At 41.2% G+C, this 71,052-nt stretch overlaps 4 protein-coding genes across 4 annotated transcripts; 1 reads left to right on the top strand and 3 right to left on the bottom strand.

Moving 5' to 3' along the window:
• Nucleotides 1-14,621: 14,621 nt before the first annotated feature.
• On the bottom strand, nucleotides 14,622-20,987 carry LOC138599802 (F-box only protein 15-like). The gene is given in 12 exon segments (XM_069671559.1): nucleotides 14,622-14,832; nucleotides 16,392-16,660; nucleotides 17,295-17,422; nucleotides 17,758-17,888; nucleotides 18,247-18,329; nucleotides 18,882-19,005; nucleotides 19,081-19,281; nucleotides 19,392-19,520; nucleotides 19,641-19,748; nucleotides 19,908-20,012; nucleotides 20,627-20,702; nucleotides 20,801-20,987. Coding segments are annotated over 12 exon segments (1,752 nt in total).
• Nucleotides 20,988-22,781: 1,794 nt separating this feature from the next.
• LOC138599494 (thymidine phosphorylase-like) lies at nucleotides 22,782-29,391 on the bottom strand. Its single transcript, XM_069671191.1, has 10 exons — nucleotides 29,320-29,391; nucleotides 26,149-26,271; nucleotides 25,883-26,085; nucleotides 25,354-25,452; nucleotides 24,786-24,915; nucleotides 24,590-24,708; nucleotides 23,825-23,987; nucleotides 23,465-23,692; nucleotides 23,153-23,293; nucleotides 22,782-23,078 (listed from the first exon to the last, which is right to left on the bottom strand). The coding sequence occupies exons 2-10, from the start codon at nucleotides 26,264-26,266 to the stop codon at nucleotides 22,927-22,929; spliced, it is 1,353 nt and encodes a 450-aa protein (XP_069527292.1). The 5' UTR covers nucleotides 26,267-26,271; nucleotides 29,320-29,391; the 3' UTR covers nucleotides 22,782-22,926.
• Nucleotides 29,392-30,925: 1,534 nt separating this feature from the next.
• On the top strand, nucleotides 30,926-51,278 carry dyrk2 (dual-specificity tyrosine-(Y)-phosphorylation regulated kinase 2). The gene is made up of 7 exons (XM_069671032.1): nucleotides 30,926-30,971; nucleotides 38,566-38,669; nucleotides 42,109-42,451; nucleotides 42,530-42,693; nucleotides 42,789-43,178; nucleotides 43,254-43,344; nucleotides 44,059-51,278. Exons 1-7 carry the CDS (start codon nucleotides 30,932-30,934, stop codon nucleotides 44,709-44,711), a joined length of 1,785 nt encoding a protein of 594 aa, XP_069527133.1. The 5' UTR covers nucleotides 30,926-30,931; the 3' UTR covers nucleotides 44,712-51,278.
• Nucleotides 51,279-64,326: 13,048 nt separating this feature from the next.
• ifng1 (interferon gamma 1) lies at nucleotides 64,327-69,117 on the bottom strand. The gene is made up of 4 exons (XM_069671213.1): nucleotides 68,819-69,117; nucleotides 68,377-68,448; nucleotides 65,753-66,001; nucleotides 64,327-65,028 (listed from the first exon to the last, which is right to left on the bottom strand). Exons 1-4 carry the CDS (start codon nucleotides 68,936-68,938, stop codon nucleotides 64,885-64,887), a joined length of 585 nt encoding a protein of 194 aa, XP_069527314.1. The 5' UTR covers nucleotides 68,939-69,117; the 3' UTR covers nucleotides 64,327-64,884.
• Nucleotides 69,118-71,052: the final 1,935 nt, after the last annotated feature.

The raw sequence follows: 71,052 nt of genomic DNA, 5'->3' as shown, positions 1-71,052 counted from the left end.
CTTGGAACTCTTCTAGTCCCCTCTCCTCCTTCATCTCCCTCCAAAATCTGTAAAATTTGAGGGACTTCATGCTGATCCTCATAACTGAGGAGCAGCTCCACTGGTAAACCTATACCTGGCAAACCATCAACGACGTCCACAAACTATGCAGTTAAAGAATTACAAACAATACCCCTAGCTGGATGATTTTTGCAACTAAACATGTCTAACAAAGAGAGTAGAATAGCTTAGTAATGATAATATTAACAACATGAATCAAAAATGTTATGTCCTGTAGTCAAATTAGATTAACCAAAACGTTTCCCTTTTCCTTGTAAAAGAAGAATAGAAACAAAATAATTGGATTTTAAAGAAAACGTGTTTTCCTTTCGAGCGCTGTGCCTAAAAATTATAATAAGTTGTCACCTATATGGTGGGCATCAGACCAGTAACAATAAACATAAAACTTCTGGGTCTTTTGTACCATATTTACGGTAACCTTGGACGGGAAATACAGTCCAGACTTCGCTAGCCTTTTTCTACAATATTTACGGTAATGACCTTTCAACCGGCATCAGCTGATTAACTCGGCATGTAAACAAACCCACGTGATCCGTTTACGTTAGCGTCCATAAAGTTTAAAGTAAAGAGTCTTGGAAATAACAGTTAAATTAAAGTACCCTTGTGTACTGTATCTCTAAAAGAAAATAGTCGGTTTGACATCCTGTTGAAAATAAGAGTCAGGGCGGATAACTACCGACCTTATTTAGTCACTGTCAAAGGGAATCAGCCGATTCTCTGTTTGTAAACAAACCCATGCCGTCTCTTCAAAGTCCGCGATGAAATTTCTCCGCATCCTCCGGCGACGAGAAGAGGTGAATCTTGCCGTTATGGAGTACTCTAATTCTGCATGGATTTTGTTGAAACCCTCGGAAGGAGCCGGCGTCCATTAACAGCTTCTTGACAGTGTTGAATTCCCGTCTCTGTCTCATTGTCTCAGCGGAGAAGTCTTGGGCGAAGGACAGTTTGTTTCCATTATGTTTGATGTCACGCACTTTAGAGCAGCGGAAAACAAATTCCCGGTCCTGGAACTTCAGAAATCGTATGAGGACTGCTCTGTCTTGGTTCGGTTTTGCTGGACCCAGTGTACGGTGAACCCTTTCCAGTGCGATGGATTTATCAGTACCCAGCCAGCCCGGTAACATCTCTTGCACGTAATCCAACAGTTGTCGGCTTCCCTCTTCTCCCTCTCTGAGTCCAAACATTCGTAGATTTTTCCTGCGGCTGCGATTTTCCAAATCTTCTACTTTGGACTCAAGGTATGTGATCCGTTGTGAAGCTTTACTCAGGTCCGCCGTGTGTGTCTCCGACTTCTCTTCTGTCAACATAATGCGTGTTTCGGCCTCCTCCATCCGTGCTATATTGGATGCTACGTCCCGCTTCACCTCATTCATGTTGTTTTCTAGAGCCTCCACAGAGTTGGCCATCTTACAGAGACGTCCGTCTATTCCGTCCAGTTTGGAACCGAAGCCGCTAAACTCCGCACGAAGTGTCTTTAGCTCTGTTAGCACGGCGGCTATGCTAGCTTGGTCCATGCTAGCCTGCCGCTCGTTCACGGTTGTTGGCTCAGTTTTCTGCTTTTGCGGACCTTTTGCACGCGTGAAAATGTCACTCTCCCTGTTCGACGCCGTTTTTGACATGTTTACTGCTGAACTAGTAAATATAACTGGGGGGTTTATATTAAATTCTGCAAAGCTGTGTGGAGCTATCAAATCAAGCCGCCATTCTGGTCCACCCACACATCTTTGTTGATCTTTCATTTCCTTGTAACTGCACGTAAACCTGGTGTCCTCCGACAATGCAATGAGGTAACTGTCTGTCTAACTGTCGTTCTGCAGCTGACTTCCTCCGTTGATTGACCCCTCTGCAAAGGGTTAGAATAACATCTCAAAAGACACATTTTTTGTTAAGTCAACTTGATCAAATTTCTATTACAAAGCTCAGGACGCCAGCAAAGGTGCAGTGCAGAATAGTTTTGGTTTTGGTTAGTGGTTCTTCTGGATAACAGCAGAACATTCAGCGTATCCAGGTGAGTACGTTTGGTTTGGATTTGTTTTATTTATGATTATACTTGTTTCCTGATGGTCTATATGTTTTTTATATGATGTGAAGATTAATATACAAAATGCAGTTGCCCGAGTGAAGCTGCATAAGACAACAAAAATCACTCGGAACATAACACGTCATCTCTAAAAACGATTTATCTCGTTTTCAGTCTCTGTTGTTTTTTAATCTTAATGTCTGTCTGAACTGGGAAAGGCTGAGAGGACGACAGAGGACGACCCAACTCTTTCTTTTCTTCGCATTTAGTGAACTATTTCCAAATTTCAAACATTGCAGTTCTTCTCAGGAGTTTTAGTCGGCTGATAATCTTTAATCTTTTTTACAAAAATGAATTGTGTGTTATGTGAATCAATAGATTTATAAAACAAAATTTACACCAGCATCTATTAATTAATAATGTAATTTTCACCTCACTTAACCAAATTCATACAATTCAGAAATGTGTTAATAATTATTTTCGGCATTTAAACTGACAATCTCCAAGATTTCAGTTTCATTATCTTGGGCGCCACCTGATGGCAATATATGGCAATTACAGGAGCACACGTCCCAGTTTAACCAGACGTCCACGGTTGGCTCCGGTTGTAACTCTTGATTTTCCTGGCTGACGGTCGCTTTCCTTTTCAGACTGTTTGCTTCATCTGAGCGTCGAGTTTGTTTCTTCTTCTTTGGATTTTCACTTCTTGTTGAAGTTGTATCTGTAGTCATCCATCTTTTCTTTGTTTGTTCAGCCATAGTAGATTACTGTTTACTCGCAATACGAGCAGAGAGCGGGAAAGCAGCCGCTTAGCTCCGCCTACCCTCTCTGGCAGACCAACCACTGCTGGCTGATGGAAAACGCGTCACTAACTGGGCGCCGCCACAGACACCCAGCCCATAATAATACTATATACTGCAAATGCAAAGGCTTTCATCAGAGGGCCGTAGGCTCAGTCACCATTGTGTGACCTCATTCGGTGATAGAGACTTAACAGACGTTTATGTGCATGAAAATCTTCGAGATGATTACTTTAAGTGAATCAGATGCATTTGTAAAAGGTGTTAATTAAATGAATCTGGACAACTACCAGTAATTCTACCAAATGGACAGACCACAGTTTTAGAATACATAAATTAATATTACACTGCCTTATTTACTCAGTTTAAATTCAGTAAACCATGCCAAAATCAGGCAAAAATTAAGTAACAAAAACTTTTTTTACCATCATGCAAACAATGCGGCCGTAGGAGAGTCAGCATGCCTATCATCTGGCTCAGCAGCAGGCATATCAAGTGATGTCATAAGGTGCGACTTAACTCGGCGCTGCCCTCTTGTGTGTCTTATTATAAATCACCACTATTAGACCTAAGCAGAAAGCCACAAGAAAGCAACTAAAAAGCAAATTTAAATTTAAAACAGAATAAGCTATTATACATTATTAAATTAGTTTTTCAGATTGTCCTTTGTCTTTTGTTTTTGTCTTTGCACAGTCATTATGGCCAAACTCAAAGAGGAGCTCTGGAAAACTCTGCAGGAGTTGAAAGCAGACGACTGAGCATTTCAAGTGGTTCCTGACGCATGATGACAACGTGGACTGCTTTTCAGGCATCCCAGTGGCTCAGCTGGAAAAGGCAGGAAGGCAGCATGTAGTGGATCTTTTGGTACAGAAATATCAGGGTCATGGAGCTCTGACGGTAACCTTGAAGGTTTTAGAAAAGATCAGCAGGAATGATCTGGTGCAGCGTTTGCAAACATTGAGCTTTGGACAAAAAGGTAAGTGACTGGATGGTAAAAGTTCCATTTATTGAAATATTTGACAAAGAATATTAAGACCAACTGTTTGGACAGAGTTTTCCTGCATTCATGCCAGAAATAATTCAATAATTAGCGACTGAGTCTGATAATGTTGCAAGAGAAAGCTCAACACATTAACATCGTAAATCTTTCACAATCTACAATTTGAACTGGCTCACAACGTGAAACTATGAAAACCCCATACTCCTTTTATACCCATCAATTCCTCCACATCACAGCTGCATCCAGTCGCTTAGCAGTATAGCTCATAATCCTTCCTTCTCTAAGAATCGACTCCAAGATTGTTAAAGCTTCTCACACAGACAAAAATTTGCTTCATACCCAGAAGACTATATTTAAGTTTGACCATTGGTCAAAACTTCTTTTCTTGTGCAAACCAATGGGTGATATCATGGTGGCTATGTCCGATACCAACATTTATGGTTCATAAACTGCCTTGTTTTTTTCACATGAACTAGCCTGTATTTGTGGTAGTTGTTAGGGATATCTTGCAAGTCCAGAAACAAAACACTTTTTGGGTTTGCAAAGCTGACTGTGTGTGTTTTCTGCCTTTCTTTAGATCTCAAGACACAAACTCCTCTTTCAGAGCGTAAAAGAACAAAGTCCTCGCTTAAGTGGGTCCAGCAGTTTGCAGTTGATGTTACCTTGGATCCTGATACAGCACATCCCAGTCTCATCCTGTCTGATGACAGCAAACAAGTGCATCATGGTGATGTGAGAAGAAAACTACCAGACAACCCAGAGAGATTTTACAGATGTGTGAACATCTTAGGAAAGCAGAGTTTCTCTTCAGGACGATCTTACTTTGAGGTTCAGGTTAAGGGGAAAACTGCCTGGACTGTAGGAGTCGCCAAAGAGTCGATTGTCAGGAAGGGAGATATCACACTGAGTCCTAAATATGGTTTCTGGACTATTGATTTAAGTAATGGAGATGAATACAGGGCTGTTGATTCCCCTTTGGTTCATCTCTCTCTGAAGTCACATCCTAAGAAGGTGGGAGTGTTTGTGGATTATGAGGAGGGTCTGGTCTCCTTCTATGATGTAGGTTCTGCAGATCTTCTGTACTCCTTCACTGGCTGCTCCTTCACAGAGAAACTCTACCCATTCTTCAGTCCATGTACCAATGACAGCGGTGTAAATTCAGCCCCCCTTATCATTTCCCCTGTCAATCACTCTCAGAAATGTATGAAAAAAGACTGTGGTGATGACAGGGATGAATATCACAGGAAGAAGGCTGAGCTGAAGAGCGTCCTGAAGTTTGCAGTGGAGGTGACTCTGGATCCTGATACAGCACATCCCAATCTGATCCTGTCTAATGACAGCAAACAAGTGCATCATGGTGATGTGAGAAGAAAACTACCAAACAACCCAGAGAGATATTACAGTTGTGTGAACATCTTAGGAAAGCAGAGTTTCTCTTCAGGTAGATCTTACTTTGAGGTTCAGGTTACAGGGAAGACTGCCTGGGCTTTGGGAGTGGCCAAAGAGACAATCAAGAGGAAAGGAAATATCCAAGCAAACCCTGAGAATGGCTACTGGACTATAATGTTGAGCAATGGCGATGAGTACGAGGCAAATGATGACGATCCGGTCAGTCTCTCTCTGAATCACCATCCTCAGAGGGTGGGAGTGTTTGTGGACTATGAGGAGGGGCTCGTCTCCTTTTATGACGTAGATGTTACCGATCACCTCTACACCTTTACTGGATGCGTCTTTAACGAAAGACTTCACCCATTCTTTACACCCTTTACAAACGATAGTGGTCGGAACTCTGCACCTCTGATTATCTGTCCAGTCAATCATCCTCTGAACCTTAAGACACCTGGCTATGATTATCACAAGGAAGAGAATGACAGAAAGAAGGCTGAGCTGAAAAGTGTCCAGCAGTTTGCGATTGATGTGACTCTGGATCCTGATACAGCTCATCCTGCGCTCTTCCTATCTCATGATGGTAAACAAGTGCATGATGGTGATGTATGGAAAACACTCCCAGACAACCCTAAAAGGTTTGAGAGATGTGTTAATGTCTTAGGAAAGCAAAGTTTGTCTTCAGGAAGATCTTACTTTGAGGTCCAGGTTGAAGGGAAAACTGCCTGGACCATTGGAGTGGCCAAAGAGTCCATTGGCAGGAAGGGACGTATCACACTGAGTCCTAGATCTGGATTTTGGACTGTTTATTTGGAAAATGAAGATGAGTACCAAGCTATTGATGAGCCTTTGGTTCATCTCTCTCTGAAGTCACATCCTAAGAAGGTGGGAGTGTTTGTGGATTATGAGGAGGGTCTTGTCTCCTTCTATGATGTAGGTTCTGCAGATCTTCTGTACTCCTTCACTGGCTGCTCCTTCACAGAGAAACTCTACCCATTCTTCAGTCCATGTACCAATGACAGCGGTGTAAATTCGGCCCCCCTTATCATTTCCCCTGTCAATCATCCACCGTACCCTAGAAAAAAAGACTGTGGTGATGACATGGACGAATATCACAGGAAGAAGGCTGAGCTGAAGAGTGTCCAGGAGTTTGCAGTGGAGGTGACTCTGGATCCTGATACAGCACATCCCAATCTGATCCTGTCTGATGACAGCAAACAAGTGCATCATGGTGATGTGAGAAGAAAACTACCAAACAACCCAGAGAGATTCTACAGTTGTGTGAACATCTTAGGAAAGCAGAGTTTCTCTTCAGGTAGATCTTACTTTGAGGTTCAGGTTACAGGGAAGACTGCCTGGACTGTAGGAGTGGCCAAAGAGTCCATTGGCAGGAAGGGAGGTATCACACTGAGTCCTGAGGAGGGCTTTTGGACATTAGGGTTGAGGAATGAAGATGAGTACGTTGCCCCTGATAAAATCGCTGTCAATCTCTCTTTGACATCAAAGCTTGAGAGGGTGGGAGTGTTTGTGAATTATGAGGACGGCCTTGTTTGCTTTTATGACGTAGATACTGCAGATCTACTCTACGCCTATACCGACTGCTCCTTCACTGAGAGACTCCTTCCATACTTTAGTCCCTGTACTAATGACAATGGAAGAAACTCCGCCCCTCTGATCATATGTCCTGTCAACAACAAGGATTAATCAAGCTTGCAGATGTTTTCAGGTATTCTCGTCAATTAAGCATCTGCTCAGCTGAACATTGGCCAAATCACATGAGGTTTCAAAGCCTTACATGCATTTCCTTTATGAGCATGTCGGGCTTTTCTTTTAACATGTACCTGATTATGGCATCAAGGGAGGCACACATGTACAGCATAAGAATGAAGGCAGTGCAATACAAATTACTGCCAATTGTGGATTCTATCAAATCAAATGGCTTCTACACAGTATGACAGCCTTGGGTTGCACACGATTTTCCTAATGGACAGTTTTTGGCAATAATTAATATAGAAGCATAATAAAGAAGCATTGCAAAATTGTAAACATGACTGTCTTTGCAAGAAAACTCCTTTTGACAGATGCAACACCAGAGTCAGGACCGTGTCGAGTATAGACCAGTCTGTTCACGTTGAAACATCCTTGAGAAGAAGTCTTATCAGGCAAAAGTGAAGTTAGGATGCCTCTTTGAGCTAACCATGAATGTAAATGAATGAGGCCTTTAAAATAGAATCTGTTGTAATGACTTGTAAATACTTTATTTTACTCTGGAAATGTTTTTGTTTCATTCCTTTATTCTTATTTTTGCGTTATTCATGTACTACTTTCAATCTTGTAACTTGACCATTAGGGCCTGTGTCCACTAACGGCGTTTTTTGCGCTGGACGCTTACTGTTGCTAGGTTACGGAAGTTTTCTCGCAGCATTTCTGCTTCCATTAGTAGGGACCATGAAATCTGATTTAAATTGCTCTGTATGCTTAATATTTGCTTTAATTCAAGGAAATTTTACAAAGAATTTGTAAAAACGATGTAAAGGAATCATGTCCTGGCGTTAGCAGCAGCTTAACACCTGGAAACCCTGGTACCCCTGAGGAAACAAAAGGATTAGCTTCTCCTCCACCATTGTTGTTGACAAAGTTAAAATCACAGTACCCGCCCCTTCTTGATTTTGATTGGTCGGTAAGGGAGACGTGACATTAATGAGCGCAGCAGTGTTCCAAAAGTTGAACTATTTTCGACTGAGACTGCTGAGAGCGTTTTGGTGCTGAAAACACTGAACTGCATTGGTTTTGTACAGAAAATGGGCACAAAAAACGCCATTAGTGGACACAGGCCCTTATCATTTACTTCATTCAAATTTAGTGAAAAAAAAACTATTTTATTTTTATCCGATATACTCAAATTGAAATATGTTTTGAATTAAATGATTGATTGAGGTGTGTTCAGCAATAATCTTTAAAGCCAGAAAAAAAGGCTTTTTTGATTTAAATTGTGGTGACAAACAACATGTGGATAAAATTTTCTTTTGCAATCTATGTTATCAAATGTGATGAATGTGATGTCATAATTTTTCAATCGTTCTTTAAGTGAAGAAAATGTTGGACGTTGAAATTTATCATTGAAATAAAAGTCATTAAATTTACATTAACATAGTGTTGTTGTTTTTATTATTTTTGCACCACTCACACTTTCTGGACTCTTAACAAAATACAAATAAAGCAATTCAGGAGTTTTTCTTCCACAATGACATGTGAGTAACGTTATTAAGATACACAGTCTGTCAACTCAGATTGACACAACAGCAGCATACATTTACTTTCTCTTTTATTCGTATTATTATAGAATGTAGCTGGTTCGTGTGTGATAAATGTCCTGGGGAAAAGCTGCTGTTTTGTAAGATGCATCTTATTGTACTAATGTCTGAAACAAATGCAAACGCAACCTCGATCGTGATCTTTGGACAAAAGCAGTAGGCCTACACCTCACAATCAAACGAATTCCTCATACCTGCTTGAACTATAAAAATATATTTTATATTCTTTAAATGTTAAATAAAGAGAAAATGTATAACTTTTACTGCTTTTTGAAGTTCAGTTAAAATGGTCACATGTAATTCTGCCAGACGTTTTGTTACCCGATCTAAAATACCCTAAATACTGAAAATCAAATAAACTAAATAGCCTTCCTTTTTCAGGATGTTTTTTTGTATGTAGGTTTGTCCTATTTTGTACTGTTATGTCACCAAAACAACAGTGTCACACACTTTTTGTATATGAAAAATGTAGAAAGGAGATTGTAAAAGGAAGTGACTGTAGATCCTGATACAGCCCATCCCTGCCTCATTTTTCTGACCATGGGAAGCACGTTTACTGTGGTGATGTAAAACAAAATCTTGCAGACAATTCAAAAAGATTTATGTCTCCTATCAACGTCTTAGGAAAGCAAAGTTTCTCCTCAGGAAGATGTTATTATGAGGTTCAGGATAAAAGGGAAAACTTTCTGGGATTTAGGTGTCGTCAAAGAATCAATCGACAGGAAGCAACTGTGTTGGTTATTGTTTAAGTCATTTGTCATGCAAACACATTTCATGGTTTCAGCTCCTAAAAATTGGTCATGCTGTGTTTTTTATCATTATTCTAAATTAGAATTTTGTTCTGTTGGATGGACAAAACAACGACTGTGAAGGTGTCAATATTTACTTTCTCTGTCTGTCGTCTGTTGCACTTTGCGATGTGCTCCTGAAAGGTGCTATGTAAATGAAGTTAATTATTTGGGCCTGTGATTATTGTGATGGAATACCAAACAGTTTTCTTATTTTTAATTAAAAATTTAATTAATTAATGAAAAAAATATTTAGCAAATTATTCCATAATTTAAATAATGATTGGTTACAAGATTCTGAGTTTTTTCAGGATTCTTTCTTGGCTTTTTTTTACGAACCCAGATCACTGACTTTCCTTCTGTCAATACTAAGAAACTACATACCTACCATCTCAACAATAAGGAAATTGCCACCAAGCATTCAGGCTTGATGATATAGAATGAAAACAATGTAATGATACAAACTTTATTGCTTTATAGCTATTGTATTGTTAATGGAATTTGCCTGAGCACAAAGTACAGTTCATAGGAGGCTACGGGACATACAGGAGAGTCATTTTGAAACTACCACGAATATTAAGCATGTTCAATTTCTGGAAATAATCAAATGGCTACTTTCCCTTCAGAATGGAGCAACAAGAGATCGCGGTTGAAATCTTTAATATGAAATGGGACACTATTAATTACACTACGTAGTGAATAGATAAAAGCATGAAGAGCGTTCCAGTTTCTTTTTTGATTCTGTGACAATCACAGTCATAAATGTTTTATTGAAGGACACTGGGTTTATAAACAATATCTGTACAGACAGTTTTGACGTGTCAAACATTAACAAATTTAAGTTGATAATATGACTAAAGCTGTGACACAACACCAGTGAAAAGAGGAGGCGAAAAGCGAAGACAAAGGAGTGACTACAGAAACTAAAGGTAGTAGCTCGGGGAGGCAGCAAAGATGCAGTGCAGAATAGTTTTGTTTGTGTCTGAAGACAATTTCACATAGTGTCGTGGTCCTTCTGGATAAAGCCGAACATTCGGCGCATCCAGGTGAGTAACTCTTGTTTTATTTATGATTATACTTGTTTCTTGATGATTTATATGTTGATTTATATGATAGATAAATTGAATATAAGATGCAGTTGCACTGTGGAAGCTGCAAGATAAGAAAATAGAACTCACTCCGCAAACTAAACGTCACCTCCTATGAACGTTTTTCTAATTTTTTTCTAATGAGAACTACCATTAATAGCCGCAGATCAGAGGGCATTTCAACATATTTTCCCCAAAGTGTTTTGCACATTTATTGCCAACGTGCCATTGGTTAAGCTCCCGCGTGCTAATGAGGACACACATGCGTAAGGTTGCAGACCAAGAATATAAGATGCAGTTGCCCTGGTGAATCTGCACAAGATAACAGAAATCCAACGTGATCTCCAGTGACAATTTCTCTTATTGTCAGCAATGAGTCATTATGGCAAAACTTACTGAGTGACAGAATCTGAATGAATGAGCAAAGAAAGGAGGTGGGTACTGAACTGTTCGGGGGTAAATGGAAGAGCTAGCGAGTCAACAAGAGAAAGGATTGCGATTTGTTTCAACATGATTCTGCACAAAAGCAAAAATAACCATAAACTAGCACGTTGTCGCTAATTTTAAGATAAAACTACAAAGTCCTAGGAGGAGGTTTGTTTAGGACAGCTGCATTTTACCCTTTTTTTTAGCTCTAGTTTCTTTCAGGGTGGATTTACTGATTATGAGTCACTTTGGATAAAGCATTTCAGCACAATGTCATGCAATGTATTCTGCTTGAATACAAACTGTTTTTAGACATAAATGTGCGTCTTACATTCAAATCATCTTCTAACAGTTGTGCTGGTAAACTGCCATTAGAGTAGGTAAATTAATCATTCACTGTCCCTCCATCTGATATTATCGCATATTTTTAGCAGGCTGCCAGAATGGCAAAACTCAAAGAGGAGCTCTGGAAAACTCTGCAGGAGTTGAAAGCAGACGACTTTGAGCATTTCAAGTGGTTCCTGACGCATGATGACAACGTGGACTGCTTTTCAGGCATCCCAGTGGCTCAGCTGGAAAAGGCAGGAAGGCAGCATGTAGTGGATCTTTTGGTACAGAAATATCAGGGTCATGGAGCTCTGAAGGTAACCTTGAAGGTTTTAGAAAAGATCAGCAGGAATGATCTGGTGCAGCGTTTGCAAACATTGAGCTTTGGACAAAAAGGTAAGTGACTGGATGGTAAAAGTTCCATTTATTGAAATATTTGACAAAGAATATTAAGACCAACTGTTTGGACAGAGTTTTCCTGCATTCATGCAAATATTTGCTTCATACCCAGAAGACTATATTTAAGTTTGACCATTGGTCAAAACTTCTTTTCTTGTGCAAACCAATGGGTGATATCATGGTGGCTATGTCCGATACCAACATTTATGGTTCATAAACTGCCTTGTTTTTTTCACATGAACTAGCCTGTATTTGTGGTAGTTGTTAGGGATATCTTGCAAGTCCAGAAACAAAACACTTTTTGGGTTTGCAAAGCTGACTGTGTGTGTTTTCTGCCTTTATTTAGATCTCAAGACACAAAGTCCTCTTTCAGAGCACCACAATCGTAAAAGAACAAAGTCCTCGCTTAAGTGGGTCCAGCAGTTTGCAGTTGATGTTACCTTGGATCCTGATACAGCACATCCCAATCTCATCCTGTCTGATAACAGCAAACAAGTGCATCATGGTGATGTGAGAAGAAAACTACCAGACAACCCAGAGAGATTCTACAGATGTGTAAACATCTTAGGAAAGCAGAGTTTCTCTTCAGGACGATCTTACTTTGAGGTTCAGGTTAAGGGGAAAACTGCCTGGACTGTAGGAGTCGCCAAAGAGTCGATTGTCAGGAAGGGAGATATCACACTGAGTCCTAAATATGGTTTCTGGACTATTGATTTAAGTAATGGAGATGAATACAGGGCTGTTGATTCCCCTTTGGTTCATCTCTCTCTGAAGTCACATCCTAAGAAGGTGGGAGTGTTTGTGGATTATGAGGAGGGTCTGGTCTCCTTCTATGATGTAGGTTCTGCAGATCTTCTGTACTCCTTCATTGGCTGCTCCTTCAAAGAGAAACTCTACCCATTCTTCAGTCCATGTACCAATGACAGCGGTGTAAATTCAGCCCCCCTTATCATTTCCCCTGTCAATCAGTCTCAGAAACTTATGAAAAAAGACTGTGGTGATGACAGGGATGAATATCACAGGAAGAAGGCTGAGCTGAAGAGCGTACTGAAGTTTGCAGTGGAGGTGACTCTGGATCCTGATACAGCACATCCCAATCTGATCCTGTCTAATGACAGCAAACAAGTGCATCATGGTGATGTGAGAAGAAAACTACCAAACAACCCAGAGAGATTTTACAGGTGTGTAAACGTCTTAGGAAAGCAGAGTTTCTCTTCAGGTAGATCTTACTTTGAGGTTCAGGTTACAGGGAAGACTGCCTGGGCTTTGGGAGTGGCCAAAGAGTCAATCAAGAGGAAAGGAAATATCCAAGCAAACCCTGAGAATGGCTACTGGACTATAATGTTGAGCAATGGCGATGAGTACGAGGCAAATGATGACCATCCCGTCAGTCTCTCTCTGAATCACCATCCTCAGAGGGTGGGAGTGTTTGTGGACTATGAGGAGGGGCTCGTCTCCTTTTATGACGTAGATGTTACCGATCACCTCTACACCTTTACTGGATGCGTCTTTAACGAAAGACTTCACCCATTCTTTACACCCTTTACAAACGATAGTGGTCGTAACTCGGCACCTCTGATTATCTGTCCAGTCAATCATCCTCTGAACCTTAAGACACCTGGCTATGATTATCACATGGAAGAGAATGACAGAAAGAAGGCTGAGCTGAAAAGTGTCCAGCAGTTTGCGATTGATGTGACTCTGGATCCTGATACAGCTCATCCTGCGCTCTTCCTATCTCATGATGGTAAACAAGTGCATGATGGTGATGTATGGAAAACACTCCCAGACAACCCTAAAAGGTTTGAGAGATGTGTTAATGTCTTAGGAAAGCAAAGTTTGTCTTCAGGAAGATCTTACTTTGAGGTCCAGGTTGAAGGGAAAACTGCCTGGACCATTGGAGTGGCCAAAGAGTCCATTGGCAGGAAGGGACGTATCACACTGAGTCCTAGATCTGGATTTTGGACTGTTTATTTGGAAAATGAAGATGAGTACCAAGCTATTGATGAGCCTTTGGTTCATCTCTCTCTGAAGTCACATCCTAAGAAGGTGGGAGTGTTTGTGGATTATGAGGAGGGTCTTGTCTCCTTCTATGATGTAGGTTCTGCAGATCTTCTGTACTCCTTCACTGGCTGCTCCTTCACAGAGAAACTCTACCCATTCTTCAGTCCATGTACCAATGACAGCGGTGTAAATTCGGCCCCCCTTATCATTTCCCCTGTCAATCATCCACCGTACCCTAGAAAAAAAGACTGTGGTGATGACATGGACGAATATCACAGGAAGAAGGCTGAGCTGAAGAGTGTCCAGGAGTTTGCAGTGGAGGTGACTCTGGATCCTGATACAGCACATCCCAATCTGATCCTGTCTGATGACAGCAAACAAGTGCATCATGGTGATGTGAGAAGAAAACTACCAAACAACCCAGAGAGATTCTACAGTTGTGTAAACGTCTTAGGAAAGCAGAGTTTCTCTTCAGGACGATCTTACTTTGAGGTTCAGGTTACAGGGAAGACTGCCTGGACTGTAGGAGTGGCCAAAGAGTCCATTGGCAGGAAGGGAGGTATCACACTGAGTCCTGAGGAGGGCTTTTGGACATTAGGGTTGAGGAATGAAGATGAGTACGTTGCCCCTGATAAAATCGCTGTCAATCTCTCTTTGACATCAAAGCTTGAGAGGGTGGGAGTGTTTGTGAATTATGAGGACGGCCTTGTTTGCTTTTATGACGTAGATACTGCAGATCTACTCTACGCCTATACCGACTGCTCCTTCACTGAGAGACTCCTTCCATACTTTAGTCCCTGTACTAATGACAATGGAAGAAACTCCGCCCCTCTGATCATATGTCCTGTCAACAACAAGGATTAATCAAGCTTGCAGATATTTTCAGGTATTCTCGTCAATTAAGCATCTGCTCAGCTGAACATTGGCCAAATCACATGAGGTTTCAAAGCCTTACATGCATTTCCTTTAAGGATGTGTTGGGGTAGAGAGTTCCAGAGGGAGGGGGCAGCTATGGAGAATGCTCTGTCACCCCGGGTTCGGTGCTCGGTTCTGAGTGGTGGTGAGAGGAGGTTTGCATCAGAGCAGTGGCGGCTGCGGGAGGGAGCGTGGCGATGGAGCAGGTCTGTAAGGTATGAAGGGGCCTGGTTATGGAGGGCTTTGTGGCTGAGAAGAAGGACTTTGAACTGGATGCGTTGTGGAGCAGGGAGCCAGAGGAGTTTCTGGAGGACAGGGGGGATGTGTTCACGGGAGCGGGAGTGGGTGAGGAGGCGGGCAGCAGAGTTCTGAATGTGTTGGAGTTTTTTTGAGGACTTTGGAGGATGAACCGTAAAGGATGCTGTTGCAGTAGTCAATTCTGGATGTGATGAAGGCCTGGATCAGAGTCTCAGCAGCAGGGAAAGAGAGTGATGAACGGAGACGAGCGATGTTTTTGAGGTGAAAAAAAGCAGTCCTGGTGATTTGATCTACACCTGGAAACTGTACCCTTGAAAAAACAAAAGGATTAGCTTCTCCTCCGCCATTGTTGTTGACAAAGTTTGTATCGGCATACCCGCCGCTTCTTGATTTTGATTGGTCAGTGAGGGAGAACTGACATTAATGAGCGCAGCGGTGTTATCTACCAAGACTGCTGAGGGCGTTTTTTGCACTGAAAACACTGAACTGCTTTGGTTTTGTACAGAAAATGGGAGCAAAAAACGGCGTGAGTGGACTCAGGCCGTTATCATTTAGAAAAACATTTTCATTTTTATTCTGAAATTGAAATGTTTATTAAATGAAATACTGTTTTAAATGGACTGATTAATGAATTGTTAAAATACAGGGACTGATTAAGGTGTGTTCAGCAATAATTGTTAAATCCAGAAAAAAAGGCTTTTGACTGAAGAATTGACACTTTTTCTTACAAATTTTCTTTTGCAATCTAATGTGATCAGATGTGATGAATGTAATGTAATGTCATTTTGAAATATTCTGTAAGCGAAGGGTATGTTGGACTTTTTTTGTTTATCATTTAAATAAAAGTCTTTAATTGACATGAATGTAGTGTTGGTGTTTTATTATTTTTGCTACAGTCACACTGGCTGCATTAGTAACAAAATACAAATAAAGCATTTCAGGAGTTTTTCTTCCAAAATTAAATGTGTGTAATTTTTTTCGTAAACACAGTCCGAACTCTAGAATGAAGCTGGTCAGCGTGTTGTAAATATTGTAGTAAAAGCTGCTGTTCTGTAAGATTTTCTTTTTGTACTCATTTCTGAAACAAACATAAATGCGACCCCAAAGCGGTGGGCCTACACCCCGGGCTGTGAAAGAGACGCAGTAATCAAACAAATTCCTCATACCTGCTTGAACTCTAAAAATATATTTTATATTCCTTAAATGTAAGTGAAAAGAAAGTTACAGCTTTTATTGCTTATTGAAGTCAACTTTAATGGTGAAATTCTGCCTTTTATTATTGAAAATCAAACGTAATCACTTTTTTCAGGGTCTAATCTGATGTTTTTCAAAATTTAAGTTTGCTTTATTTTTTACTTTTATTCCACCAAAACAACAGAGTCACTTTTTGTACATGAAAAGTGTAGAAATAAGAGTTTCATAAGCATTCCTTTAAATTGAAATTGATCGCATGCTGCTGTTACAGCATAAACTTTAATATATAACACTTGCTTTAATTTAATAAGCACATAAACCCAAACTTTTGACAATTGATTTAACATTTGAAAAACTCACTTCATCAGAACTGTAGAAATCATAAACCAAACCTGCGACTCGTGCGGTTTACTTTCCGTACTCGGTGCTGAAGTGCTTGTTGACTTTGGAAACGGAGACGTAGACGATGAGGCTGATGAGGAAGAACTGCTTCTGCTCCTTCAGCCACACCAGCTTCATCTTCACCTGACCATCACAGTCCCGGTACTCCATCAGATAGTGCTCGCCGCTGTAGTCGAAGGACAGCTTCTTCTTCGCCATCTTGATGCAAATGGGCGAGCTGACGCACCACAAGGGTTTCTGGAACTCGTCCAGCAGAGTCAGCGTTATGATGCAGCAGTTCTACGCGGCGTGAGAAAGATCCGTCAGAGCCGAAATAAAGGGATTTTCTCCCCAACAGCCGAGACACGAAACAACCTAAATCTACGGCCGCAGTGCGTCCAGGTTTATCACAGCATCAGTAAATCGCTGCGTTCAACTTCTAAATAATGACGTAATTAGACAGTTGTTAGTTTTAGTGCAGCAGGTACAGTTAACAGGGTATCTTCTTTCAGAGAAGAGATCATTTCAAAATAAGAGCCAGGAAAGAATTTTATATTTCAGCTTTTGTGTATTAGAACAAATTATCTGAAACTTTTGACCCACTGAAAATGTGTTTTAGTCAATTAAAGTTGAAAAAAATGTCCGTCTCTTATTTTGAAATTGTCTCTACATACCCTGTTGAGTTAACGTTTAAGTATATGGCCTCCAATATTACGTGCGAGGAAGTTTCCTATTACAGCTACGGGAAGCAATTAATTAAATTATCTTTACATCCTGACAACAACCTGCTCCGATATAAGTCCGTATAATCATTTAATCCACTAAAAAAAGTACAAATAAACTTCTTCCACGTGTGTGAAATGTACAACACACCATATTCATTTTTAAAGGTGCTTACCGCCACCTGCTGTACAGGAGTGTGTAGTGCACGTACCTCCACTGAGCCCTCCAGCTCCGCGCTCTTCCAGGGCAGCTTGACGTTCCCAGACAGAGACCTGTGATGGGACAGGTTGGTCCTGTTGATGACAATCAGCTCCACCAGTCCATCCGTGATCCTGGGAGCTGAATGCAGACACAACAAACTTTAGGTTTTCAAAATAAAAGTAAAGATAACGTCAGTCTGAAGCATCGGAAAGTCAATCTGTGTTTTATAAAGATGTTCGTGAGAGAAGTCAGCAACCTTTAAATTACTGAAACATTTGAAATAATTAACAGTTAATAGATGAGATAAAGCAATCAGGTTACCACTCTGGTTAAATTAAGTGTTTCCTGTTCATCAGGGTGGATTAAACGATCAGATTTCCAGTAAATCAGGTTAGATAAAGTGGTTACACTACCTGATATTGACATTATATTGAGTGTCGAGGTTACCCTTTAACCCCTTTGCATCAGATTACCTGTGCAGCAGGAGATATGGCGGAAGTGTCCGGACATGATCTCAGTGCCGGTGTTGTGCAGGCAAAAGTGCAGAGTGTAGTCATGCAGACTGAACTCAGGGTCCGAGTTATCCACAGGGGGGAGGTACGGGCTGCAGGGAGGGACAAACTAGATGAAAGTCCTGAACAGAGGGAATCTGAATGAGGCGCTGCAGAGATTATTTCAACTTCAGAGCTTTGGAAAAGTATTGGAAGAAGAAGAAGAAGAGATACTTTCAAGTTGTTCACTCTGTTGCTACACACACACACACACACACACACACACACACACACACACACACACACACACACACACACACACACACACACACACACAGGCCTGAAGTACACACATGCACAAACAGGACTCCATGGACATGCACTAATAGAGAGACGTCAGAGTGAGGGGGCTGCACATTGATTAACTTACTTTACATATACAGACCATTGTTCCTGTGGAGGTGAACTCACCAGACCGGAGATCCCAGCAGGCTTTTCTCCACCAGCTTGTGAAAGTGAAGGCAGACCATGACGAAGGCGACACTGTTCTGACCCTGAAACACACGAACATTAAACGTCTTTATTTCTGTCTGTGTTCTGACATTATAAACACGTAGATGAGACATGTATGTAAAGTCAGGTTGCTGTTCTTTTAACCACACAATTAAACGGGCAAATGGAGAATTATCTAAAACGCACCTTCATTGAAAAAATAACAAATAAAGTGAGGTCTCAAGCCTAAATTCCACGGGATCCGTCTCCGGCGCGTTCTGTGTGCGTCGCGCCCACTATAGTCAATGCCAGACACGCATCCTGCGGGCTAGGCTGCACGCCCTCTGATGGACCAGAACCGCGGCGCAGACGGGACGAGGCGGACACGGATCCTGTGGGATCCAGGAGTTCTACTTCTTGTTAGCAAGTTTTTTGTTTGTAATAATTGAGTGAATTGTTTTCTTCCCGTTTACTTCCTTACACTACTTTTGTATTTTGCTGCCCTCTGCTGGTCAACACTGACGTGCAAAACACATTTTTATTTCAATTCTAGTTGAGATTTATTAGATTTTAGTTTTAAAAAAATAAAGCATCATTTTCTGCTGCACGCTCACCCTCCAGATGCCTACGATGTAGCCGGGCGACAGATGCATCAGTGTGATCAGTCTGTCTTTGCCAATGAAGTGACCTCGCTGAGTCTTCATGTCCAGCTTAGAGATCAGAGAGCACCAGCCAGGCCTGGAGGAGAGGAGGATGGACGGAGCAGTGAAGGAAGGGATGAGGTGTTATAAAAGAGGAAGGAGTGTATCTTACCTCCCGGCTTTGGTGCTCTTCTGCGTCTCCTTCCTGACTCCGTGCAGCTGGATGTTGCTGATGTTATGGTATTTGGGGAAGCTGCTCCCTCTCCAGCAGACGATCACGGACGTCTCGAAGAAGTACGCTCGGCTCTGCTCTAGCGTGGTCTTCCATCCGGAATATTCACACACCGTCAGCTCCCAGCTCACATTCAGTTTCCTGGAAAATAACAACTTTAATAATGAAGTTCCAACTTTTTCAAACATGGCTCTATATATTCGATTACAGCCCTCAGAACCTGATTTTTGATACGATAACTCTAACCGTACCTGAGGACCCACTCTGTCCGCCTGGGCAGCCCTGTGTATGGGCTCATTTCTCTCAGCTCTCTACTCCACTTGTTCATCTCATGTCCAGCAATGGTCCGGAAGTACATCCTCTTCCAGTGGCCTGTCGAAGGATCCCCTGCCGACTGATCCCCTGCCGAAGGATCCCCTGCTGACTGATCCCCTGCCGACTGATCCCCTGCCGAAGGATCCCCTGCCGACTGATCCCCCGCCGATTGATCCCCCACCGATTGATCCCCCGCCTCCACTGGGTCAACCTTCAGCACCGCTTCATCCGCCAACTTGGGCTTCCATGTCGGGCTCCCAAACTCTGACATGTAAATCTTGTGCCATATGACACTACGGTGAAAGAACAGTACGAAGATACAGTCTATTTTAACACAAGTTTACAATAATTGCAATATTATGCAGTAATTTCACAGTTAAAGCACTCCAGCTGCGTTACAGCAAAAGAAGTCCAGATGTTTCAAAGTAAAAGCCTCCCTTTGTCAGACTTACTCATCGTTTGCAAGCTGGTGGAAGAGCTTGCTGACGTGGCTGATGCAGAACAGCGCAGAGGCGTCCAGGAACGAACAAATCTTCATCAGGATCTCGGACGGCAGCCTGAAAACAGAGCAACAAGGCCTTACTACAAAGACCTCACGCCTTTGTTTATGTTCTTGTCAACCACTCATTCATCTCCAACACCTGTAGGAGCGTGTCTAAGCTAAGCAATCATTACTTTATATAGCATAGTAGTAACTAGCTACTTCTTGGTATATACACGTAGAATTCATTTAAAGGAAAAGGCTGTCTAAATAGTTGCTCATTTATTATATGCGGATTAACTAATCAATTGGCGAACCAGCTGAAAAATAAGTCAGCATATCAGTTATCTTTAACATAAAATCATCATTAGTTTTCATAAATATTTTACTCAATATTCAAGGCAAAAGTGGTGAATTAGCTTTCTTTTATTCTGTGTGTTTGGAAGCTCTTATTGTGAAGGGGAAATTTGAGGGTTTAAGAAATCCTCATATTAGCTAAAAGTACACGAGCTAAACATGAGGTTTTATTTAAGGTCACATTTAGGTTAATGTGTTTTCTTGAATACATGCTTAGTTAAGTTTCTTGAAAATATCAAAATAAAAAATGTAAAACATAAAAGGTTCAAATTTTAACTGACAGTGGTGAGTGCATGAGCCTTTGATGTTAGCTGTTGATGCTAGCTAGCTTACCTTTCAATAAAGTTTTCCTTGGCCGGAGAAATTTTCATTTCAGGAGGATTTGCTTTCGCCTTTTGTGTTTTCGGTTCTGGGCTGGGATACAAATTAAAAAATAAAGAAATACAGAACTGTTGAAAATGTTTTGATAGGGCAGAAGTGTGTTGTAAAATCCTCCAGGAGTTACACCCTTTCACCTGCGGCCATTCCCGCTAACCGAGCTCGGTGCTGCTTTCGGCTGCCACTTCTTCCTCCTCTTCCACCCCGCCCGTCCTCTGCCTGTACCCGGCTGCCGCCCACCCGGGGCCGGCTGGGCGGGTTTCCTCTCCAAACCATCCAAGAAACTCCGAAAAAACTCCCCTCGTCCGGCCGCCATGACGGACTTAAATTTAATAACCGCCAGTCGCGGTGAGGAAAGTACTTCCGGTCGGCTTAATTTTTTTCAAAATAAAGACCTCACTGCTTGCACGGCCAGACCGCTAGAGAAATATTAATGTGTCCGTCACTTTAATGTTGCAGCAGGTAGAAGTTGATCTCATTCTCATTACTTTTATTTATGTTATTTCAAACACAAGTGGATTCACATTTGTGTATATTAACTGAATCTTTAAAGTTATAATACACGTAAAACAAATGTAGTGGATTAAATAGTAAAACGTAGCATACACTGGACTCAATACAAAACATGTTGCTTATTTTGCAGGTAAAATATTAGTACAGAGAGGTGAGAGGAATAAATCTGTCTGAAAACGTCAAAAAAAAAGCGAAATGATCCTTTCTGAAGCTTTAAAGTGTAAATAAATAAATATAAGTAAAATCTCAAAGTGCTACATTGTTGTTCTTGGTGTGCTCTGGCGCCCTCTGCTGGCCAGATAGCTACATTACTGCCTGAACAAGTGACTTCATACTTTCTGTTTGAAGTCATTCTGCAACCATAAAATAATTTCATCTCGGCTTTGAGAATTTATCTCATTCTCTCTGCAACCAACAGAAACAATCTGGATGTGACACATGTGTCATACAACACGAAAACAGTTTTTTACCCACTTTAAAGCTATGTATGTGGTAATTAATTAAATTATTTATACAGTCTATGGGTAATTCAAGTGAAATAGGAGCACAAGAGGTTAATAGAAAGTCGGCTGCAATACTTAGACTTTCTAAAAATGTTGTACCTGATGATCAATAAGTTAAATAAATAATAACTTTTGATTTAACTGCATCAGGCTTCTGAGCTGCAATAATTTCCTCTTTCATTCTTGTAATTATGTGTGCAGTTATCCAATCATGGTCATCTGTGCATAAGAAGAATGTGCTCAGATTTCATAACGTTTTTATTATGATTTATTTATTATTATTTTAATCCAATATTTTATATAAATTTAATATGTTTTCTGTATGATTAATAGTGAATAAAGTCGTTTTAGCGCGCACAACTCCAAACTTTGTTTCAAAATAGCGTTTCGGGTGCCGGGAGAAAATCTAATCCATCTAAGCGAACCCATCTGTGATCGATCTTTCTCAATCATAATTAATTGGACTATACATTCATATTCATAACTCACAGAAAAGAAAAGGCAACTTGACAGCTGGGCTTGACTGAGCACACAAACTGGTGTAGATTTAAATGTAACGGTTAATGGTCCTTATGAAATATTAAACCCACAGATGAATGGATGGATAAGTTTGTGCACATGCACGTTCTAAGCAGCGATACCGAATATCAAATCAATGGCTAATGTAGCTAGCTTCGGCGTGCTAGTCGCCAGCCTGGGAAGCTAATGACCAGCCCAGTCAGTAGCCGATCCATTGGGTTGCCATGTTAGACGCATGACTTGCCGCCCTGGTCGATTGAATAGGCGGCTTCTCATTTACCACCGCCGGCCTCTCAGTTACCTGCGCTGACTTATCATTGGCCAGATCAGTAGCTGGCTTCGGCAAGGATATAGCCTCCTTCGGCCTCTCAATAGTCTTAATTTTGTCCTTTTCCCTGCGCCATAATTAATCACTATGTTACATTTAGCAAGTGAATTTAACCCACAATTAGTAAAGTTTATTATATCTCATAAATACGGGAAGTAGTTACCATGTTGTGTTCAGGGACACCCACAGAGTCAGGAAAATATCACATCCTTTTATTGTGTCAGCAGGCAGCAGAACAGCAGCAGGACATTTATGTTTATTTCTGTAGCTTCTATAGTTTTTAAGAAATGCCAGTCTTTGTTTAATTTCCTAAGTGGCTACTAAACGTACAACAGCATCATTTATTATTATTTTTAAAATCTTAAAAAAGCGTTAAAGTATTAAAACTTGTGTCAATCTGGGAGCAGTAGTTCTTTCACCAGTGTCTGTTTTTGTTGTGTTTGTGCGTCTTCACGTTTCCCCAGAGTCAGAGCGTTCTGCAGTCGATTGATCTGGTCTGGAGTCGGAGCCGGATCCTCGTAGTGCAGCTGCAGCCAGGACATGCCTGAAAGTACACAAGTCAAACATCAGAGATGGTCCCTGAACTCATCATCATTATTTTCATCACTGAACTCTCACCTTTCCCAATGCTCTGACCCAGTGACACCAGGAGCTCCGCCCCCACACTGTGATTGACAGGCTCTCCGGCCTTTGATCGTCCCGCCCCCAACTTATGAAGAACTTCTGCGAGCACCAAACCATCAACGTCCACGACGACACCTGCAGGAGGAAAAACAGTAAGAAAGTACGAAAATAAGTAATTAAATAAGTAAATATAGAAGTTTGTGAAGATATGAGAACCTAAGTACAAAGCTAATAAATACTTAAGTTCATCTTTAATAACGTCTACCTCATGTACAGCCTGCGTGCCCTTCAAAATAAAAGTCTTACCATCTGCAGGAGTCTTGAGTTCCCTCTGATGTTTGGATTTTCTCAGGATGCTGTAGTAATCTGTGTGGGCGGAGCAAAGCGCGCGAGCTGTCTCTTTGGCCACGCCCTGTTTCTCCATCATGGCCTGGAACTTGGACAGAGCTGCTCCACCAATCACAACGTCAGAAATCTTCTTTCTGCCTTCTGATAGGTCGGACACGGCGCCGGTCATCAGCAGCAGCACACCGCCTACAGACAGAGCAACAAAAATCAGTACTAATATGTCGTATGCAAAAGTATTTGACAGTACGCATGTTAGCAATAACATAATGTATCACATGACACTAAAGAGTACTTCAGGGTTCAAAATAACATCGTTACCCAGAGTTGTGACGAGCTCCATCAGGTCGTCGGGTCCGTTTCCTTTCAGCGTCTCCAGAGATTCAATCACCTCCAGACTGTTTCCCACACATCGACCAATCGTAGCGTCCATACAGCTGAGCACCACCCCCGTGCGCAAGCCCAGGCCATTTCCTGCATCCACCTGTAATAAAACACATCACCCACATCATCATTAATCGAGAAAATAATCAACAGTTTAATCCCCAAGGAAAAGTCAGTCGGCTCTGTTTTTCCACAGTCTCTGTTAGCACACTAAGTGCTGCCAGTTTCGCCGCTGGTTTGAGGTGTGTCTGCTTCGATAGTGTTGGCGGTGTAATGTTGTCATTTCACGTTTTTACACAGTGTATATCTGGCTCCTTCAGTTGCCGTGGTTACTAGCCTGCGCGCGCATGACAGCCTCCTCTACAGGGAGGGCTTTGGAGGCAGGACTGAGAAAATATTTTTTTTACATTTTTATTTTATTTTTTTTACATTTATTTGTTAATTTATTTCTGTTCACATTAATATTTTACAACACATTAATAATTCATTGATTAGCATTAATTAATTTGGCTTGAGTTTATTTTTGTACTGTATTTACAGTTTTATTTGTCTTTATATTTATTTTATCAGTCTTTGTATTTCCATATAATTTAATTGTATTGGCTCCTATGACTCCTCAGTGAAGTATTATATTTATACAGTAAAAGAGCATTAAGTGTTAAAGTTAAAGTGTAAATATGATGAGAATTAAAATGTTCTTACGAGTAACTGTGCGAGCTGTTTGGCGCTCTGCAGGTCTTTACACAGAGCAGCTCGTCCAAACTTCACATCCAGCACCAGAGCAGACAGAGACTCTGCACCTTTCTTTGAGATGATCGAACCTGAAACATCGACAAGAACACGTTTAACATCATATTAACATTATTATCATTTCATCTTAGTAAAGTCAGGTCAGTACCAGTAATCAGCGGTAGACTGTCCACGGTGCTGGTGGCGTCCCGCAGATCGTACAGGACACGATCTGCAGGAACCAACATCTCAGTCTGACCCACGATGCAACAGCCCACCGAGGCCAGGATCTCCAGAATCTAAACATTTAAACAGGTAATTAAAACAATACAGAGACACGAATATGAAAAAACATTGCTTGTGATATTAAACTTTGAAGTCCTTGTTACTCTGATAACATCTCTCGATGTTTTTTAAATGTATTTCAGAGACGAAATGAAAGAAAAGATTCAGTGTTCTAACTTTACTAATGATGACTAGAAGCTATGGAGGCTAGCAAGCTAGCAAGCAGGAAATGTGAAAACATGATGACAGAAGACGAACATGAAGCCGTTATAATATCAGACATTAAATACGTATGAATAAAAACAAAACGGGGCGTTAATATGGCCTCTTCTCATAGACATGGTCAAAGACGACCCCACTTGAAGGCACCATTTGGTACAGTGGTGATTTGAGCTAAATGCTAACATGCTCATGATAACAGTAGCTTTAGCATCTTTGTTTTATTTGGTCACCTGTGCAGCTGATTGCTGGATGTTGTATCCTGGTATGGATTCCAGTTTGTCCAGAGTTCCTCCCGTGTGAGCCAAGCCCCGCCCACTAATCTTAGGCACCTGTCCAGAAACACACACCTGTGGTTATGACATCATAGAAGAAATGAACATAGACTGTATGTAAGAAGTGCACACAGCTTATTGGTTTTAAAAGTGAAGCCAGTGCAAAAAGTGTCTTAAACCTGCATTCTTTGTAGTGGCCAGCAGGTGGCCAAAAGGAGTCTGATTCTATAGAAGTCTATGAGAAAATGTTCCTCCTCCTCTCCTGATGTATTCCCTCAGTAAACATGTTCCTAATAGTTTATGGTGATTGACATCACGCTACTGCAGCGAGTTTAGCGTTAATGTTTTTGCAAGTATGTTTTGTTTAAGCCTGTTTTTGGCTACCTAAAATTAGCTTCCGTCAATGTCCCAGTTACCATAAATTGCGGATACACTAAGCTAGAGTGTGTGTGTGTGTGTGTGTGTGTGTGTGTGTGTAGTTGTGTACCTTAAAGCCGCAGGCAGCTAGCGCTGGCGCTAACACCAGACTGACTTTATCTCCCACCCCTCCTGTTGAGTGTTTATCAACCACCAGCCCCGCCCACTCCTTTGGCCACGACATCACTTCTCCCGATAACATCATCTCTCGGGTCAGGGTCATGGTCTCCTTGGCTACCATTCCCTTCTGCCAGATGGCCATCAGCATGGCTCCTGAGAAGGTGGAACATGAGGCGAGGAAACAAACTCAGGAAAGTGTTAAAGTGTTTGTCTTACCGATCTGACACTCCTGCATGGTTTTGTTCGTCACAGCCTCGACGAAAGTTTTGATCTCTTCGTCACAAAACGTTTCTCCATCTCTCTTCTTCCTGATCAGATCTGGTATGGACTGCATGTTGGCTGGGAAAACAAACACAAGCAGAAATGAAACTGCAAACCAGCTTACATGCTATTTAAGGATTCAGATCAGTTCTTCTCTGAGCGCTGTTCCTTTCAACATAAGAGTTCCATTTAATCCTTTACAACCAGACTTTGAATTGATTTCCAGCACTTTCCTTTGGCATCCAATAGAGGTTTCGTTTTGATGCAGCCATGCGCTCCATGAATGCTGCTTTATCTGCTTTTATACTGTTGAGTTAGCTGAGGATACTTTTGGTGATGTTTGAGACAGGAAATGTTTGAAGAACTTCCCTCTGGGTTGATCTCCTCAGAAGAGACACTCTGGTTTTCAGAAGGTTTAAACTCATTGTCATTTATTTGCACGTGTGTTAAATTGTCTCAACAAATTGTAACTTCAGAGCTGAACAACATCAGAGTGTATTCTTTTTCTTTCCTGCGATCACATCAGTGTTAATCAAGGTTCAGATGTTTCCAAAGGAACCCCTGTGATTAACTTCCTTCTATACATTTGTTTAGCCATCAGGCTGTGAGAAAATGCTTCTCCTAAGGTAAAATTTTCAACAGTTAAATGTTACTTCTTCAAAGCACTTATTTTATAGGACAACAATGCAAGACTCAAATATATATTTATATATATACATAAATATATTCAGTTTTTAAAAGATTTCAAACAAAGAGGAGGAGCAATTAAATCAAAACATGTTGAACAAGTTTGTTAAATAAAGTTAGGAGACAAAAACAGGAAAATAGAAGGTGAGCACCTGCAGGTGAGAAAAAGAGAGGAAGTAAAACGGAAACTTCACCTTTATTTCTACATAACTTCATGTTAATTCAGTGGTTTAACAGCAAACTGTCACTGGCTGTAAGAATAAAGCTCCCTCCCTCCCTCCCTCCCTCCCTCCTTCCCTCCCTCCTCCTCCATGCATCCCTGACGCGTGCGGTGAGAGAAGTAGCTCTCTTTAAATAAAAGTACACTGCAAAAACAGACATTTAATGCTATTGTTTCCTTTAACATTGCTCTCCTGTTCTGCGTTTATTTTTCATTGCCTTCACTCTCGAAGCTGAATTGCTCCTCCAGGACATTAAAGTACTCTTCTCTTCTCTACGCTGCCCGTTCCAAGAAACAAGTGTGCAGTTGCAGTTATCTGCATGGACAGATTGTCCAAAGCTGGCAAACACACCGGCCCCCAACTTGAGCTTCTAGCTTGGTGTTAGCTTCGGAGTGTTTTGCAGACTAAACATGAATCCAAAGGACTGCTAACGACTGAAACTGCACCTGAACTTGTTTTATTGTGTGGAGATGATGCTTCTCTCCGTTGTTTAAAACTGCCAAAGGACAACATATTTTCTTTACCTTCTCAGTATCTAATTTTATAAGAGCAAAAAAATGGTATATCATCCTTTTGTGTGACTTTTTAATGAAAAATTACCCCAAACTATGATCATGACCTCTTATTTGGTTGGTTGGTTGGGTGGTTGGTTGGCTCATTTAGGTGATCTGTCTACAGTTGTTTGGGTAAATTTGCAAAATAAAAACCCAGAATTTGATCTACAACAACTTTTCTCCTTATAGATTAATCTGTAAGAAATGCTCATAACAGCTTCTCAGAGCCAAAGTGACATCTTCAAAATGCTTCTTTAATCAAACCAAGATTGAAATGACAAAAAGCAGCAAATCCTTTCATTTAGGAAGCTGCAACCGGCAAACAACTGAGTAAAGCTTCTTGTTGTTCTCCTGTCTGAAAAGAAACATCTAAAGAGAAGGTGTGGTAACCCTCTGCTGATACTTCTGTGAGTGCATGTGTGTGTTACATAAGCCTGCTTCTGTCTGCAATTTAACTAAAAGCTGTGAAACCTGAGACCACACACATACACACACACACACACACACACACACACACACACACTGATCGCACTGACTTTATTGTCAACACAACACCCTGACATCTTGCTGGTCTCTAAGCAGCCAAACAAACAGCCTCACAGTGTGTAGGTGATGTTCTCTTATGGAAAACGCCGGCAGAGGCAGAGATGAAGATCAGCGCTCCTCTGCACCAACTGTTTCCTGCGACTTCATCATCACTGGTTTAACCTTGTACAGGCAGACGTGGTGAGTATCATTGTTTGAACTTTACTGGGTGGAGCGTCAATGGTTTGATTAAAGCACAAAGTTTGACAAAAGTGGAGATAAAAAGTTTCATTCAAGGTCTGTTTAAGAGCCTGGGTTGAAAGGTCTGAAAAAATGCTAGTAAGTAGAACTTCAGTCAACATTGTTTTATTTCTTTTTGTCAAACTTATTTTATTTGACCGTTCTATTCACGGTCAAAAATGAACTCTATAAGGTCTTAGCGCGCTGCTACAAACGCTATTATTGCTACAGCAGCTACTGTCACTAAGTTTTTCAGTTTTTTAAAGACGTCTCTTGTTAAAACCTTTTGATTTGCTTCTTTTAAATGTAAAATATGAAACATTTCTACTTTAAACCATCTGAAAATAACTAAACCTTTGTTTTAAGATTATGGAAAACATTACCAGCTGTTCAAACCCAGAGATATCTTTATGTTAGCTAACGTTACTTGTGGCTAATTGATTTAAATTAAATGACATATCTTAAAGAAACATGAGTGGCACATGATGACGGAGTCGGCTGCCTGTCACAACGCTCAGTGCTGCTGGGGGTTTCTGATGTTGGCACATCAATCCACAGACAGTTAACAGGCTCCGAAAATCATTATAACTCCTCATGTGATGCTAATTTTTTACAATATGAACAGAAAGTGGAACAAATATTTGTGGCTTCAGGAATCTTCATGTGACGTTAAAAGGATTTTTAAAAAAATATTATTTAGAAAAATGTTTAGGAAATTAATTTCTTTTGTTTGGCCAGTCTGCAGTATGAAGCGCTTCTCTCGGTTTTATCCTGCTTCCTTTTTGTTGGTTTCATTTTTTAATGAAATATCCTGCTTTTATTGTGGATATTCCTCAATAAAAATATATATATTTTCTACTTCGGGAATATAATTATTGATGAATTAAAGCAATTCTTACCTTTCTGGCACGTCCCTCAGCACTTAGTTAAAATTTGAACAAGAACAACTCCGCCTCCCTTCAAAGTCCCACTCTCTTCCCCCTGCCTGACCTCTGACGCTCCCCTCCCTCCCTCCCTCCCTGCATCCCTCCCTCCCTCCTCCTCCATGCATCCCTGACGCGTGCGGTGAGAGAAGTAGCTCTCTTTAAATAAAAGTACACTGCAAAAACAGACATTTAATGCTCTTGTTTCCTTTAACATTGCTCTCCTGTTCTGCGTTTATTTTTCATTGCCTTCACTCTCGAAGCTGAATTGCTCCTCCAGGACATTAAAGTACTCTTCTCTTCTCTACGCTGCCCGTTCCAAGAAACAAGTGTGCAGTTGCAATTATCTGCATGGACAGATTGTCCAAAGCTGGCAAACACACCTGCCCCCAACTTGAGCTTCTAGCTTGGTGTTAGCTTTGGAGTGTTTTGCAGACTAAACATGAATCCAAAGGACTGCTAACGACTGAAACTGCACCTGAACTTGTTTTATTGTGTGGAGATGATGCTTCTCTCCGTTGTTTAAAACTGCCAAAGGACAACATATTTTCTTTACCTTCTCAGTATCTAATTTTATAAGAGCAAATTGATTTAAATTAAATGACATATCTTAAAGAAACATGAGTAAACTTTATATAAATAAACATAATTTTAACACATTAATTCACTCGAATTCTACAGCAATGGTGATTGCTGAGCAGCAAAGACAACGACTCCCATGATCCCACGCTTCTTCATAACATCATCAAACAACAAATGACTGAAATGATTATGTCTACTATTTTGTTTGTTTACTATTAATGTGAAAACAAGACTTTTATCAACTTCTCCTTTAACTCACATTTAATCGCAACACAAGAAGCAGACAGTAGAGGTCAGAAGGAGACAAGGGACAGTAGACAAATAATAATACAATAAAACAATAAAGTAGAGATAAGAATTTCAAACTATTAACATTATATACAGAAGAATTACTCTAGTTGTGTGAATATTTGCATGTAGATATATATATAGCATACCTTAACATACTTAAAATTAAAAAGAATAACTTCAGTTATTTACTATATAATGAATAAGCAATATGTTATTATAATATGTTAAATATAAGATATTTTGTACATAACATATTTTATATTATAACCTGTACAAACAACAAGCTATAATAATAAAGACAAAAAATAATGATTGGGATTGTTTAATTTATAAAGAAATATAAAGCGTAATTAATAATATAATATATTGTAATATAATGTAAGTTACAACTTTATTATATTATTATAACTACTATTTTGTTAATTATGATCATTATTTATTTTGAGGGTTAGATATTATCAGAGGAACTCTGAAACAAACATTATAAATATCCGTGTTTTGGAAACTGATGAGTAGAATGAGGAAGTGGATTATAAAAACAATGAATTTAAGGTGGAAAAGGAGTTACTCTGAGTTGTCTAGAGGAGTTACAGGAGCAGGGGGGATTAGTTAATCAAGAAAGGGGGAGGAGAAGAGGAGAGGAAGAGGAGGAGCTGCAGATGGAGGAAGAGGAGGCGTCCTATCCGTCTGTGTCCAGAGGAGAGGAGCGGCCGCCATGTTAACCAAGAAGCCCGGAACCTCGGTCCTCCCGACGGGTGAGCAAAGCCTCTTTAGCCGGCCACAGGGTCGCCTTACCCCGGCCAGTATTGCAGGAACACGCCGCCGATTCCCTGCTTCAGATTAGCTCCTTTTAATCTACGTAAAATAAAACATTAACGTGTGATAAAGGCAGGAAAACACAGAGGGGAGGAAGGGCTGGGACAGAAACAGCCTTTCTTCCTCTTGTTTATTTAATTATCCGTAATCTTATTGTAAAAAGGTGGGCTCTAAAGACGAGAATGTGTGGTTTTAATGTTCAAATTCCAAAGATAAGAAAGCAACCAAAGTGAAGCAGCTCCAGACGTCTCCCTGCCCTGTCTGTCAGGTTTATTTTTAGCAGATGAGAAGTGACAGCAGCAGAAGAAGCAGGATTCCCGGTGTGTTTACTGCACGTTTATTTCTCATTTAGCTCGTTTATAAAGCCTTTATTACAACACCGCGGTTGTCTCTAACGGCTGTTAGCTCATTCTCTGTATTTTAGGGTCCCTGTGTGTGTTATGTTAGCTAGTGATGGGTTGCTCATGGACGAATCGACTCTTTTAACCGGCTCCTTTTATCACCTTAACTACCCTAATTTTTAAAGCACCATGCATACCATAATTGTACATTATTTGCTTTTAATTTCGAGAAACAAGATAAAATTTAAGAATAAATTGCTTGTAAATGTTTGAATAGGTAATATTAAATCCTCATAAAGGGTATTAAAAACATCAGGATATAGAATGGTAATAAAAACAGCAATTTTTCAAACACCCACAAATTGCCAAAACAGTCGATCTACCAGTTGCAGGAAAATAATATGAAAACTAGCTTAACTGCATTAAAACAAGCTGCTTGTTTATAATACAGATATAATAACATTTTAATTAAAAAACAAAATATAGGCGAGTACTTTAGGATGGCAATTTCTTCCTTTGCTTTAGCTAAAAATAAGCTAATAAATAAGCTCATGCTAAGCTAAGTTTTAGCTTTGCAATAGTATAAAAAAACAACTATTAACAATTGTTGCTAGCTAGCGATAATTTATATCTTCCAGAGTGGGAAAAATGGGCATGACAAACATAATGTACAAGTATGTATTTTTGGAAATGCTAAGTTTATGTAGAATTACATTGGTATTATAAGTGATAACATACGAATCATAGGTCTAAACACTGAACAGGAAGAACTGACTCATTATTCACATATGAGCCAAAAGATCTGACTCCCTAAAAAGAGCCCAAATTCCCATCAGTAATGTTAGTTATGGTGTTCCGTGGTGTTTAGTGTGTGTGTGTTTTCATGGTTGCTGGGTAATTTTTTGGCCTCCAGGTGGGACAGGGATAAAAGGTTCAGTTCAGTCAGAGGTCAGTTGGTTTCCCCTCGTCAGTATAATGTATTTTTTCCAGCTGTCAGTTGAGAAAATCGCAACTCTTAAGAGCTGAGTTTAATTGAAGTAGCTTCACAAACATGCTAATGCTAATATGCACTGTTATTAGACGTTAACATCCAGGTAACTGGCTGCTGTAGCTGTAACTGTTGGGATGGTTCATAGCTTTAAAATGTTTTTTAACCAGTTATTTTCCTCTAGAGGTTTTAAGCATGGTAATAGGTATATTTTTTACAATTATTTAGATGTAAAGAACATTTCTTTGGGTAGACAAAGTTGTCGTTTGGCTAGCTGTTAGAGCCTCATTGATATCTAGCCATTATATGAAGCTGTTTTTAGCTTATTGGCATGTGGATATATGTTTGCTGGTAAAGAAATAGCAGCACAGTTATACTTTGACATTATTTAAGGAACTTATTTCTAACACGATGATATTTTGAATTTAGTACGGGTTGTGTTAGCAGCAATTTCTATTCAGATATTCGAAAAAATTAAGCCTTATTTCGAATGTATTATTTCCCAAATAAGACATGTGCAATAGTGCATTACTATTCAAATGTAATAACAGGCTGCTATCAAAGATTTTCAAGCAGCTATGTGAGCACAACTAGCTCGCTGTTAGCTTGTTTGCTAATATCACTGCTATTGTAGTTTGGAAACGAGTAATCATGATGTAAACACAGGATCCTGATGTAGACTTGTGGTTATTAGTCAGTGAGTGTGTGTACATAGTGACAAATATTATATAAATGTGAACACAGGAAAGTGCCCTGTTATGTAATGTCTACATTAATGTATTAATGTTATTGCGTATATAGGATACTGTTACAGATTTGCAGAAAGCCTTATTGGTGCTATTAGCTCGCTGTTAGCTTGATTGTCCATATTGCAGTTTGTCCATTAGCCTTTATTTTGCTAGCATTAGCTTCATCCGTGTTTTTATAACTAATAATTTTAAAAATTACATGTCAATTGAAGACAGTAAACTCTGAAGCTTGATCTCTTGCGGCAGGTTTTTGTCTTCAGTCTCTGTCTATCAATCCTCCTCTCACCGCATGTATTCACCATAATTGTGGCTTCATAATCAGTTCATTGGTGGTTTGAATCTGTCAGTGTTTTGTGCCAACAGTTTGTACTGCTTCAGGCTGCGTCTTCAGTTCTGTTCCATATTTTGTGTCCCAGTTTCATCCGAGACTCTATAAAGAATGCATTTTATATACTAATGTTGGCAATACACGGTGAATGACAAGCAACAAATGTCAATCAGGCTTAAGACAGCCATGTTTGATTTTGAAAGCACCTCAAACACGGAGTGAAAGTGTTTCGAGAAGGAGGATTTCTTCAGTGCTGCGATTTTTTGACTTTAGTCCAGCTGTGAGCAGCTCCTCAATTTTGCTTGAGCAGTGGGAAGACTGTCCAATAATACATCCACCACCGGCTATTTTTAACACCTCAGTCTGCTAAAAACAAACTGGTTCGTGAGATGTTTCACATTTCTTTGTATCCTTGTCGTAGTCAGCTTTTCAAACGGGGGAGACCAGAGCACACTTTTGGACTCCTCTAAGGATTTAATGATGTTTCAAAACCCACCTACTTTCACACCTCTTCATTTGGCAAGTCGCTGTATTTGTGGGTACAATTGTCAAACTGCCTGTGGTGGAGAACTGCACATATTGCTGAATGTTCTCAGCACTTTTGAGTGGTGTACACGGGGCTGTAGTAAGAGGCGTTCTTCATACAGAAAGAGTATAGTGGGGGGTGTCTTCCCACCAAAAATACTGTATTTAAAATGTAACTACAACAGTAAATGGTGTGTTTGTGTGCTCTTATGTCAGCTACAACGGTTAGCATGTCCTGCTAACTAGCTTTTTACCTACAGTATCTAATCTACCAAATGTTACTATTGCCATTTCATGATATATTATCTGTGTATCTAAGTTGTGTTTTCCAACTTTGTAGTAGCCAGTTTTGAAACCAGCAACAGCCGTTACTTCGCTCTTTTTAAAGCCACCAGACTCCATAGAAAAAAACTGTAATTTTTACTTTGCAGAATATGTTAGCTTCTGATCGACCTCTGCCCCAATCTGTTAGTTTGTTTTAGTTGTTGTTGGCCTTTGGTGTATTGAATTGTTAGTTTGAATCTAACACAACAGATGTGTAAAACAAAATAAAATAAATAAACTAACTGATTGAGGCAGCAGCTCTTGTGTTATGCAAAGTAAAATGAGTGTTTTTGTCAATGGAGTCTGGTGGCTTTGAAGAGAGCGATGTAACGTCTGTTTGTGGTTTAACAAAAAGGTCTATCTCTGTAGGGATCCTGTCTGTGATGTTGTCACACACTTAGAATAACAATCTGAGCCTGTCAGTGGAAACAACAAGAACTTTTAGTGGAGTGACTTTGGGGCAAATTCACCAGATCAGTTTCCCAGCTGCAGGCTGAAGACATCCACTGTAGCGCCAACTTTTTGTACCCCAAAATGTGAATGAAAATTGGACCCAGGTTTACAGAACCAGAACTTAGCATGCAACTCATTCATCTACAGTGCCCCATGAGGGACAGAAATAACACTTCAGCAGCTTTAAATAGTAAAAGACATCTTTGCTTTTCTCGTCTCTTTCTGAACTTTAGCAGAGCTTTTTTATAACTCAGCACCTCTGCAGGTTTGTGACCCCGCCGGGCGTCACAGCTCTGCCTCCTGCGGTCACGTTGCTGCAGGTTTCCCCACTCGTCCTGTCGAGCAGCATGCCGGGCGTGCTCGCCGATGCCCTGGCATCTCCAGCGCGGTGTCAAGTTCACATTCAGCACGCTGCTTTTCCACTGTGCTAGCATGCATCTGTCAGGTCCGCAGCGAGGAACACTGCATGTGCTCTCTCTGCAGTATGGATCCGTGTTACATGATCATATGTTCTGTACAGGCAGGGCTCGGTGTCGTCACACACCGCAGAGCTGCAGGCCGGTGATAACTCCAACAGATCTCCCAAAGATTAGATTTGAAACAGAGAAAAGTAGTCATAAAAAACATCTGAGAAGCTCAAACAGGAGAATATCTGACTTATCTTGTAAATAATCTATCCAGCAAATACGACGCTTAATCAATAAATCCTTTCTGCATCAGTCTGCAGGAAAGTAACAGAAAACCCCTCTTCAGGTTGAGGATCTCAGCTGCACAGATCTGGATGATAATCAGGATTAAAGTGTCGGTGTGTATTGATAACTCTAATATTGATTGTTTGTGTCAGTCGGAGTCATTAGCAGGATTACAGTGAGGATGCATCAGAGGCTGCTTTGCGTCTCTGCAGCGTCTTTCTGCTGAGTCTGCAGGCTGTGGCTGAGGCTGGAGTCCTCCTTAGCATCGCAGAGATGCTACACACTGCAGGCTGTGTTGTTAGCATGTTTTTGGTCATGTGTTTTTAGTGCGTTTTTAGTGCGTTTTTAGTGTGTCTCTGTCTCTGTGTCGTCCTCATTAGCAGGATTACAGCGACAGTCAGATTAGAGAGCAGCAGCAGAGACCATCTGTCTGCTCAGACCTGCACGAGAGCCGGACGGTGGCCTGTGAGGGTCTGCAGCTCAGAGCCATGCATTAAGTCAATCACTTTTATATCTGTTTGTAGCGTCACAGTACCGTCACAGATCGACCCGGAGCATTAACAACAGTTTGGTTAATCAATACGTCAATTTAAACCATTTTTCAAGCACAAACATCTGCGTGTCTCAGCCTCTTATATTGATTATTTTCTGCTGTAAATCATCTTAAATTCATTTTTACGTGTAGCCGCTGTGCCTGATATTTTTGTGTATGTGTTTGAGCGTGTCGTTAGCCTCTCTAATGCAGCATGTTCTGTGCAGCGGGGTCTCACTGTAATGTGATGGGATCTTTCAGGTGTTTAATTCCTTTAAATGTGTCTTTAAATTAGCATGCTTTAATGTTTGTTAAATCACTGTTCGATAAGAAGAGGAGGCAACCGTACCAATTTCAGCCACGAGGATCCATGAGCTAACAGTCAGTTACAGGGATATAAATGATTAAATGTACCGTAAAATCCGGATTAAAACCGTTTTCTATTTATTAATAAACACGTGTATACAAGTTTCTAACAACTATTTCAATTGATTTTCATTTCAAACACATTCGAAACACGCAAATTTCAGCCAGTCATCTGTTTTCACCGTGTTGAGTTTGCAGTCCTGCGAGCTCCCGGTGCTGTCGTTGAGCTCAGCCTACGGAAACGCTGACTGTTGTGAAGACGGCGGCTGTGCTGGCGATCATGTAAAATACCGTAACACAATAAAATATGTCTCTCTGAATGCAAAATCAAAAGGTGTGCGTAATCTCACAGAATAAAGCTTTCCCCACTGAGAAACAAAACTAATAATACAAGGTATACTGGTATATTAGTCGCACCGGTTTATAGGACGCAGCCCACTTTATAGATGAGACCGATGTATTAAAAATGCGTCTTGTACACCGAATTTCACAGTGTGTCTATATTGACGAGTGCAGGATTATTTATCAATAATATTTTAACACTTTACGGGAGACAAAAGAGAGATTTTACCCACAAGCAATTTAGTGATTAAAGAAAGAGAGTCTCAGCGTTGCAGCCCGTTTGGTGTGGAGATCTCACACAGGCTTATATTTTTGCAGATTCAGGGTCAGAACAGGGCAGCATAAGGTCTCTACACGTGCAGAATACTTTGTTGCTTATTTTCCGTGCGTTGTTCGAACATGAAACCTCTGATGTTCCTGTGTGTGGAGCCACATGTTGTTTAGTTGCGACAGACCACAATGCAACAGCTGCTGTCTGACTGAAGCAGATGAGAATGAGGGGAAAGTCGGAGAACGACACACTTCTGTTAGAATCTTTAGGTAGTGGTCTGCTGTGACCTCTGACCTTTGACCCCTCTGTGCTGCCTCTGCTGTCATGTTGCTGTTGGAGGTGAAGTTGCAGAGAGAGAGAGAGAGGGAGGTCGAGAGAGGTAGGCCGTGTATTGAGGATTATCGGGCTACATTAAAACCTTCATCCTCCTTTAAACTGGGTCAACCTGCAGAACCATCAGACTCCAGACTGGACCAGATCCCTGTGACCCGGGTCAGACCGGTCCACGCACTCTGTGCCGTGGTGTCTTAACATCTCTCATAGTGTTTAAATGAAGGCCACTAGCAGCTGAGAAGAAGGCAGAGTTCATGATGAGCTGTGATTGGTGCATTCATGGAAAGAGGCGGGGCTAATGATGGCCAGTTTGCTTACAAAGCTGTTCTATATTCAGGGCTATAAAGACCAATCTGTCAGGCTCTATATGTGTTTGTGTTTGTGTCTATCTCTGCGTGGACTCCAGACATGTCTAATCTATCCCTGATTGGTTTTCTGTCTCCGAATAAACACTGACGTCTTCTGCACTCGAATAACCTGCAGGGGTCGGACGGATTCTCAAACATTCGGCACATTGACGAGCGTGTTCCTGATATGTGTGTTACATAACGCGCTCTGAATGGTGGTCTCGGTCATGTGATCCGTGGTATGTTCAAGGAAGGCCTTGACATATCTTGTGCTTCCAGTTTAGCTTCACTGCACTGTCAAACCTGGCAACCCAGCTGAGAGGACTTTAAAAAGGCAGCCGATAATTAGCCACAATGCTAACAGATGCTAAAAACAAAGTCTCCTTTATAGATTTCTCCTTCAATGACCAAGATACACCTTTTAAATCAGACACACCTCCAGTTGTTGGTAGATTTTTTTACTTTTTATGCAGCGATGCTAGCAGTTTCTATCCACTTCCAGTCTTTGTGCTAAGCTAGGCTAAGCCCCAAGGTTTATCGGTGCAGGACACAGAAAAGAAAGGGAACCATCTCCTCATCAGAGATTTATCAGAAAGTTAAGGGGAAACATGTCAAATAAAGGGCTGCAAATAAGTGTTATTCAATTTATGATAAATCTGCTTTTTATTTTCTAATTTATTATTATTATATCTAAGTGTTTTCCAAAGGCCCAAAGTTTCTCACATTCCGAGGAGGTGTCTTTTAATGTCTTCAAACAGAGAAAAAGCAGGAAGTCTCCACATTTAAGAGGCTGAAAACAAATTTTTTTGCCATTTTTGCACCAAATATTCCATAAATGATCATCGATTATCCAAATAGTCGTAGTTTGTTATTATTTTAGTCGATGAGTCTTTCAACCTTGGTAGAAAATTCAATTTAACGTCTCTTTTTTTGTGTTTCCAGGCAAAGCGGGCGAGCCGGTCTACTCTCCCGGTCACAGTGGCTCTCAGACGACGTCGCCTGTCGCCCTGCCGCGGCTCCACAACAACAACCACAACCCTCTGACGGTACGAACACACGAACACAGCTTTCTTTATAAGTTAGCGTCATTAAGTATGTCCTTGCTGGTTTATGCCCCCAATATGTCATATTTTACAGCTCTTGATGCAGAAGTGTGACTCTAATCAATAAAAGAACACAGCTCCTAAACAGTCTTTTTACAAGTTTGGCTTTGATTAACCTTTGAACCTCTGAACCTTTACTGTCGCTGCAGACGACAGTTATTGAAACTCTTCTACATTAATCTCGGTCAGGCTGACTTGTTGATGCTTCGAGCAGTTTAACAAATGAAAGTAAAAGGTTACACATGTTTGGATTACGAGAATTTATGTAGCAACAAAAGTGTTGTTTTGAAGTGTGTGGGTGACACGTTTAGGACTTGATGCATTTCTGCAACAAATCTGCAGGACAGAACAGAGACTACAACTCGGCAACGAAACTGAAGGCGTCTGAACTTTTCAAAGAAAAACGACATCAGGGTTTGAAATAAAGCAAGTCAGGAAAGTTCCTCTGTAGCCAGCAAGTATGACAAGTTTTATTCCCATTCCACAAACATCTCGATTCCTTTGTGCTAGCGTTAGCAAAAGCTAGCTTCAGCTCTATCACTGCTGCAGCAGAAAGAGACTTGAGCAGGTGTAGCAGACTCACTCTGACAGCATCTGGAAACCATGTCGGCTTGTTCTGTTGCTGTTTGGCTTTTAGAAGTTAAAAAATGTATATTTGATATTATTTTATGTGGCATTGATTAGCTCCAGCTACCGCTAAGGGTGACCCTTGACCCTTACACTCACAATTCATTTTAAACATCTTTTTTTTTACATTTATAGTTGAGCAACCTATCATTAGCTGTTTAAATACAAAACAGATTTATTGATTGTTGTGTTTTTATTGCAGACATGAAATATTAGCATCTATCCGTCTTCATGCTATTTAAAAGACATTTTTGTAGTCCGTTTCTCTGCATGTCTGAACTACAAATGCTGATCATTTTATCCTAAAGGGAGGTTAATTTAAATAAAACTATAATGAGAAATACTTCTCTGTTAAATAAGAACTTATTCTTAAATATGTTTAGGGAACATGTATGTGCTATAAATTAGCATTGTGTTTGTTATATTACATTATATTGATTCAGCATTGAGTCATCTTTAACAAACATCTGGAGAAACTAACTTACGGACCCTTCAACGTGTATTTTTGTTGTCTGTATAAAATATAAAAGCTTTCTTCTTGTGACATCAACCATAACGTTCATGTCAGAGGTCGTAGTTTGCTTTGAAAGCTGCTGTTAGCTTGTTAGCAATCTGCTAGCCTCCTGTTAGCATTCTGAAGCAGCGAGCCTGAGCACTCCTCTGTAACAGTCAGCTGTAGCCACTCAGCCAAGAATAGCCCTCTGCTCTGAGATGCTTTAAACAGCTGATTGGTTTATAGGCTGGTGTGAAGGACACACACACACACACACACACACACACACACACACACACACACACACACACACACACACACACAGACAGACACACACAAACAGGGCTAATGGTATAAAAGGACTGATGCAGCATTTATTTACCCCATTAGCTTCAGAGTGATGTCCTTCACTGTTAGCGTTAGCATCGTTTCTGTGTCATATTACAGTGAAGGACTTAAAGAAGTGTGATGTCATCTTTCAGGCCGACCAATCAGAGGCTCTGTATCACTAAAAGCCTCATATTAATGAGCGATTAGCGTTGAGCGTTGGACAAAATTGACTGATGGGCATAATTTATATTAACCTGCCCAAGACAGTGTGTGTGTGTGTGTGTGTGTGTGTGTGTGTTGTCAGTAGTTACATTGACACATTGATACATGAGAACAAAGTGTTTGGCTCTCTTGTCTCCTCCCTCACCTGGCAACACCTTGACACACACACACTGCCCTGACTGCCGAATGTGTGTGTGCTGTTGTTTCAGTTGAGTCACTTCCTTTTTGCATACCTGAGTCCCCTCATTGGCCAGAGTGAAAGAACACACACACACTGTTGTTCTGTAGTGAACAGCATCCCTTTGAACTGAGCCCATCTGTGTGTGTATATTAATTGAAACTAAATGCACCTCTGTTATCTGAAAGGACCCAGGTGTGCTAGTCACCACGGCAACAGGGACTGACTCACTGGGCGAGAGACAAAGAGACAAAATAAGAGAGAGAGAGAGACAGCTGTTTCTCTGTTTGTCTATTATTCACATTTAAGCTGCGTGAATATGTGGCTTACAATATAAAGAACGCTCTCTTTGATGCCACCAAACTCCATTGATAAAAACAGCGATTTCTCCTTGTAGAACACGGGACTTGCTGATCTACATCTGCTTCCATCAGTTTGTTTGTTAGTGTCAATGTGTCACTTTGGTGTTTTAAATGGTGAGTTTGGATCAAGTGGAATATCTGTGTAATGCAAGCAAACTAACAAATCAAAGCAAAAGCAGACCAGCGACTCCCCTGTTCTGCAAGCTTAAATCACTGTTTTTGTGAATGGACTCTGGTGGCTTTGAAATGAGCGTTGTAACAGCTGTTTCTGGTTATAAAAAGCATCTCACTCTTGATCCGAAAATTGTCGGAATGCTTTTGTTAATGTTAAATTAAAAGCTTAACAGAATAATAAATTCAACAAGAATAACAACAATAGTTAGAACAATAAACAAATTACAACAATCTGCCCATTTCACACTTGCACTGCACTCCTGAACTTATCTGGACTTTAGAGCTGAATGTGAAAGTACAAATGTCCTAATGAGTTGACCTGGATATTAAGCGGACTTTGACCTGCCAGCTCCGAGGTACAAAGTCTGTTTAATATCCGACTGAGCTGCTGTGTGAACCGAGCAGGTAACTGAGAAGTCACAGCGACCGTCTCGGCTTTGTACTATTTCTGCTTGTATATTGAAGCTCAATGTATTTAGTTGATATTGGGGACACGTCCAGATAAATGTTGTATTGATATCAGAGCATTAAAAGACAATCCTCCTACGATGTGGAAGGGAAAGTCTGAATAACATCTGGAGCATCTTTTAATTGGACACTCTCTCAAGTGAGATTTGTTGGCAGTGGGTACCAAAAACAGCTGTTACATCTTCCCCTCCACAGCCACCAGACTCCATTGATAAAAACAGCAATTCTACCCTGCAGAACACAAGAGTTTCTGGTCTACTGCTGCCTCGATAAGATTGTTAGTATGCGTAATTGTTTGAGTTAAAATGACTGTTTTGTGAATGGAGTCTGGTGTGTGTGCAGAGAGCGATGTAACGTCTGTTTGCGGTTAAAACAATCATCTTCCTCTGTAACAAAAAGGTCTATCTCTGTAGGGATCCTTTCTGTCATGTTGTCAGACTCTTAGAATAACAATCTGAGCCTGTCAGTGGAAACAACAAGAACTTTTAGTGGACGTTGAATCAGGCTTGTCTCTGTGTTCCCTCTCAGGGAGGGTCTAAAGCCGCCATGTCGGACGCCGTCCAGCTCTCGTCGCAGTCGCAGGTCCACGTCACCCAGCTGTACGAGGAGAACACCAACAAGCGTCCGGTCCTCACCTCCCAACCCAACGGCCTGGCTCCTCTCAGCTCCACCCGGCCGGGGCTGCCGCTGCCGGACCGTCAGACCTCGGCCTCGGAGACGCCCCACCACTGCCGGCAGGGCAGCGCCGCCTCCAACAAGTCGACGGACAGCAAGCCAAAGCCCACCTCCCTGTCCCCCGAGCAGGCCATGAAGCAGTTCATGTCCAAGATGTCATCGTTTGAACACCATGAGGTCTTCAGCTATCCGGAGGGTGAGTGCGTCGGGTTCTGCTCGAGGTTTCTGCCGGTTCATGCTCTATTTCTAAAGTGTCCATGTTTTTTCTCCTCAGTGTTTTTTGTTGGTCCGAACGCCAAGAAGAGGTCAGGGGTGATGGGCGGAGCCAACAACGGCGGCTACGACGACGATCAGGGATCATACATCCACGTTCCACACGACCACATCTCGTACCGCTACGAAGTCCTCAAGGTCATTGGCAAGGGCAGCTTCGGACAGGTACGACTAAAATATCACTCGCAGTCCAACTAGTAGAGCAATTGTTTTGTTTTCTGAAGTTCCATCATCTGACAGACATTTCTCCTCCTCTGCAGGTGGTGAAGGCCTTCGACCACAAGTCTCAGACCCACGTGGCTCTGAAGATGGTCCGCAACGAGAAGCGCTTCCACCGGCAGGCGGCGGAGGAGATCCGCATCCTGGAGCACCTGAGGAAGCAGGACAAGGACTCGAGCATGAACGTCATCCACATGCTGGAGAACTTCACCTTCAGGAACCACATCTGCATGACCTTCGAGCTGCTCAGCATGAACCTGTACGAGCTCATCAAGAAGAACAAGTTCCAGGGCTTCAGCCTCCCGCTGGTCAGGAAGTTCGCCCACTCCATCCTGCAGTGTTTGGACTCGCTGCACAAGAACCGCATCATCCACTGCGACCTGAAGCCCGAGAACATTTTACTCAAGCAGCAGGGACGCAGCGGCATCAAGGTACGCTGGGAAATGCAGTCTGTGCTGCTAAAAGCTCTTTGAGCCGCCTGTAAAACTTCTTTTCTCTCCCTCCAGGTCATAGACTTTGGTTCCAGCTGTTATGAACATCAGAGAGTTTACACCTACATCCAGTCCAGGTTCTACAGAGCGCCGGAGGTCATTCTGGGTAAGAAAAACCGACACGAGAAGCTTAAAGATCATTAGTGACATTAGTGAAGGTGACTTAAAAGTTGAGCAGCTTTTCTTTATTATGTTTTGACTTAGACTTGACGGATCCTGCAGGGTCTTTGTGAACTTTATGTTTGGGTGAAGTTTGATCGTTGGGTAAATAAGTTGTAGGTTCAGTTTTGGGACTGCTCCAGTCGACTGCTGCTGTAAAAGCTGGAATCGCTCCAACACAATCCCTGGGAGTAAGATCCTTTTTCTGAAGACAGCCTTAACATTGCTCCGCTCAGAGCCACCAGACTCCAAAAACAAAAATATACCTGTCAGAACATGGGAGTTGCTAATCTGCCTAGATCATGTAGTTTTTTCGTGAAATGTGCAAAACAAATATTTTGTTGGATCCGAAATAAGCGTTAAAGAAACAACAGCACAAATAACGCCAATAAACTTTCTGCTTGAGGCAGCGAGAGACCAGAATCCTTTGTGTTCTGCAAGGTAAAATTCTATTTATTGTCGAGGGAGGCTGGTCGCTTCAAAGATTGCTGAACCTAGACGAACTCCCCCCTTCCCTTTTTGATCCCATTTGAAGCCTGTAAGGTAGAAACTGATCGTATGCTTTAGAAATTGATCAGTTTGAATCTAAAGTTAATTTCATCAGATCATTTTGAAGGTCGAATCCATAATTTGACAAATTAATCTCTGTGCTCTCCTTCAGGCTCCAGATATGGGATGCCCATCGACATGTGGTCTCTGGGCTGCATCCTGGCTGAGCTGCTGACCGGTTACCCACTTTTACCAGGTGAAGACGAAGCCGACCAGCTGGCCTGCATCATCGAACTACTGGGCATGCCCAGTCAGAAGCTCCTCGACGCCTCCAAGAGAGCCAAGAACTTTGTGTCGTCCAAAGGCTACCCGCGGTACTGCACTGTTACCACGCTGCCTGACGGCACCACCGTGCTGAACGGCGGACGCTCGCGGCGAGGAAAGGTACGCGGCCCGCCAGCCAGCAAGGACTGGAGCGCAGCGCTGAAGGGCTGCGACGACCCTCTGTTCCTGGACTTCCTCAAACAGTGTCTGGAGTGGGACCCCATGCTCAGGATGACGCCCAGCCAGGCGCTGCGCCACCCGTGGCTGAGGAGGAGACTTCCCAAGCCACCGACGGGAACCACCACCGGGGAAAAGACCTCCTCCTCCTCCTCCAAACGGGGCACCACCACCACTGATGGCGCCATCACCTCCATCTCCAAGCTCGCCACCACCTCCTCAACCACCTCCTCCTCCTCCAAAACAAGGACTAACTTAGCAGCGATCACCGATGCCAACGGAAACATCCAGCCTCGGACGGTTCTGCCAAAGCTGGTGAGCTGAGAGTGAATGCACCCCGCTCGCTGTGGTGGGAAATGGAAGCTGTGCTCACGAGCATCCGTTAGCTTTCAGCTGGAACTGAAAAAACTGGTCGTCCAGTTTTGAAGAGCGTTTGTTTTTTTCGCGCTGGTTTTCACAGCGTTGTTGGAGTGCATTCAGGACAAATACAGCCATGGAAACTTAGAGTTGGGGTGTTAAAATGTGCAGAATGGCCGGGCTGGGATGTAAGCCGAGCTGAAGGAAACTTTACTGATACATTGGGGTGCGTTCAGACCCCCTCAGACATTAGCTGGTTTTACATTGCGAGCAGTGAGACAGGAAGTGGCCACATTAACACATTTGAAATGATTGTGGGGCTGCCCAGACAATCAGAACACCACACTCTGTAGCTCCAACAACACATAACAAACATGGTGCTGATGGAGGGAACAAGACTTTTTTATGTTTTTAGCACAGAATCTATTTAGCTGGGCTAATGATCAATTCATTAATTAGACACCAAAAACAACTTTCTCTGACCTTAGTCTCACAAGGTCACATCGACAGACAGTTTTAGGGTAATGGCTAATGTATTAGCTTCATGTTGTTAACTGACAACAGATATTGCCCTATAATACAAAAGTTGCAGCTGCAAAAATGCTACAATTAGCTTGCTAGTCTTTATTTCATATCACAAAGAGATAATGTTGTTTATGTATCAGTTTAGGGAACATTGGTGGGCGTCTGTTGACCTCACAATGATTCAGAACAGAAACCCGAGCTTCCCTAACTGAAGCATCTACATGTTAGCTGGCTAACCTTCTTAGCTAGCAGCTGTTTTACAGGTTTAAGCTAGCTTATGTTGCCATTCTAGCTTTAATCAACTATGTTTTACTATCTTTTGTTTATCCGTCACTTTTCTACCAATTTACCTTTTAACTGGCTAGCAGTTAGCCTCGTCTTACAATGCTATTTCTACAGATCGATGAAGGGTAATGTCTCAAGAAATAACTTCTTCTAGCTCCAAAAATGCAAAAACTAGCTTCTTAGTCTTTGATTCATATCACCATGAATAAATAATTAAGTAATGTTTCAGTTTGGCTAACATTGGTAGCCCTTTGTCATCGCAATGACTACACAATGAATCAAACTAAAATCCTAGCAACCCAAACTGAAGCATCTACCAGTTAGCTGGCTAACTTTTTTAAACTTCTTTAAACTTCTTAAAACAGTCGTTTTACAGTGTTTAGCTAGCCTTTGTTACCATGCTAGCGTTGTGCCTGTTAGCTAGCTAACTGTTACTTTCTAATTACCAGTGTTCTTTTTGTTAAAGACAGCTATTTTTTGGTTTAGCTGTTACTTTCTACTGAAAATTGGCTAGCAGTTAGCCTAGCAAACTTTAAATCAGTCAGCTAGCAAAGCTGGCTCACTATTTGCCTTTTTTGGCAGTCTGGTAGCTAGCCTTAGCCTTTTTTAACCATAGCCTGTTAGCTCTCCACTGCCTGGCCTTACAAAGCACAGATTTTTTGAAGGTTAGCAAAGAGAGAAGGGAGTTGAAGAAGCATGTTTGTTTGAACTTTGACCTTTTGTTACCTGTTTAATTAGGTAGAACTGATTATACGCAAAATGGCTGAAGGAGCTGCAAACATAGACGAAGGTGGAGAAAAGGCAGTTTTATAGATAGGTTATAAATCATGTTAATATCAAAGGGCTCTTTGTTCGTCACCAAAGGAGAAAGAGGAAACAGTGGCTGTTGTATGACCTGATGTAGCAGGCTAGCATTTAATTAGCTTATCCAAGTAAATGCCCTCTGGCCGAGGAATTAATCTTAAAAGCTACAATTCACTTATAATTGGCCTGACTTAAGTACAGAACAAGATCACAAAGCTGTTGTATGCTAGCCCCAAGCTAACGTGGGGGAAAAGGAGAAGATAGAGCCGTGTTTGTTTCCTGTAGAGGGCTGTGAAATCTGGAGTTAGAGGCGACATGGTGAACAGCTATTGGACGGATAAACGCTCCAGTTTTAATTCAGGGTTTCTTTCAAAGTAATAAAAACTTCTGAGAGAATTTAGACACTAAACATATCCACTATAACACATATTTAAATAATATCATTAAACAGGGTCCAGTCACATCAGTTTGTGTTGCAATCAGTTGAACTGGTTTAGCAGGATGGAGCTGTGGCCGAATTTACCTCCCAATGTAGCGCACATTTTAACAGAATTTCCAGCTGTAGGAAAAAGCGACCCAATGCATTTGTTGAGATAAACAGTCGATTGTGCGAAAGAGGTTTTAATGATTTATTGCAGAAGGAAGAGATTCAAAAAGGCGACCTCAAATGTAGAAAACGTGATGGAAATATAGCGTTTGTTTTGGATGCATAAACTTTTCCATTTCCTGTAAGCGATCCTAAATATAGGTCAGTGGAAACACAGTGAGGTTGGACAGGCAGGTGAGGTGACTTATGAAGCCTAACCTGCCTGAGGAGTCATTAAGAGCTTAACCTATTTGGCACGCAGATAACCAAGTTAATGCTGACTCCCTGCTTTTATTTGTTTTCATAAACAACATGATTACGCAAAACTCTGATAGATGTAGAAGATTAAAGTAACTTGATTCCTCCAGGAAGAAACTCATTCGGCCTTTAAAGTGAACTTTTATCTCCAGATTTAAAACAAAAAAAATAAATGCGATACACTGCCGGACAGATTCACTGCAATACGTTTATATGACTTTAAATGTCATGGAAGCAGCTTGATTTGCAGCTATTTAAATCACTATATCAGCCAAAAACAGACTCATATTAACATATAAAAAGCATGCTATAATTATATAAAGTTCACTGTATATCTGTCGCGTTGATTTCTTAAAACCCAAAGTTACAAAGTGGTTCATTTAAATGATAAAAGCAACTTAAAATTAATAATAATAACTCGTGAAATTTAAATAAAAAGATAATTTAAGTACAATCAGATTAAACTTCAAGAAACAACATATTGTAACAGAAGATTTTATTGAGCATGGCAGAATGAACGTTCAGACTTGTTATCGTTTGCATGTATTGTAGATGTTGTGGCCCAGTGCATGCTGGGACATTGCTGCAGCCCTGAACTGGCTAAGCCAGTACACCCAGCTTTATCTGTCGTTATCTGCTCCTGGCTGTAATCTCAGCATCACATGAAGGAATCACTCCTTACAGCCACTTCCTGGTGTGACTGTGACCCTGATCCTATCAGAACACACGTTTATTTATGCAACAGCAACTCTGTTGTGTACGGAAGAGTAATAGGGCCAAACATAAGATTATGTCAAATAAACAAAGTGAGAAGGAATTTTTTAGTGTTAAGAAATAAAGTTTGACTTTTAGTATAAGGGCTATAAATAAAAAAGGAGGACGATTTTGACATTATTCTTAAAATAATCAATAAATATAAAACACATTATTTCTTATACCCTTATTCTGATTCTTGACTCTTTGAAATGCAAAGTATATTTTGTATAATTTTTTCCTCTTATGTTTGGCACTAATAGTCTTCCGTACAAACTCATCTCTTGTAAAAAGCGAAAATAGGAAGTGAAATGAAATAAACAGAAATAAAAAATATACAAAAAAATCAAATAATGTGTAGACAAGCAGAAATTATCCGATCAGTCCAAACTGACTGTTAATGTATTGATCAAAGGCTAATATTGACAAATGGATCTATCATCGGATCAGGGCGGGGAGGGGAGGGACTTTTGAAGATGCTTCTTATTTATTTACTACAATTTAATTAATATTTATTAATCTAATCGACAGTCGATTCACACAGTATACTTGAATGTGCGTGTGTGTGTGTGTGTAGCCGTGTGTATGTGCAATGTTCGTTCTCTTAAAGCTTGTTCCCTCACAAAAACACACATACATAAAACGTATAAACACACACATATCTGAACGCACTCTGCAGTTTGGCTCCGCCCACAGGAAGTTGAGTCAAACTGGGATGAGGATGAAGAAGAAGAAGATGAGGAGGAGGATGAGGAGGAGGATGTAATGTAGCACATGAGGAAGTGGACGACCGTGACGGCGACGCACAGATGGAACTGATAATGTAAAACACACAGACACTACCTGCTCCGCCCATCTCAGGGGAAGCTCCGCCCCCTCCTGGACCTGAACAGGAAGCAGGAAGTAACTGAACAAGGAGGAGGAGGAGGAAGTGAGGAGGGGGCGGTCCTCTCTGATGTTGTTTTGTTTGTTTTTTAAAGATTTGATTGGTTGGTTGGTTGGTTGATTGTGTTTTTTTTAATTTTTTAACGTTTTTTTAGTGAGACGAGTGCTGAGAGTCGTAACTTTGTGCCTTCAGTATCTCATCGCCATGCCACGCCCACCCGACGCACACACACACACACACACACACACACACACACGCACACACAGACACAATCAAAGCCCAAAGACTCCATGTGAACCCCTGTGACTTCTGACCTCTGACCCCAGTCTCCTTACCCTTGAGAACAGTGTGACCATGGAGAATAGAGTATAGTTGTGCAGAAAAAAAAAAATTGAGTTTTTTTGCCCTGAACTGAGTCTGTCAGGCACCAATGCGCACAGGCTCTAAAGGTTTGAGGTTGTATATGGTGTGTTTAAAGTTAATTTTTAATTTAAGAAACAAACATTCAAGGAATTGACCATAGAAGAAAAGTAACATTAACAATAATTCATTATGTTTATCCGACTGTGCCAACACTTATATGGATATGGATATAACTAGACGAGTGGCCATGGTATAAACTGTTAAGTCTGTATGCAGAACATCATGAAATAGAGGCCAAAAATATATATATTTGGCTCTCTTTGGCACCTTTTATTAGCAAGACGCTGGATACTTGATTATCCCAGTTATCTTGAATGCAGCATTGATCGCAGCTGTTTATATGGAAGCACATTTCTGCCAGGAAATAAAATAATAATAAAGTTAGGAAGAATGAAATTACAAATACTTCAAGTTACTAAAATTATGATGTCAAAAAAAAGTAAATTTTTTTGTTTTGAGAGAAAGATTAACATTTTTAAAAATGCCTGTCTGAGATGAATTTTTAAATATTTAAGTATTCTAGGAATAAAAATGTCCGATCATTGTAGAATTTAATTTTCATTGCATTGATTTTACCTAGTGAGGCTTATTTTGATTTAGTAAGTCGTAACTATGATATGTTATAATTTTAAAGAAACTATTAATACATTTTGAGTTTGTTAGCCAAACATATAAATTATGTTGATTTTTTACGTATTTTTTTTATTGTTTTCACTCTCACAATTATTTTTTATTTCTCGGGCAGAAATGGGCTTCCGTAGTGTTTACATAGCCAGCAGAGCAGGCCAAGTCACCAACCACAGATTGTAGCTTTAAACTGATTTACACAACTACAAGTGTTTGTGTGTATGTGTGTGAGAAACAGAGAGAGTGTGTGTGTGTGTGTGTGTGTGTGTGTGTGTGTGTGTGTGTGTGTGTGTGTGTGTGTGTGTGGTGGGGTGAGGGGGGGTTGTTAAACATGGCTGCACAATGTACAGACACATATCAGCCAACTGTCGCCACTTGTCGTCTCAGGACAAACGGGCGACGCCTGCTGACGACGGGGCTAAGCTAACACTAGCCGATTGACCGCTAGCGTCCAGCCGCTAGCTGCTGCACTGATGTTTTCTCTACAGTGAAGCTAACACTAGCCTAATGTTAACTGACTGCTAGTAGCACCTAGCAAGTTTTTACGTGCTAGCTGCAGTTGTGTTCTAGCCTCAAAGAGTGGCTCACACCAGCTGTTAGCATTAGCATTAATGTGGTTTTTAAGCATTCTTTTTCATGTTGGTACCTCAGACTGCTCAGTTTTATTATGATTATTACTGTTGTCATTGTTGTGACTAACACCCAGGGCATTTGGTTGAATCTACCAAAGTGCATTCCTTTACAAAGCTAGCTGAGAGCTAGCTGCTCAACCTGAAGACAGATAGGTAGTAGAAGGTAGGACAGGAAGCAAAAAGTAAGTGAAAAGAGGGGCAATCAGAGGAGAAGCAGCAGCTGCCTTTCAGACAAAAAGGAGGGAAGGAGAACAAGTGATGGTGTTTTGTTTTTTATTTTAAATAGAGTGCAGTCCTACAGGAACATGAAGTCTGGTTTAACCGACCTCTTGGTAGCATACATAAAATAAAACAATTTCCTGCTAAAGTTTGAAAGCAGCTGTAGCCTAACTAGCCTGCTAGCTCATTACCATGCTAGCCAGTTAGCCTACTAGCTCATTAGCCATTTGGCTTCTATCAGGAGGTCTCTGCAGCCAGAGGTTAGCCGCTGTTAGCGTGAAGCTGCGCTGTATTTCTGTGACGTTTGCCAGCTGGGTTTTATTGTGGATTTTATCTGTAAATAATGTGGAAAATGTTTGAATAATAATTTTTTGGGGTTGAATGCGCTGCTGTGCCACGTCGCGGCCAGTTTTACAATGTACTGTATCTACTGTACAGAACACAGAAGTTGACACTTTTTCTAGTGAGCCTTTGTTAAATTTTATTGTGGTGGAAAAAATTATTATTATTATTATTAATAAAACAGTTTTATTGTTCATCTTTATGCATTGTTATTTCAGCAACTCAGTGTGTTACATTAATGAATAATTTACAAGTTGTTTCTTTCTTTCTCTAGTTGCAATGATTTTAGCTAACAAGCTAATGTTACTAGATTACATCAGCCTGGAGCCTTTCACTGTTAACGTAACTTTTGAAATGTTAAAAGCCTCCAAGCTAACATAACCACACAATGTTAGCTTGGGTGTTTTTAATGTAACAGCATTAGCTAGAAATGTTACATTAGCATACACTAGCTAACAGGCTAGTTTAGGTTTGTCATGCCAACTATTTATTAAAGATGAAATATGTCAGGACCAGGGCATTAAAAAGCAGAAATCTGAAGTGTACAAGTTTAGCTTGTTGCTAATGTTGCCACATGCTAACGTCATGCTAAGAACGAAAGAACATTTTGGGTTAGTCTGAAATGTAATTTAGTTTTCAGTAAATTGATTGTGTGCACTACACTCAGTGTTAATGCTAACACCAGAGCTGTTGAGAGAATTATTCCTCACCAGCTCGTCGTCATGCCAAGCTGATTTCTTTACTTTATTCCAAATCTCAGAAGGAGGCTACAGAGAAGACATTTTATTTAATTCTTAGAGGGTCCATGTTCCTCTTCTTTCATCACAGGTAGAAAACATCCACACACACAGGTTTTATTTATGTTGAACTCCACTCTGTTTCTGGATTTAGACCGAGGTTTCCATGAGAACACAGGTGCTAATGAATGCAGCGTGGTCAAGGCGGAGGATGTGACATCACAGCTCTATGCTAAAGCAGCAGGGTACGTTGTCATGAAAACCAGTGCTGTTAATAGCAGCGCCATGGAAAATGCACTGTGTTAGATTAGTGCAGATAACAGAAGGTGCTAATTCCGGTCCACAGACGCAGGATGTAAAAGTGTCATTCCTTCAAAATAACCTTTATTTACAAAGACAGAAGAAGAGAACTCCACATTTTACCCATGCTTCATTCTTTGGATGGAAACGTTTAAACAGAGTTACATATTTTAATATCTACTTGATGGATTGTCTTATACATGGTTCCCAGAGGATGCATCTTAAAATGTTTGTTTTTCACTTCAGCTTTTTCTTAAGCAAAACCACAGGGTTAATATTTGTTGGTTTACATAATTACTTGATGCTTTTCAGACATTCATATTCCCCAAAGGACGAACCATCATAACTTTTGTGACACCTTAACTTTTAATTTAATATTCAATACTTTGATTTACCAAAAACAGCAACACCGCCTCAGCTATCCTCTGTGTTGATTATAAGTCTGTCAACGTGCTAACATGCTGAACTAACTAAACAATTCCTGCATTACCTTGAGAGCATAATAACATGCTAATAAGCGGAACTAAGATGCTAAAAAAATCCTGCAAAACATGAGTATGCTAGCATTACCTTGAGAGCATAATAGCATGCTAATAAGTGGAACTAAGATGCTAAACATCAGCATGTTAGCTTTTTCCTTGCGAGCATGTTAGCTACCAACATTAGCGTTAGCTTAATGTGCCTTTCTACCTCACTAAAGTCATTCAGCAGCAGGTTTCTCAGTCATTTTGAAACACGGATCATTTTTAAATTCATAGTTTCTTTGCTGGACGCCAGGGGAAAGGAGGGGGTTTTCTATTTAGCAAGGAGAGATCATCCCCTCCAGTTCGAGGCAAAAATCACATAAAGTTATTAATATTAAGCTTTTTAAGCTAATAATATGGTTTCCTCACAGCCTGCTTCAAACATTCTGATCCACGGCCAAGAGGATTGAAATGAAGACTTTTCAGAGGTCAAAACACCAGAATTCATTGTTTTTGTTTTTGTAATCCTGCACAATCCAGCTGAACTGCGAGTTGACCTTTGTTCCATCTCAGTTTAGCTAAACCAAAGCAGCAGCCAACGCTTGTTTTACATTTACCGTGTTGGTTTTGAATATGAGGCCAGTAAATTGTGAAAAATGCTAATCCAAGTTTACCAGAGCCCAAGATGGCAGAAGATATTTAACTTACAACTATATGAGAAGGAGAAAACAACAACAACAAACATTTGATCACTTTACTTCTGTAGTTTCAGCTAACATGGCTGCTCGTTGATCTGATTAAAGCATGAAAGAGTTGTGAACCCTCACACTCTTTTCCCTGTCTCTCCTTTCATTCACAAGACAATCACTTCACCATGGCAATGAGGAGCAACCATGTGATTGGAGCAGCTGTGGTCCATATTAGGCAGCGGGCAGATTAGCAGGAAGGACAGGGCGGCTAATTATAGACGCTAGCATTAAGCTAACAGGCTAACTGCTCTGAGTAGCTCTGCAGGAGCTGCTGCTGCCTGGCTCAAGGGTTCCTCGAGGACTCTTGGACATGATGTTGTAAAAGTATTTGGAAGTTATAGTGAAATATGTTTGTTGTATACAAACTAAGTTTACCCATATTGTTCAAACAAATCTTTATTTAGTGGATGAGTCCACAGGTGTTGGGAGAGGAGGAGCAGGAGGAGGACATGAAGTGCTTTAGCGTCTAGGATTAATTTCCAAAATAAACTCCACATGTGTCAACTAAGCCCCGCCCACTCCACTGCTTAGACCAATCAGAGTGTTAGGGAGCCTGAGGAACAGACAGTGAGAACAGGTGAGTCAACAGGTGTCTGTGTGGGGCAGGTGCAGTAAACATGAGTGGAAAAAGTTAGCTAAAATTGACATTAAAAATTTAAAAATGTACATAAAATGTTGTTCTGTCTTGTTGGTCTTTTACATTTCAGTGTTTTTATGCTGTCTGAAACCTCTATCACACAGGAAGGATGTGAGCTCTACTCTTTCCTGAGTTTCTGCTGAGTCAGTGAACGTCTCATGGCTGGTGAGAAGTGACGAGACGTTCGAGGTTAATCCGGATCTTTCTCTGAGTTTGGGTCGATTCCAGCGACGATCCGGAGGATTCTCCGTGTGACGCCTTCTTCTGCAGCTCTGATGTCAAACAAATGAGATTAACCAGACCTGAGCGTGTGTGTGTGTGTGCGTGTGTGTGTGTGTGTGTGTGTGTGTGTCTATTTAAAACTGGATGTAGCTCAGAGCTCAGCAGGAGTTCATTACAGCAGCAAATACACACAGGCTGGTAACCTGATAGAGTGCGACCTGCTGCAAGGGATTATGGGTCCAAATTAATATCCACTTACTGTACAAATGTCACAGCACCTTCACCCACAACACCGGCTGTATGTACACACTGTAGACTTTACAATGGAGCAGCTGTTAGCGCTGTTAGCAACCTTTATTAGCAACCTTTATTTGACATTTATTAAACTCTTTTATTTAGACGAGGACTTCCTGTTTCGTTTCTTCGGTGCTGTTGCCGATAAATCTGTCTAAGTATAACTTACAGCCAGTTATCGGTTTAAAAAAAGCTGTCAGTATTTTTAAAACTTAACTTTTTCTTTTTCTGGCAGCTGCTCCAACAAACTGACCTCCTCTGGTATAAAAATGAAGCCTGAATCAACCCGGAGCGGGCGCTGCCATCATCTGTATCCAGAGTGTGTGCAGTAGAGATCGGCTGGTGGAGCCGCAGTATTGACGTCCCGCCCCTTCCTCTCCCCAAAACACACATTTACCTTGTGACGTGTTGGAGCCCTCAGGTGGGCTCAGTCTGCAGCAGAACAACTTGTGTCGGTCTGAAGCAGATATTCACGCTGAAGGAAAGTTCAATGACTGTAGTGTTAGTGTTAGTTACGTCTCCTCTCGCCGTTCCTCATCTACTCTGCTGCTCGAGAACAGAACGCTGCAGGAGCCCCATTTGTCCACAGAGCTGTCAATCATGAAGCCACGCCCCCTTTTTATAGCATCAAATAACTAATTAAAAGTAAACTTGTGAGAAAAATAAACACGTGGACATAAATCAGCATGATAAGAACTAACTATAATGACAGAAACCATGTTTGATTTTTGATTTTATAGTTTGACTCATGTCCCATCTGTTAACATGGAGGAGGCGGGCTTTATGAGCTATACCGCAGCCAGTCAGCAGGGGGCGGTAGAGAGGGTTTGGCTTCACTTTGAGGGAGCTGTCATGTCGGCCATCTTTTTATACAGTCTATGGCTAACATATTGTATTGTATATATAATTGACACTTACTTATTTAACAACAATAATCCCTTTAACCCCGTTCTTAATCTCATTTTAACTCCTCCTGAACTGTTAGTGGGACACTTTGAGGGGTCAGAGGTCATTCTTTGTGTGTTCGAGTCAAATATTTCAGACAGTTTGAGCCCCTAAATATAAAACCAGTCATGGAAACTGTCTCTCTACCTGCCTCTCTCTCTCTCTCTCTCTTTCAGCATAATTGAATATAGACCCGAGCAGCCGCACACTGATCTGCTGCGAGGGTCTCTGAGTTCAGGACCAGTGGAAAACTGTGTGTGTGAGTGTGAGTGTGTGATGGTGTCAGATTTGTGAGGCCAGGGGTCAGTTTATTTACAGCGTCTCTCTTCATCATACGACCGTCTCTCTCTATGTCTCTCTCTCTCTCTGTCGCTCTCTCTCTGTCTCTCTCTGTCTCTCTCTCTCTCTCTCTCTCTCTCTCTCTCTATGTCTCTCTCTCTCTCTGTCTCTCTCTCTCTCTCTCTCTCTCTCTCTCTCTCTCTCTATGTCTCTCTCTCTCTCTGTCGCTCTCTCTCTCTGTCTCTCTCTCTCTCTCTCTCTCTCTCTCTCTCTATGTCTCTCTCTCTCTCTGTCGCTCTCTCTCTCTGTCTGATCCGTCCGTCTCTCGCTGCTGGACGTGAGAATGACCGATTGAACCGTATAACAGAAATGTTAAATAAACCATAAGCACGTGTTCTAACGCTGAACATGAAACATCTTTGGACCCACAGAGAGACGTGTCCCCTCTCTGCGGGACATCCAGCCTTCACGACGCTCCCTGCTCTCTTTAACTACAGCTGATTGGATCATCTTCAGACACAAGCGTGTGTGTGTGTTACAGTGTTTGACTGTTCTGTGGAGACAGAGGAGGTGAAGTGTGAAAGTTAAATGTTCATATCGACACTCTGCTCCCACCTGGTGGTTAAACGCTGTCATTACACCCGGTGTGAGCGTAGCCGTCATATTAAACTCCTTCAGCCCTTCAAAGAGACTTTCAGTCCGAAGTTTTGCTTTTCAATGAACTAACTTATCAGTCTTGATACCTGTGATGAACAGTCAGTTTTCTACGGGAGCCCGAAAAGGACATTTTATTCACACCGTTTTCCCTTGATAACGAGTCATTTCTGCTTGACTTATTTATCTTGTTAAATAAAAAGTATTCGTAACTTGAAGGAATTTATCTCCAAACCAAACAGAAGAAACTTTTCAGACACTTCAGACCTTTTATGGTTTGTCTCGGGGAAACTTAAAGGGCAACATAATAAGTTTGTGGAATGAAAAAAATGAAAAAAACACTTAAAATATACTTTTTACAATAAAGAAAATTTACTCTCAAAAGTGAATTTAGCAAAAGACTTCAGGGGCTTTACTACGGAGCGAGTTCGACAGACCCAGGGTCTCTGTTCCTGATGTGGCTTCTCTTAACCTGACACAGGACATCGTGCTGAAAGGTCACACGACGCTGGTTATTTACTGGATGAGTCAGCTCAGGGTTTCTCTGAGCGCGCTCACATCAAAGGGCCGTTGTTTGGAGCAATCTAAACACGGATGAGTCTGCCGTCAGCTGATCGGCATATTTTACAAACACAGAGAAGTGAATCCAGACTGACGTCACTCAGCTGCAGCTGCTGGATGCAGGAGGGACAAACAGCAACAAAACGCAGACTGTGTAAATGTGCAGATATAATAATATCACTGCTGCATCATTAGACATTTATTAGAACACTCGTGTGTTACATCAACACGTTGAACAGATGTATTTCTGTTTGTGTCAGATTCAGACCTGACTCTCTCAGCTGCATCAGACGGACACATGAAGCAAATATAAACAAACAGCAGAGTTCTCACTGTCACGTCTCATGAGTACAAAAGTGCTTCAGGCTTCAGTGTGTTTATCAGTCTCTGTAGATGTGCATCAGTAAGGCACGATGAATATCTGTCATGAAGATATTTTAAAAACTCCTGCAGTAAACAGGAAGTGTTTCATCGCTCTCTCTCCCTCCTCCCTCTCACCATCTGCTCACAGAGCGCCTGAATCAAGAGACCTGATTGGTCAGTAGGTGGTGATGAGTTCAGGTTGATCTCTTATCTCAAACATAACCTGCTCCGGAGCAGGTTAGGTGTCCCCAGAACGTCTGCGCTGGCCTTTGATTGTTAAGTCGGCACAGGTGAGTTCAATCACCCTCAGTGAGGGAGAGAGCAGCACCTGGAGAACACGGCACAGATTCACTCACGTACCTGATTAAAGATCTGAGGGGAACCTCTTTCTGCGCCGTCTGACATCTTTAGTTACATGAGGATTAACTGCCTCTCCTGGGAATGATTTATTGTTTTCAGTTTAATTTTAATAGTTTGAGTTTTGGACTGATCGTTGGACAAAGTGTGGAAACGTTTGCTCCACTTGATCAGAGCTTAACGGCCTCTTAACCTCTTGTGTTTAAAACCCCACTCTAACAGTCTTGTATTATTTATTGTACATTTCTAGCAGTCATGTGCAGCTGTCAGAGTTATAAAAAGAGACATTCAGTTTGTGTTCTTTGCCTGCAGGGAGAATGCAGCATTCAGGATGTCAGCTCGATGCTCTCTGCTCGTCAGCATCACAGCCGGTGTGATTCTCTCTGGGGTTAAAAAGCTTCTTTATCGTGTTCTTAAATAAAAAGACCAACAGGAGTTTAAATGAAGAATTAATTTATTATTTGCAGATCTGTCTTTGTCCACCTGGACACTCAGCCTGTGTTCGGCTTGTAGTTGCAGACTGTGTCCACCAGGTGTCAGCGGAGACTCTTGCTTCTTGCATGAACACACAGATCAAAGTTCATATGTCATCTTTAGAAGTTATGAACATCTTTGTGTCATCCTTCCAACATGTGTTTGATGTTCTCCAGACATTTATTTGAGCTTCATGCAGAGTGAAACATCTGAACATTGTGACCCCGTGACCTTTCCTCTAGTGCCCCCCTCAGGTCGAAATCCACCTTAAGTATCTGATCAGCTCGCTTCCAGGCTCAGTCAAGGTAACAGCGAATGAAAGCACCAGGTCCAGGTTTCTTTGAGCTTAAAGAGCTGCTCCAAGTGAGTCGAGGCGAGGCTGGCCGAACAGAGCGACGGACAACTTTTCAGTATTTCCAGTTTAGCCAGCGTTTAAACGACTTCCTGCCCAGACGTCCTCCTCCGTGCGCTGCATTGTTTACAGTCCGGTCAGCAGCTCGAGCAGCGACCGTGTGTTCAGATGTTTGTCAGGTCTGTCCTCAAGAGGAGAAGAAAACTACTCTAACATGAGGAGCCATCATTTGATGCATTCAAGGAAGTCGGGAAATCTAAATGCTGAACGGGTTTTGCGACACAACGTCAAGGGAATTTGTCTCAAGTTGAATGTGTGATCCAGAACAGAATGTTAGCTGTTAGCTGTTAGCATGCAGATGTTTGTTTATAGAGATTAATAAGACGCTTTGTCAGATGAAGCTGATGGGAGTCTGGATGTCGTCACGGAGGATCACTCTACGCCTGCTTTTGCTCTCCACACAGACTGTCAGTCAGACAGACATCAAAGCCTGCTGATACGTGATTGGTCAATACTCGGACTACAAATGGAGACCAGAATACTTCCAACACCCGAAAACATTTCACAGGCCTTCAGAGTTTATACGCAGAACAGTAACAGAGTGTGTGTGTGTGTGTGTGTGTGTGTGTGTGTGTGTGTGTGTGTGTGTGTGTGTGTGTGTGAGAGAGTGTGTGATGAACCCAGTCAGAACTTCCTCTGCAACAGGAAACAACACTTAACTTCATGGAAATGCCACCGAGCTTCTCTGTCTGATATGTTAATGAGCTGTGTGTGTGTGTGTGTGTGTGTGTGTGTGTGTGTGTGTGTGTTTTTCATGACTGAGCTATGATGCTTTTTTTTCTCTTTCTGAACACTCGGCATATTTTCTGAAACTATGAATCACTGGAGGACGGAGTCACACCTCAGATCATTTTACTTTCATGGGTTTATTTTAAACAAAGTTTACATGAGTCACAACAAGCGCCGTCATACTTTTAAAGACCCGCCCTCTTTAATCTTTGCTCGCACGTAAAGATGGCGTCCTGTCGTCGATTACATTCAATTAAATATTTTGATGACAAACATTTCAACTGATTTTGTTTTTTCATTGTCTTTTGTTGAGTATTTATCAGGGATTGATTCTAGCCAGCAGCTCTCCGTGAAGAGGTCAAAGGTCACAGAGAGCCAGCTCAGCCGCTTCCTTCTGCTGCTACGAAACTGGAGCCGTTTGTTACGACCTCAAACTGAAATTAAACATCCTGCACACTTTCAAACACTTTATTAACAACCGCTCAGTCCTTTAATCTTTATTTACAACATTCATGGACAAACCGTGCACCATGTAACCTCCCCGACACACACCTGTACCTTGTGTCGTTGCCGTGTCGGAGCCCTCAGGTGTCCTTGGCGTGTTGGAGCCCTCAGGTGTCCTTGGCGTGTTGGAGCCCTCAGGTGTCCTTGGCGTGTTGGAGCCCTCAGGTGTCCTTGGCGTGTTGGAGCCCTCAGGTGGGCTCAGCCTGCAGCAGAACAGCTTCTTGTGTCGGTCTGAAGCAGATATTCACGCTGATGGAAAGTTCTATGACTATAGTGTTAGTGTTAGTTACGTCTCCTCTCGCCGTTCCTCCTCTACTCTGCTACTCGGGAACAGAACGCTGCAGGAGCCCCATTTGTCCTCAGAGCTGTCAATCATGAGGCCACGCCTCCTTTTTATAGCATCAAATAACTAATTAAAAGTAAACTTGTGAGAACAATGAACACTTGGACACAAATCAGCATGATAAGAACTAACTATAATGACAGAAACCATGTTGGAGAAAAATGTATTTGACGTCATCTTTTTATAGTCTGTGAAACTTTTTTCAAACTTGGTGCAACTGTCATTATCTGCAGATCATCAACTTTTTAGCTTTGTAGTGGTTTGCATTAAAGCATGCTGATGTTAGCATTTAGCTCAGAGCATCACTGTGCAGCCTCACAGTATTTCTCAGATGAATTAACACCTTCTGATCTGTGGTTTCCTTTCCTGCAATCGAAACCTTTTCTAACAGGAAGCGTCACAATTAATTAGTTTTCTTTCGCCATGCGTGAAACAGAAAAGAGGCTTAATATATCCCTTCACACCAAAGTTCCTCCCTGCAGCCAGTTTGCAGAAGCAGAAGAGCCGAGCTGCGTTCGGTGTATTACAGACATGCAAACCTTTCTGCATTAGCATCTGCAACATGCTGACTAACACTGAAACACACTCACACACACACACTGAGAAACGGAGGCGTGAGCTGAAAGTTGATTCTGTGTCACGGTTTCCACCGCTGTCCGTTGCTGGAGTGCCCTTTAACACCGCAGCAGTCCGCCCCCTCAGTGCCCCCATCCCCGTTACACAGTCAGAAACACTGAATTAAAGATAAACACCAATATCTAATCATCTAAGCTCTCACATATACCCGTCATTTATCACCTCAAGCCGTTTATTTATTTATCAGTTGGGCTTTTTGTCTCTTGAACTCACAGCCGGGTCACTGTCGGACGTTTGAAGCCTGACAAGAAACAAAATTCAGAAGTGGCTCTAAATGTTTTGGTTCTATGATCATCAACTGTGATCAGAAGTAAATGTGAAGCCAATTAAAACCTGCATTCTTCCTCACGTCCAGCAGAGGGCGACTCTACTGGTTAGAAGTCTGAGACAATGCTCCTCCTCCTCTCCTGATGTATTCCCTCAGTAAACATGTTCCTAATGACTTTATGGTCTCAGTCTCTAGTTTCAAGTCTTCTTCAACACAGCATGATGTTCATTTAGTCACTGATGCTCCCATTGAGAGTCACACAGACCAGGAAGAGGGGAGGGTTGAGGGCGGGGCTACCTGTGTGCCAAACTTTGTTGGTTTCACGTTTGTTTCCTTTTAAAACTTGTGTACATATTCTAATCGGAGGCTCTCCCTCCTCCTGAAGCGAACAAGCTGCCATTCAGAGGTCAGACCTTCGCCACGATTGGCTGACAGTATTTGTAGTGACCGCGTAGCCCCTCCCCCACATGCGCGATCCCACGTGGCGGAGCGGCCGCGCTGCACCGTCAGAATACATGGCTGCTCTGGGATCGGTTATTCGGGCCTCATATGTACGAGGACGAATCTCCAGGAGGTGTCGGAACGGTAAGCTGAGATCTTAACGATGACAAGCTTGTGCAAGAAGGCCGCCTGAGGGGAACAACGGTGAATGGCGATCGGTCGGCTTCGGCGAAAGGTTCTCAGAGAAACCTGCAGCTGTTCTGAACGGCTCATTTCAGAGGCGACCTGAAATGATGCAGTTTCACTTTTTCACTGTGAACAACAAACAAACACGTGAAACCCATGAAAATATGAGAATATGCATTTAAAGATTTGGCCCCTTTAAGGCTATTGCTAGCTTAACTAATAGCTTATAAGTGTGTTAGCTAATCTCTCGCTCTCTCCTGCTTCTTCTCCCTGTTCAGATATGGTCACTTTTAGCTCCACAAAACCCCCAAAACCAAGATAGCGAAAAATTCAAAATAGAATTCCAAAACAACAGTGGGTGGCGTCACGTTGGCTACGTCCACTTCTCATCTATTTTTAACACTGGGTGATGCGTCTGAGCCGTCGCTGGCAGGCTGGAAAATGGGTCAAAACAACCACTGAGGAAGTGACAGCAGCAGCGTCCCAAAACAGAAAAAGAAAAGATTATTTAATTCAGTCAGTTAGTTTGTCTTCTATAGTTTGTGCAGCGGTTGTTAAGTTGTTGTTGTTTACTGACCACACAAACACACAGCTCTGCTCTGAGGGGGAAGCACAGCTCGCCTTTCTTAGAAGTCACAACCTCAGAGCCCTGCAGAGCATTCACCGTGCATTGTGGGTTAAAGCTGCAGTTACTGTAAGAGAAATCTACCTGCCTATTACCAGAAGCGAAGTCACAGGAAGTGACATCACAGCTGTGCGCTGGTGGGAGGGGTAGGGGTCTGAGAAATACCCAGACCTGTCTGTCTGCAGAGGATCGTGGTCTCTAAGCAGCAACACAGACAACAGTTTCATTTCTGCAGAACAGAGTCTGTGTCAGCAGAGACGCTGCGTTTGTTTATGTCACTAATAATAAATATTATATCAAAATGTATTTAGAATTAATGCAACATTAAACAAACATTCACTCAAGTACAACTTTCAGGTTTTCCTTTTTGTTTAACACGTTTTTGACGGCTTTAGTTTGCAGTTAAAATGTAACAACAAGCGTTTCAAACTCTTTGTATCTCAGAGATTTAACCACTGCTTTCCATCCTCTGGTTTATCAACTCTTTCCAAGAAGCAGTGTTTGGTTAGGTCTCCTTGTTGTGCTTCTGTCAGGATGATCGGGGCGTCTTAAAGTTATCACAGAGGGAAGTGAGCGATTAGAGAGGAGAGTGAGTCATATCGTTGCTCTGCACACGACAGGAACAAAACTGTTCAGTTCGGCATTCTCTGTTGTCATTTTACACATCTGTTAAGATTTTAATCATCTTTTTGCACAGGCCTGGCCTTTGGAGCACCTCTCACTACCTGATGGTGAGATAATGAGTCAGCACAGAGCACTGGAACATATATATATATATAGACTTCACACACCTGGTCTTAATCAGGGGCAATCAGACACACACACACCTGACGCTGCTCTGGGATGATTCCCTCACCAAACTCAATGAGTGGCAAAGACTCATTTCCCATTCATCACATGGCTTCATATAAAGAACTTTAAAAGCCTCAAAGATGTACAATTATCCAAAATGTTATAATGAAAGAGAGAAGTCTGAAAAATGAACAGATTTGAGGATTTAAATGTTCCTTCTTTCCTCTCCTAGGAATCAGCTCACGAGGAAATAAAAGGGCACAAGAGGATTCTGAAAGTAAAAGCACCATCTGTTCTCACCTCACAACTCTGCATCCAAGCAGACCTAAAGAAAAAGTGGCCTTGAGGAGTTCCACAAGGCTCAACCATTGGGCCTCTTTTATTTAACATGTACATTTATCTGTTCAACACAACAAACTATTTACAGTTTGCACACAATTACATCACACTCTATGCAGATGACACCCAAAAATAACTCGTAATGTTCTTTAGGAGTCTGTGTCTTTAACGTGCCAATCTTTTGGTTGTATCTCTGTCCAAATGCGACGCTCGTTTTTTGCTTGCCGCATTTTGTACAAACGTCAATGTAAAGATGCAGATAGTCAGTCCCTCCAGGAAGTTGCGATTAAGCGTGCAACTTTATAATAATAAATCTAACACTCTTCTTGTGATGATTCATCCATGCTGAAAACTGTTAGCCGTTAGTGATCATCATCTGTTATCAGTGGTTTTATGCAAGCGCAGCACCTGAAATAACAAGTAGAGCAGCTTTAATGTGTCGATTCTTCTTTGGCGCAGTGAAAAATTACTATTCCGTTTAAATGTAAATAGTTTTATTCCATTTTTACGCATTTTATTTGGCATCTTGACACAGAAATTGACCTGAAGTGATGCTTTATTGGAGCGTTTGTAGCTCACAGTGGATGCGTCGTGTTAAACATAAAAAAGGCCTCAAAACATCCCAACCTGCATCGAAACTTTTTCAAAAGTCTGCAGCGAAAAAAAAGGAATTTTCGGGCGCAACAGTCACAGAAAAAGCTGAGAAGTCCAGGATGGACTGAAATAGATGCAGACGGTTGCAGCTGCAGCGTTCTCGTGGACTAACGTAACAAAATGCTCAATCGTGACATCATCCTAAAAACATCACAGGAAACAGGAAATGCTTTTCATTCTTCTTTATTCAGTAGCATTCATCTGCATACATGTGCCAATCAATAAATTATCATAATAATACAAAAACATAATAAATAATCATCTATTAGTCACAGCGTTATGATTAGCTTTTAAATAGACACCTTAAATTAAAAAGAATAAATATGAAAGTTACAATATGTACTTTTTCTTCAGAGACCCGTCAGCATTAAACTCTGGTGTATTTGTACCGTAAACATCGTCATCATCGTCATCGTCAGTTATATTTTCGTACACTTTCAAACACACTTTATAAAATCAAATAAAAATATAGATTTTTTTTGGACATAGAAAAATAGTTTTCACGTTAAAATTGGAAATATAATTTTCTCACACGTCACGAACAATAAAAGGTTCAGCTTGAGGCATTAACATGAAAAATATAATAATTAATAATTCTGCATTAAATCAAACAGTCAAATCAAGAAATCAAGTATTTCCAGGTGATATTGATCGATACTGATGAGGTGAGTGAAGCTTGATTAGAATTGACTAAACCTGATCGAACAGTGATCAAACTGAAACTTTAAGTGTGGAGCACCAAACTTTAAATCATTCGAACTTTAACAAACGACGTCATCGATCAGGCGGAGTTTCTTTTGTTGTTGTCGACGTCTTTGTTGTGCCTCTTTCTGTTTTAGGCTCCCAGGCGAGTTTTGGCCCTCCGTGCTTGCCGTCGGCGTCGCCTCTGCTTAATGATGTTGTCGGACAAAGAGCTGGCCTCCTCGTACAGCCAGGGCAGCTCCCACAATGCTTTGCTCTGGACGACAGGGTTGTCCATCTAGAAGAACGAGAAAGAGAAAAACATTTTACATTAATTTATGATCGTAAAATCGACAAAAACTTTCAGTCTCACTCCCGACACATCGAATCATCATCATCTGGCAGCTTCAAAATATGACTTTGTAGGTTCCTCTTTTTCCCGAGGTCACGTCAGTAATAATAACTTTCACAATAAGACAGGAAACTTAGCAATAAGAAACATGTTATGTCCAGTCAGACTTTCAAAATAAAGCAGCAAAGCTAGGTAAAATAAATAAGGCCTCAAGTCAGCAATAATAAATAATGAACACCCGGTTAGACTTTCAAAAAAAGGCGGGAAACGTGTCAATAAAAACATATTAGACTTTCAAAATAAGGCGGGAAACGTGTCAATAAAAACATATTAGACTTTCAAAATAAGGCGGGAAACGTGTCAATAAAAACATATTAGACTTTCAAAAAAAGGCGGGAAACGTGTCAATAAAAAACATGTTAGACTTTCAAAAAAAGGCGGGAAACGTGTCAATAAGAAACATGTTAGACTTTCAAAATAAGGCGGGAAACGTGTCAATAAAAACATATTAGACTTTCAAAATAAAGCAGTTAAGTTAGCAATAATACATTCTAAACACCTGGTCAGACTTTCAAAATAAGGCGGGAAACGTGTCAATGTGGCAATCTCTCTCGCTCTCTCTCGCTCTCTCTCTCTCTCTCTCTCTCTTAGTGTAAGTCTGTGTCTCTACCTTGATGTGTTTGAGATCCTGCAGGTTCTGCAGAAGCTTCTCCTGCTCCTGGTACCGGTGTCTCCTCAGGTCCTGGACCTGCCTCAGGATGTAGCTCAGCTTCGTCCTCATGTCTTCATCCGTCCTCGCGGCAGCATCAGCAGCGTTGCTCTCGGCTGTCTGAGGGCTCGGGGTGGGCAGCTCCTTCAACATGTGGCCAAAGAGCTTTTCGTACGACTCCAAAACGCCGCCCATGAACACCTTCTGCGCCTAAAGAGAAACACACAGGAGGTCAGATACAGAAGTCTGCTTCTGGTCGCTGATATGTGAGTCGCTATTAAGGAAACAACACTGATGGTTTACACTTGTCTTTGTCACATCCTGAAAAGTTGAGCTTTTTTCAGCAAGATTTAAGAGACTATAAGTCGACTTTTGGAGAGATTAACGGGAAGCAAAGCTTTGGCAGGTATTTTAAAAAGCAGGAATCATCCTTTAATTAAAGATGAGCTGATCTTATTTAGATTGACAAACTCATTCCGGTCTTTAGGTTCAAGTTAAAAGACGTTTCTACAGAGTGGAAAAAAAAACTGTGTGGTTTCCCACCCAGCGAAGAGTCGGCCTTAAAGGGGAACGCCACTCACTGACTGTGAAACATTAAAGTTATATTCCAATCTGCTGAAACAGACTCAGAATCATTTGGATGCAAGAACTCAGAGAGGTCACAGGTCAGCAAAATATGATCAACACTATAAGGTACATTGTTAACGGTGGTAGAGACTCGACGGCGGTTTAAAGTTTAGTTTCACTTCAGATGAGTCACACGAAGATGCTCGACTGGAACAAAACCAGAAGTGACGAAATGTAACACCTGCGATGTTGTGGTGAGGGAAAAGCACACAATGGGAAAACCCAAAGCAGAGTGTGGGACGGGTGGCCTTTAAGGCTATGCTAAATACCACCTTCTGTCTAACACTGATTTTCCAACTACCAGGTGAGCTGGATTCAGGACCACTGTAATTCAAGTTCAAACCAAGATCCAAAAACAACTTCTACTCCTTTTAGAGCAGCGAAGAAGAGCAGCTTACAGGTCGTTAATCATGTGACCATGATGATTTAAACAGGTAAAAACAACATATAGATCCGTTTCAAGGTAAAAATCATTAGCCTAGCTGCTGCTAACATTAGCTTAGCTTGTGTTTAGGTAAGGATAGCACTCATACCAAATGCATACAGGGTAAGAAGTATACAGCTGTTAAAAACTAATCATATTATGTATTTTTTTATCGCACTGGTATTAAAGTATAACTTGCATGTGCAAACACTGAAGTCATCTGAATCAGCATCAGGAAGGCACCTGATTAGCTCTTTGAGACGCTCCAGTTGACATTATTTCGTGCTAATTGAACGAGAAAAATCCCAAAGATTACTTTGACAGTTTATTTTATTTTAAAAAATCAAGATTTCAGTTTAATTATTGTTTACTTAACGTTTATTTTTACACAAATAACGCCACATACCACGGCATCTACTGCAGGTTCATATGAATGTCCTCTGATCTTATCTTACCTAGATATCATCTTGTTAACCGCACCAACTGAAGCGCGGCAGGCTGTAGCGCTCCGAGCTCGAAACCAACAATTAAGTGGCTTTTTTGTCTTTGTTGTTGGAGATTGAAAGTTTGATTTGGAGCCTGCGAGTAGTTGCACCGGATTTGCAGAATGCAGAACCAGCAGCATAGAAGCCACACAAACCTCAACACTATCTCTAGTGCCATAAAGAAGCTGTTCACAGTGTCAGACTACACTGAGGAAAACACCAGCCTACTGCTGACTCAGTGGTTAGCAGCTAGCTTAACGCTGGCAGAGCTAAACAGGAGGTCAACAAGGAGAGCATTTAAATACTTGGATGTACACTCACACTTTCTTTCTGTAAATCTAAAGCTCTTAAATTACATTAGAACTACTTGAATCAGCTCAGAGCGCGGGATGTTTTTATGCCCTGATTTGTGCCTCGCAGGCTGTGAACCAACAACCTCCACCAAAGCTCAAGTCAAGCAGTATTTAGCCTAGCTTAGCATAAAGACTGGAAGCAGAGGGAAACAGCTAGCTGGCTCTGTCCAAAGTTAAAAAATATACCTATCAACATGTCTTAGAGGGAGTAAGTCTTGTTAGCGCACGGGATGTGTGAAGTCACTGCGAGGTTGACAGGTTTGTTAATATTCTGCCTGTACAATGACCAAAACGTGTGCTCACCACCCAATCTGGCAACGTGCCTAACAGCAGGAGAGGCTTCGCTGAACAGCGGGCTGCTGGATACGAGCGGTTTAGGATGAAGGTCCGGTCTTTATGCTAAGCTAGGCTAATAGCCTCCAGCGTCTGATCTCACGTATTCCCAAAAACTTGTCCTTTAAAGTTCCCACTGAAAACTTTATTTAACCTTCTATGACCCCTGTTCATCATCTTTAATGTTTCACAGACGCTCCTTTGGTCGATTTGGATGTTTAAAGAGGTGAGACAGCGAGGTCAAAGGTAGTTAAACCCCAATCCAACACTGACTGACCACGGACACTTCACAGAGAAGTCATGTTCCTATTTGTAGACATATAGAAGCTAAATTGGTCCTTGATCGAGTCGGTTTATATTTACCTCCATTTTGCCGGTTAGTGGTTCTCTGGAGAAGACGGGCTTCCCGTTAAATCTGTCCTTATTGGAAATGCTCTGAAAAAATACAAAAAAAACAACATTTTCAGGACGTTGTGAAAAAATTCAGACGACCAGTTTTAAACATGTTGGTGCATTCAAGGACAATCTGACACCTCAGAGATGTTGCAAAGATTTTCTCTTATCAAATATAATAATTAAAAAGTAAAATCAAGAACAGTCTTTTAAAAACACACACAGTCAAAGTAACGTGTTTGCGTTTGTGCGCATGCGTGTGTGTTTGTGGTGGGGGCTTCAGTGTGTGAAAAGTAACAGGAAATAAGAGCTTGTACCTGCAGTTGAAGTACTGCTCTTCAATGACAGTAATACAAGTACAAGTAAGAAGAGCATCAGTACAAGGAACAGTGGTCGTTCTCTCAGTACTCACATAGTGCTGTAGGAGGTTCTGGATGGTTCTGTTCATCTCTGCAGGGATGTGGGAGCTTCTGACCTGGGACACAGCCAAACACAGGGACAGACAGACCACTGCCCTCGCCATTGCAGCCATATTCACTTGTAATACCCCTGCTCGCAAAAGTCGCCGGTTCGATTCCCAAGCCTGTTTGGACCCGATGTAACTGCTGGTTGCAATCCCTGTCGGATAGACGTGGAGTTCGGAAACAGGCTGACCGGAAAACCTGTGTGACTGACTGTGATGGTCTGAGTGACAGCTGAGTGTCTCTTGCCCTGAACTTGGCTCAAAGTGCTCGACTTGTCAAGAAAGCCAATATTTATAACTCGAGCGAGAGCGAGGCAAAGTGGCAGAGAGACATAGACACACACTGGGGAAAGAGAGAGAGAGAGTGTTGCAGCGATGATCTAGGTGTGAAAAGTGTGGTTTGTCTAGTTTCCTTTAAATCACCAAACTTCATAGAAGTGGGTGAGGGGTCTCCCACTCATGTATGTCAAACAGCCATCATCCGCTCTCTTCAGAAACTCATGCCAAACAGTGCTTTTAATGGAATTGGTAATCCTACTGGTCATACTGGGAGCTCTAATGGTTCCTGATAGAGGCCTGTGTTCTGTGCACTGAGGTTGCATTGCAGCCGATGGAAAGCGTTGTAGCTGAGGACGTCGCGGCTGCAGCCTGCGTCGGAAATCGTTTGATCCAGTAGAAACAACGTGGAAACCATGACAAACCTTGCATAATATATGTCCCCTGTGGTTTTATTAGGAACTGTGGGATTTTCTGACAGTGGTTGCTATGTGCACTTTGCATACTGGGCAACTATTGAAGCCTTTAGAGACCACTGAAACACCATTCGCCCATTGGTTCCTCCTGAAGAGGGAAATCTTCGTGTTTTGGGGGGACTATTTTCAGATTGATACACATTCTGAATCTTCTGCATATGTTGAAAAATTGTCAAATAAACTGTAATGGCTGCACTGACATGAGGGTAACCATGACAAAAACAAGGAATCTACTGTATAAAGTATTATCTTATGTACCTGTAGAGTATTTCAGACGGTGTAGCTTAGCAAGTAGTGCTCTCCAATGTGCCCCAATTGCCCCACAACCTATCTCCCCCTAGCTACACTATTGTTAGCTGGATGACAAATTCACTTCTACCAATATTGATTATCAATTGATGCTTCATTTTGAGCTTCGATGTTGTAAAATTTGACCTTGATATGAAGACGCATTCTCCAAATGTCCACTCTGGGGCTGCACAAGTACAAACAATTGTAATTTCTGGCCAATATTAGCCAAAGCTAACTGATGAAATAGCAACAAGAAATTGATAAACATTCATGATATTAGCCAGAATAACAACAACTGTTGTTATTCTGTTAATTGTTGTTGTTGCACATGTAGTGGAGTGTTACAAAGTTAGCTAAACATATCAAATAACAGTTAGCTTAATGTTATGGGTAAACAGATGATTTAGATCAACAGTTTATTTTGTTAGCTAAGAATACCATTAGCAGTTAGCTCAAAGTTATAGAAACAAAATAGCTACAGTATATTGATAGTTTATAGGTAAAGTTAGCTCAGGATAACATCTGCAGTTAGCTCACAGTAATGGGTAAACAAATGAAGTAGCTACAATAAATTGATAAAGAGCTTTTTTAGTTATCTAATGATAACATTAACACTTAGCTAAAAGTAATAACACAGTTTATTTAGTAATACATAAACAGTTTTAAATTCTTATAATAACATAAGTAATGATTAGCTTGCAGTAATGGGTAAACAGATGAAACAGCTACAAGTAATTGGTAAGCATTTTGTGTAATTAGCTAAGATAAACATTAGCAGTTAGCTTAAAGTGGTGTAATCAGATGAAATAGCTATAAGGGATTTATAAACATTAGCAGTTAGCTAAATGTACATGGGTAAACAGATGGCGTAGCTACAATACATTGATGAAGAGTTTGTGAAATTAGTTAAGATAACATGTCACAGCATGTAATTGATAAACAGTTCATATAGTTAGCTATGTATAACATTAGCAGTTAGCTAAATTAATGGGTAAACAGATGAATTAGCCACAATTAATACATAGATTAAATAGTTAGCTTTAGCAATGGAAAAGTTGAAATAGTTGGGCCCATGGTAATGGATAAATGTTACGCAGGTTGTATTGAAAAGTATTTAAATACTAATAACTTTTATTTAGA

The sequence above is a fragment of the Semicossyphus pulcher genome, unplaced genomic scaffold, assembly GCF_022749685.1.
Source record: "Semicossyphus pulcher isolate SPU_LCO1_2020_fin unplaced genomic scaffold, fSemPul1.0.p SCAF_20, whole genome shotgun sequence".
NCBI classification, from domain to species: Eukaryota; Metazoa; Chordata; class Actinopteri; order Labriformes; family Labridae; genus Semicossyphus; species Semicossyphus pulcher.
The sequence above is the reverse complement of the archived record's forward strand: the minus strand, read 5'-3'. Positions and strand labels throughout refer to the sequence as shown.

Excerpts from the sequence above, each read along its gene's own strand:
- ifng1 (XM_069671213.1), bottom strand. The coding sequence starts at position 68,938 with ATGGCTGCAATGGCGAGGGCAGTGGTCTGTCTGTCCCTGTGTTTGGCT. Across the intron at positions 68,449-68,818 it reads AGAACCTCCTACAGCACTAT|AGCATTTCCAATAAGGACAG; the intron begins GTGAGTACTGAG and ends GTATTTTTTCAG. Across the intron at positions 65,029-65,752 it reads AGGATCTCAAACACATCAAG|ATGGACAACCCTGTCGTCCA; the intron begins GTAGAGACACAG and ends TCGTTCTTCTAG.
- dyrk2 (XM_069671032.1), top strand. The coding sequence starts at position 30,932 with ATGTTAACCAAGAAGCCCGGAACCTCGGTCCTCCCGACGG. Across the intron at positions 30,972-38,565 it reads AACCTCGGTCCTCCCGACGG|GCAAAGCGGGCGAGCCGGTC; the intron begins GTGAGCAAAGCC and ends TTGTGTTTCCAG. Across the intron at positions 42,694-42,788 it reads GCAAGGGCAGCTTCGGACAG|GTGGTGAAGGCCTTCGACCA; the intron begins GTACGACTAAAA and ends CCTCCTCTGCAG.
- LOC138599494 (XM_069671191.1), bottom strand. The coding sequence starts at position 26,266 with ATGCAGTCCATACCAGATCTGATCAGGAAGAAGAGAGATGGAGAAACG. Across the intron at positions 23,294-23,464 it reads ACTCAAGACTCCTGCAGATG|GTGTCGTCGTGGACGTTGAT; the intron begins GTAAGACTTTTA and ends TTCCTCCTGCAG. Across the intron at positions 23,079-23,152 it reads GGGTCAGAGCATTGGGAAAG|GCATGTCCTGGCTGCAGCTG; the intron begins GTGAGAGTTCAG and ends GTGTACTTTCAG.